The following is a 72089-nucleotide window of genomic DNA, read 5'->3' on the forward strand; positions in this document are numbered from 1 at the left end:
ACAGCTCACCAATCACAACAGACTGGTCCATCTGACCAATCACAGTAGAGTAGGTTCTCGGAAGTGGTTTTGAGAGAACAGATCCTTATATGAACGTTTCAGATGCTCATAGTATACTATGAGAAAATGATACCTTGAAGGAATGTAAACCTTTTGTAGAACCAATGAAATAGCTTAACATGGGCGCTGTTCACTGAAAGTTTCTTTGAGGAAAAAAAGTTTATTGTGCTGCGAACTGAAATGCTATAGGAGTGAAGATGTAATGGAAAAGTCATACTGGAGATGAAGTAGTATATATATTCAGCCCAGATATAAGTGTTATACATCGCCTCTCTCAGTTGTTACTAGAGGACATGGCTGAAAACACATTTTGCTTCTTTAGCACCATAACCTTGCTGTGCATCTGCTGTGTAATCAAATCATGGCTCTGTCTCAGACTCCAGTGCAGAGAAAGCAGTGAGCCATCCTCTCAAAATCTGAGAGAGATGAGAAAAAAAGATGGTAGCCTCTAATGGAGACTGGGAAGGCAATATTTGAAAGGGCTGAGCCAATGTTGGGGAGTAATTAACTAAAAGTATTGAACATTTTTCCGTAGTGTGTTAGCAGTTCAGTTTTTCCAGTGACTAACTTTTCCCAATAATTGTGAGCAGATGCTACAAATGCTGTTGCTAAATTCACATTTTGTTGTACAGCAGAGCGAGCTGATGATCAATCCTCTTTGTCATGTAATATTTATTGTTGAAATGTATGATTCATTGTAGCATTTAACTGTAGTGAATCAGACAAGTAAATCAGGGAGTTAGCTTTAGGAATCAAGAGTGTATAAAAAGACCTCTGACAGATGCATACATGTAAATGTACTGCTTTGACTTTAGCAGTCCTTTGTAGCTTATTTTATATGAATAATTAAATAGTTAACCTAAAGATATTATATTTTGCTAATAGCTCGTGAGACTACATTTTGTTTACTCCTTAACAGTGTAACCTGGTGTTTTGCTTCCCTGATTTTCCACTAGTAATCTTACATCTGTTTACTCTAATGATAGCGCTCTTTATAGGTCTTAAGGGGTTTGAATAAAAAAAAATATATATATATATATATATATATATATATATATATATATATATATATATATATATATATATATATATATATATATATATATATATATATATATACATATAAATTGTCAAATATCAGTATATGAGTGCTGGAAAACACTCACAAGCACTAATAGACTACAGATTCGCCATTTCATGGACTACAACTCCATACATGTACTCCGCTCACCCACACATGTTTGTGATCCTGACTGATTGCACACAAACTACCGGGGGATTGTCGAGGACTGATTACGCTCACTATTTAAGCTGCACGCACAGACACCTCGGGACTTAGCCTTGCTATATTGTAATGTTTTCGTGTCTGAGTATTTTCCTGTCTAGTCTTCTGTGTTTCGAGCCTCGCCTTTGTTCTTCCATGTATTGATCCTTAGCCGCATAGCCTGACCCTGCTTGACTATTTTGGATAACCCTTATTGTACTGTTTTGAAACCTGCTATGATCTCTGCCTGTATGACAATCCTGCTAAATAAATGCTGCATTTGCATCCCCTATTCTGGTGTTCATCATCGTCAATCCACAAATGTTACAAATAGCTTTTAAAAACACTATCGGTTGGTTTTAGGGAGGGGTGGAAGGAGGGAAAGGTCAGTCAGTCAGTCAGTCAATAGATAGCAGCCTCAGGTGGATTTGCATGAGAACAGCAGGCACAAATGGCACTTGCGAGTCGCGACAGAAATTTAAGATCTGAAAAACATACACAGCGGCCTCTGGTGGATTCACAATGAAAAAACAAAAACTGTTTAAAAAACGTAGCTCAATAGGTTGTTTTCAATCACGGTGACGGTTCTGGTGATGCGCAAAAATCAGATGGAAGGCAGGAAGTAAAAAGCTGAATGGGAAACATAGGGGAATGTCCTTATTATTGCAATTTATCCCATATTTCAAAGGAGATATGAATAGAAAGTGACCACAAATGTTAGGCATGATCCTTATAACATGAAGAGGGCAGAGTTTTCTACTGAACTAAAATATATTTGCCTGTCATTGATGTGGTACACACTGTATGAGCTATTACGTTACATGACAAAATACTATAGTAAATACTATAGTGTTTGGAAGCATACTATAATTACTTGAATTAAACTGTCGTAGTAATTATATTGTTGCTGTTGTATGACACAACTGTCGAATAAACTAATTATTCAATAAGCTTCAGTTGTCTAAGTTACGCTACAATTATACACCATTGCAATGCATAAACATAGTTTACACTAACGTTACAGTGTTTATTACAGTTTTTCAGTTTACTATGTATTCTGTTGCATTCATTAACAAAGAGTTGCAATATACATTTGACTATGTAGTTCAAAAAAACATGTTTATTATAAATTAAAAAATTTTCTCCATGCGGATATATTCCAGACAACACAAAAGACACAACGGACGCATAGTCTACATTGTTTATTTATTTTTGCAAGGGGGAAAAATGGTTCACAATAATAACTGTCTTGTTGTGTCTCAGGGGCATTTCTTTTTTGTTCGATCGACAAACTTACCATCAACAAACATTTACCGCTGCTGCACATATAGATGTTAACATTACAGTTGTTTATTCTACCAAAACACCAGTAAAGACATGGGTTATTCAAAAACAAGACAAATATTTCATTACAGCGATTACATGGCAGGGTACGTTTTTTATATTCTCCTGGATTTTGGTGTGTAGTGTGGTGGTGTAGTATCTGATTTTTATATAACACATTAACATATTTATGCACATAGCTTTAGGCCGGTAATCCTTGTCGGTGCTGTCAAATAAATTATTGCGTTCAAAAAAAGTTAGTCCACATGGATGTATTAAACGAATGTGTATTGCATGCCACATTTTTTATGTTTTCCAGTCAGTTTCATGAACTTTCCTCCTTTGTAAGTCGATAAGAGCTGTTCGGCATTTCTTATTTTGCCTATACAAACAATTATAAACAACATAAAACAGAAACATTTGATGTTTTGATAGCGATTCCTATGTAGAAGAATCATTTTCTGCCCTCCATCTAAATTTCGCACGCATTCAATGATATCATGTGAAAATAACCTATTATTGGCAGTTTGAGACATAAAAAGAGATTTTATTCATCATGGTTTAAAATATTTTAAAACTACTAAAAATGTCAAGTCACTTTCTCTATGTCAAGTGACTATTCAAAATCAAATGTTGTCTGGCCAAAAATCAAGGTCCTGTAATTATCACAAAACACAGGAAACTGTTAATAAATATATATATATATATATATATATATATATATATATATATATATATATATATATATATATATATATATATATATATATATATATATTAATGATATTTATGTTTCATATAATACTAAACAATGCTGGAAAGAGTACTGAAAAATCATGAGCAAAAGTATACAATTTCTAACAATGTAGTGCAAGTAGAGTAAAATTATCTGTTGTAAATATAAGTATGAGTAAAAAGTAGATCTTTTAGAAGTACTCAAGAGTAGTGATAAAATGAGTATTACGCTGTAAAAAGCTGAGTTGCGGATGTATGTAAACAAAAATTATGTAGTGCCTTAAGTTATTGCTCAGCAGGCACACAACGGCATAAGAAGCTAATATTAGGTTAGATTTAGGTTGTGATGTCGGATGACCAAAATTCAATATATAGCCAGCATCTGAGGACAACATTATTTTGATCTTAAATAATGGCGTGAAATGACGTTAATATTTGGTTGATTTTAGGTTGTGTTAGAAAGTGACCAAAATCCAACATCGAGCCAACATCTTAAACCAACATCATATTGACGTCAAATACCAACATTTATTCTTCAGGTACATCTGATAGATGCTAAAGTGGTAACGCCTACACAACGTCAAACTGTAACACCATTAGACATTGATATCTGGTTGACTTTAGGTTGGATGTTTTCTAATCCCCAAAGACAAGAAAAAATAAAGTATCGGCCGCAGGTTGAAGGAAAGTAGTAAAGTAAAAGTACCAATACAGCACTAAAAATGTACTCAAGGGAAAGTAAAAGTACACATTTTTAAAACTGCTTTAGTAAATTACAATTCCTAATAAAAACTACTTATTTACAGTAGTTTGAGTATTTGTAATTTGTTACTTCACACCACTGATACTAAGCTATGAGATTACAACCTTTGAGCTCTCAAATCTTCCGCTGGTTTGCATGACAGAACGGCGCTGTGAAAGTGAAGCAGCAGCTCTTGTCTGATGTTGCTGGACAGATGTTTCAGCATGTTCTGCGCTCTTAGATTCTCTCCAGTTCAAAAGGGAGCACACTGACTGTTCGCTACCGCTTTTCAGATGTCAGTTATCCTCCCCTCATCTCCTTTTCTTTCTCCTCTTCTGTCTTTCGCATCCAACTAGCTCCATCTTTCCCTCAGCAAACCTCTGTCATTTCGCCCTCTCTCCTTCAATACCTACTGTATGTAGCTTGGGTTGCTCTGATCGCTGTATCTCTTTTTACACCAACCTGTCAGCTCTCACCGTTGCCGTGGCGACACACCATTGTCATGGCAACCTAGATGAACTGGGGGGGGGGGGGAGGCAAAGCAGGACCGAATGCAAAGAAATATGAAAGAGAGAGACAGGCAGAGTGTGGAGAAAGTCGCCAGTCTTTTCTCATTAAACGATAAAGGCAGCACGCGGCTTCTAATCAGCCTTCCACTGCCAGTTTATCAGCACAAAATATCAGGCCGCCATCTCCTCTGAGTAAATAGCAAAGGGCCAGTCCATTTGCTTGTATAATGGCCACCATTATTAATAGTGATGCCAGTATGAACTCGCACCGTTGTGCCTTGTTTTCTTCACAGAGCAAGAAGCGAGCAGACGGCCGAAGAAAAGCACTCATCAGGTCTGGTTAGGAATCTTTTATTTTCCATTCCCCCGTATCCTGTTGAAGACAGAGGTGGCAGGGGTTTCAATCGGCCCTTAACAAGAGAGACGGGATGCAGGTCAGTGGTTCTGTATAAATACATTTAACCCCATTACCGGCCGGTGTGAACGTGAATACGGGGATACTGATTCAGCAGCCAGCCTTAAGTCCCAAGGGAAACCCATCACGCACACACATAAACGCACACCGCCTTACCTCTGTGCCAGAATAAAGTGTGAGCCAGGCATGGAAAATCAATGTCAGATCAATTTTGCTTATTTCCCACAGCTGGAGCGGCACACATGGCTCAGCAAGCTTGCTCTCTCGCTCTTTTTTTTCCTCCTTACTCTCTTTAAAGTGGCCACTGTATGTTGAAATAGTGCCCTAATAGAAATGCATTAAAAAAACTTCCGAGCCGTGTACTTGAATGTGTGGGGGAGAAATAAAAACAGATAAGCTATTACAAAGATTGATGGCAACACTGAAGGAATGAGTCTATTCGCTGTCTGGCTCGCTTGAAGTTATGCACAATGCTTCCTCACAGAGCTGCTTCCCAACAAGGTCCTTCATCACAAAAACACCTTTGCTTGCTTATTGTGGTAGGACCTCTGCGTGACATTGGATCAGGTCGCCTTGAAGACTCTTCAGTTCTTCTCTGATGTCCATTTGAAAAGCATGACGTTAATTGAATCCATGCGTCTAACGAGGTCAGGACCATCTAGCTTTGATATGTTAACAAGGTCATCTTGAAGGACAGCAGAGCTCATGGGTTCAGCTCATTTTGTTAGCAATCAAGAGTCCTGAAATCAGCTCTCATCGGGTTCGATCTGAATACCATGTGAAAGTATGCATTATAGCCTGGTGTATATTGTTGTGCATTTTTATGAACCTATATCTGAGTTTCTAGCCATTTTAAAGCTTAGTGTACTGGTTTAAAACATTTATCCCAGTATCACAGGTAAGGCGTAAGTGTAGTCCTTGACTACATTGCTTGTTTGAGCTGTCTTCACTGAAAGTATCTAAAGTGCCATATTTTAAAATATGCTAATGCAATTGTTTTGTCTTTTGTATATAGAAACAGCCTAATTACCCTAATTTAACAAAGGCCTAGTTCTTGGTTAAGCTTAACCATGTCATTTCACTTGGCGGCCATCTTTGAAACACAGTATGCTCGGGCATTCTGTCTAAATAGGAAAAAATCTAATAATATCTCTAAAACTGTTTGCCAAGCTTATGATTACATTACATATTTGGAACCACCAATAAAATTAAACAGCATCTGTCCCATTAGTTTTGTTTCTAAACGTCCGAATCAAACAAAAATGGCATATTTGTAGGTTGCACAAGCTAATGCGCATGTGCACTCAAAAGAAATGAAATCACAACACCAACCTCATTTATGGCCATGTTACATTTTCCTCTGGAAAATGCTTTGCTAGATTGGACTTCTGAAGTAATCCACAACTTGGTCTTGATGGCGAATCTCTTCCAGAAAAAAGTTATCAAGTGCACTTGGTTAATTAAAAGTACAGATTTTAAGCTTAATTTGGATATATTTCTTATGTCTGTAAAGCAAATATTTGCTGAGATTGTTTGTTGACCACCAAACTGTTGTAAAAGCACACATGGTTAGAAATGTCAATCTATAACAATCGATGATTGGCTCTTGTACTAGTAGGTGGGGCTTCATTCGCCATGTTGACCATTACAATTTTCCCCATTCTAAAATATACGAGTGAGCATTGTACTAAAATTTTTTGAATTTACTTTTTTAAGTTTCTAACCTTTCACATATAGATGTGTGTTTTTAAGACAGTCCTTGTTCACACAGATATCCACAAAACCAAGCAAAAAACTGTATTATTCTTGCCAGACCAGTAATTGATGATGTCACTTTATAAAGAAACATCCTGATCATGCACACCTACAGTTCTGTAGTCTGCCGTTGTTGTTTTGGTTGTCAAGTTTTTGCACATTTATTTATTTAACATGAAATATGCATGATGTACCATTTTCATAAAGTTGCACTTTGATCTTTGAAGAATTTTTAGGAAAACAAAAATGTGAATATAAATTTCAGACTTTGATGTCTCGGCAAATCGAAGCACAGTTTGGTATACTGTTGAGATCTCTTCTAAAGAAATCCTTGATGAGACAAGATTCTTGTTCTCTGGAGAAATATCTGAAAAGTCTCTGATAAGAAAAGTCTTATTTGTTCTTCTTTCAATCTCATTGCTATCTAATGAACAACTAAGCATCAGCCTCTGGTATTTTGGTACTGACATGAAAACAATAACTCAAGCAACAAATAAACAACCTTGGGCAACTCATAAGAGCTTTCAATAGATTCAGTAATTAAATGTCAGTATGTATACTGTGTATATACTGTACACCCACCCACACACACACACACACACACACACACACACACACACATAAACATAAATAGTGTTATACAGTTTTTTATTTATTTGAATATATATTAAAATATAGTTCATTCCTGTAATAGCAATTTATGCATCATAACTCCAGTCTTAGGTTTGACATGATCCTTAAGAAATGTTCTACTATGCCGATTATTATCAGTGTTGAAAACAGCTATGATGCTTGATTTTTTGGGGGGAGGAAAGATTAATTTTCTTCAGGATTCTTAAATTGGGAAATTGTTCGAAATAACAGTGCTTATTGTCTCTTCATTGTCACTTTTGATCAATTAAATGCGTCATTGCTGAAAAAACTTCATCTCTACCTCAACATGTTTGAAAGATTTTTCAAACATGTATTGTATCATTGCACCTTTTAGTATCTGTGCACCACGCAGACTTGTTGAAGAACCTATCAGACATCAAACTGTTGTATTTTTCCACACAGTTGAGTGCATGCATCGTGTGCGGTCACGTCTGCTTTCTTACGTAGTTGGGTGGAAAATGACAGCTTGAAGTATGTTGAATCGGATTTGTTTGAATCCTCCTTGGTCCTCGGCTGGTGATTTTGTTTCCTTTTATGGGTGGAGAACGTCGGAGGCCTCTGCATGTCGGGGAATGGAAGAAGGGCACGGTTTGTTTGGACTACAAGAGAGGATGAAAGGCTTCGGAGGTCAAGTGGTGTGTTCACACCAGAACTCCACTGCAGCGACTTATGATAATCTGCAGAGCGTGAAAAAAGGAGCAAGAGAGGGAGGAATAGGGGTAGAATAGATGGGAAGAAAAAAAATAAGAGTGCAGGAGAGAGAGAGAGAGAGATCTGGCAGGGTTCATTTTGTGGGGGCTGCTGTTGCGAGCTCACTTCTGCCGATGTGCTTTGCCTTTTAATGTGGCTGTCTTGAAAGAAGACAAACTCCCTGTTTGCTACCCTGCTTTGTAGGGAGGTAATTATGTTTGCACGCACAAAGGAATCGCTATAATACTAAAATACACCAAAAGCCCATTCAAAAGCGCCAATTTATCCCTTCTACACCCCCTCACCCACACACATTCGCAAACACTCTCACATGCCATCTTTCATTCTCTTCATAACTCTTAACATGCCAACCGTCTGCCATGCTGTTTGCCACTGAACGATTTGGCCAGTTTGTGCCCACTTAAGGTTTTTCCTTCTTTTTTTCAGCGTTCTCTCATTTTTCTCCTCCGATGAAACATGAGTACTTTCCGGTCATTCCAACCAGCCGGTTAATTACAATAAATTAAGCACTCTGATTTAATTAACCTTTTTAGAATTGGTTTGCTGGCATTGCAGTGGGTGGGTTTTTACATCCTGTTGACATTGTACGCAGCAGCGAAGGACATCGTTCAGTTTTGCGTGAGGACCATTACAGGGCCACATGATAATGACATGGCTGTGAGAACTGGAGATGCTTCTAGTCATTGTTGTGAAGAAAAAGACACCAAGATTGAAACACATCTTGCAGCACATTCAAGCTGTTTAGAAAGAGGGCGGTCTGGGATTCTGTTTGTGCAATATGGTTTTCATTGATATATACGCAATGCAGCAGTGAGCTGAGCTTTTATTGATTACATATAATGTATTTACAGCAATAAGCAGCTGTAAGTGAACAGATTTTTGAAAATGTCCCATGGTTTGGACAAAAGTAACTTGATTATAAAACAATATAAGACTCAACTGAGTGAATTCCATTCAATACATGAACAGGGCATTACAGGTTTATTTCTGTGTTTTTTAAAAATCATTTCTTTACTATTATATTATTTATATTTTAGATTTAGATTTTTGAGTTGGTTCATTTTGTTAGATGCTTTTGTTTTGTCTATAAATCATAGTTCTCAAACTTGATTCTTGGAGGGCCGCAGCTCTGCACAGTTTTGCTTCAACCCTAATCAAACAGCTCATCCAACTCATCAAGGTGTTCAAGACTACTAGAGACTATAAGGCAGGTGGTTGGAGCTAAACTATGGAAAGCTGTGGCCCTCCAGGAATTGTGTTAGAGACTATTGCTCTAAATGCACATTAGGATAATGTATTAAAAACACCAAAATGTTACATCATACATACTGTAAACTGTAATATAAACAAAAATATGTAATATAACTGTACAAACACTTAGTTTGTTTGAATAATATTTCAATGTTGTTGTTTTTATTATAGTTTATTTTAACAATAGATTATGTATCCAACTCTTTAGCTCATAGTGGCAATGTCTGCCTCATTAAACAAACAAAAATTATGTAAAAACACTTTTAAAAAGCAGCATAAAATTGTATGTAAGGCCTGTCCACAAAAATAGTAATTATGATATTAGATAACATCATACATACTGTTTATCAGAAACATGCTGAAATTTTGATGCCTGCCACTTTAAATAAGAGTTTAGATGCAAAACCCTCTAAATGCAGGTGGCACAGTGATTAGTGCTGTCGCCTCACAGCAAGGTCACTGGTTCTTGCCTCAGCTAGGTCAGTTGGCATTTCTGTGTGGAGTTTGCATGTTTCCCCTTGTTCACGTGGGTTTCCTCTAGGTTCTCCAGTTTCCCCCAAAAATCTAAAAACATGCACTAAAGGTGAATTGGCTAAGCTAATTTGTCCGTGGTCTATGTGTGTGAATGAGAGTGTATGAGTGTTTCCCAGTGATGGGTTGCAGCTGGAAGAGCATCCTCTGCGTAAAACATGTGCTGGATAAGTTGGTGGTTTATTCCTCTGTGGCGACCCATGATTAATAAAGGAACTAAGCTGAAAATAAAATCAATGAATGAATGCCGATTGTTATTTTCTTCTAAAATTAGCAATTTTCTCAGACTCTTGTGTGTAGGCTCAGTAATTTTATGTTTATAGTGACAAATAAGTTCTTTTCATTGCCTTTAAAGTAAAATAACTGAACATAAACATAGGAGTCTGAAAAAAATGCTCATTTTAGAAGAAAATTTCAGACGGCATTTAGAGGATTTGCATCCTCTCAAATGCTCTTACTTAGGATGAATCCTGAATCTGATTGACTGTCAATGTTTATCATTATCAGTTATTAATGATAGGGCTGTGCGATTTGGGAAAAATATTTAATTGCGATTTTTTTTTTTTTTTTTTTTTGACAGATATTGCAATTTCAATTTGATTTGAGATTTAATTTTATAGTCAAGCTTCAGCTCAATAATCTGTATTGTAGCTTCTTACTGCTAAAATTCAGTGAGAGGAACTGAAAAGATCAACTTATTTTAGTAAACAACTCAGAAATTGTACTTTGCTTGCTATTAGATTGAGTGTCACTGGCAGTACTTTTAGTTGACTTTTTATCAAAGCTCCTCATATGGCTGTCTGTGGTGCTTTTTTAGGTGCTGGTTGTTGAATTTCCTCTAGCTGTGGCAACAATTCTGCGACAGCTTTTACAAATGACCAGGTTTAGTTTGGTGTCTGTGACTTTGAAACCAAGATATTCCCATAATACTGACGTGCTGTTTTTTAAAATATATATAATTCGTCTATTAATGCTTCTGAAGCGGCAGATTTCAACATCCGACTCGTTCGTGCTTTCCTGTTTGTTTATGTTTTTTTATTGTGGGCATTCCGCATAGTTCACTTGCGCAATTCTGATTTCGCAGAACAAAAGTGTGCTCACTCAAATGGCTAGTAATAAGACTGTCAAACAGACGGCAGTCACGCATAAATAATATTTCATATCGCAGCCTCTTGTGATTAGCTACTCGCAATGTTTCAAACTGGGTTTTCAAATCAATTTTAATTAATTGCACTGCCCTAATTAATGAGCTTTTTAGAAATCAGTCAAAATAGATTCCAATTTTATTAACGATGTGACATGCATTCTGATATTCTTTCATATTTAGAGAGATATTTAGAACTGTTTCTTTATTATTGTTGTGAATGAGCCCTGAATGATGAGAAAATTTCGATTTTTAAGTGGTGTTTCCCTTTAAGATGCTCAGTCTGCTCTGCTTTGTTTTGATTTGTTTTTTTTTTCTGTATTTTTGATAATTAGACCTGTGCATAAATTTCCATTCTCCGACATTCAACCACTTGTAATCTCCTAACAGGACATAAACGATGAGGTATGTCTCTGTGGCTTTCACGTGCACATGGGCCATATATTAAATTACTGACGTGAACCTGTCTACTCCTGTTACACAAACATACCATTTTGCTACTTGACTGTGACACAATTTGCATCAACTGCCACACTAAACAGATGAAGTCTGTTGTGAGAGCTTAATGAATAAGGCTGTTCTGTCTCATCCCAGCCTCCCCCTCTGATATCAATCTACAGCAATAATATCTTCTCATTTACTCAGAAGGATGGCTGCGGGACCCCTCATCTGTCGGACGGTGGGGGCCGTGCATCTTCCTCCCCCCACGTGCCTGCGCGAGGATGATCTATTCTAATCACATCAATTGCACATTACTTCACATCCCATAATGCATCACTCCTCTTTAGCCAATCCATTGCATATTTATCACATACATGCTTTGTCAAAAGCACGCGTTCAAATGCAACGATAGCAGGCTTGTCTGTGGGTGTTTGGGATCCAAAAGTGCAAAAAGCACAACCTGTATGTCCACGCTGCGAGCAAAGGGGTCTAAAGAGGGCTATTGATCGGTGGCCGAGTGACGGATTGCAAAATAAAAGCTTGACAACCTCAACCCAACACCCTCCAGTGCCACCTGATCTTCAATCAGTCGAACCGCGCACCGCAGGACGCCACCAGCTACAGGCGTGCGAGCTGCAGGTTTTATTACCCCCCCTAAGAACAGTCGCAGGTCTAATTGGCAAACTGCGTTCCAATATGCATATATCACGGCAATGAATACTTAAGCAGGGTTGTATTTAAGAGACGCCATGCGCCCAGAGCTCCCCTCTCAAAGCCGAGACATCAGCATTGCAGATTTATGCCGGGCCACTGTGAGGGAAAACATAAACACGCGATGCATTTGATGAAATTTGTCCATTAATGTAGCCCGGCGAGGGGGGTGGAGGCCCCTGAGGTTCATCATCAGAGAGAATCTCCAGTGATCTCCAGGCTGCTTGTTGTTGCCGTGGAGTGTGTGTTGGCATGGCGACAACAGCGTGGTACATGCGCCCCTCCTGCGGCTAACAATAGCCTCACCACAGTCTAATCATGACTCAGCCGCTAGGCACGAAATTAAAGAAAAAAAACACAAATTAGTTACATGAGGAAGAGGGGTAGAAGGGGAAGGGGGGCGATTTCATGTAATTCAGACGATGGCAAGAATAACAGTGCACAAAAAGCCATTATGTTTGTTATTGTTGATTCAGGCTGCATGCTATCAGATGGGGGAACAGTGCCAATTATAAATGCTTCTGCGTAGTCTCTCCATTTCTCTCTCTCTCTCCTGACCACTCTGTCTATCCGTCTCTCTCGATGCAGATGCTTTTTCTGTGGCAAAATCCAATTAGTGAGCGGTTTAGTTATTTGATAAACACACAAAAAGCAGGAAAGTACACTCTTGCTTTCTCTCGCACACTTATGTTGGTGGACATTTCCATTCCTTCTTGTTAGTTCAGGCAGGTTTATTTTAAACCTTCAGTGTGTTCTGACTTAATCTTGCATTGGGAGACCTTTCAAACTGGTGGCATAAGGTCTGAGCATCCTTTTAACCACTTTGATTTTACCATGGACCGCCCACAAGGGCATATGACTGACAGGTAAACTAACTAGTCATGTTTGGTTCCAACACGCTTCGAGTTTAAGATGTGACCATTTGATTTAGTTCAATTCATGTTTATTTTTATAGCACTTTTTACAATGTAGATTGTGTCAAAGCAGTTAACATAGAAGTTTTAGTAAAGTCCAGTTTTCAGAGTCGAAGTTTAGTTTAGATCAGTGTGGTTTAAATTTCCCTACTGAAAGTACAAACACTGAGCAAATCCATTGACGCGCAGCTCCACAAATCCCAAACCAAGCAAGCCTGTGGTGACAGTGGTGAGGAAAATGTCACCAGATTACCAGAATGATGTTCAGTGGTGAAAAGAGAACTGAAAAAACATGCTTAAGTAAAAGTACCATTACTTACCTAGAAATTTAGTACAAGTAGAGTAAAAGTATCTGTTGTAAATATTACTCAAAGTATGAGTAAAAAGTAGACATTTAAAAAGTACTCAAGAGTGGTGAGAATTACGCTGTAAAAAGTTGATGCATTTACAAGTAGTTTGTGAATGTTTGTAAATGTAACATTCTGTAGAGCATTTACTTATTGCCCAGCAGGTACCGAACATCATAACACATTAATATTAGGTTAGATTTAGGTTGTGATGTCAGGTGACCAAAATTCAATGTTTAGCCAGCGTCTAAGGACAACGTTATTTTGATGTCCAATAATGACGTCAAATGACGTTGATGGTTGGTTGATTTTAGGTTATGTTGAAAAGTTACCAAAATCCAACATCTTAAACTAACATCATATTGACGTCAAATACTGACATTTATTCATCAGGTATAACAACCAAAATCTAACGTTTGATAGACGTCATAGTGGTAATGTCCATATAAAAGTCAAGCTGTAACGTCATTGAACGTTGATATTTGGTTGATTTTAGGTTGAACATTGGACATTGACGTCAGCCCGTACGTCTTTGCACGTAAAGACTTTGGACATCTTCTTGGACACCTTTAATGCTTCCAAACAGTTTGCTGCAATTATAAATCACCCATGTCTTGAAGTACTGTAGTTCATCAAGATGCAATTTAACTTCTATGTGAGATTTAATTGGGCAGGAATTATAGGACTGGTTTTTCTAATTCCTGTAGACAAGAAAATATTAAGTAGTGACTGCAGGTTGAAGGAAAATAGTGAAGTAAAAGTACCAATACACAGAGGTGGGAAGAAACGAGTTACATTTACTTTGTTACATTTACTTGAGTAAAATTATTGGGTAACCTGTAGCCTACTTTTTGAGTACATTTAAATTTGTGCACTTTTACTCTTACTCAAGTAAATTATTAGAGAAAAATCAGTATTCTTACATCGCTACATTTCGCGGCATTCCTCCATTACTGTCAAATGATGATAAAAATTATCCATATGTTTTGTTTGCAAATATAGCGAGGGGCTGCATTGGAGAGGTTATGTCGCGTGAGGTTGCTATAGAGAGGCATCTCCCACTTTCGGTTAGGGCACACGCGCCTGTATTGAATGATCGTTAATGAGGGAGACGTGCAAGTTATACTGCAGTCACGCCATGGCAGTCTGTGCTTCCGAGAAGGACGGTCATGCTGTCTTTGTCATGAGTTTATCAGACCTGGGGCCTCATGTATCAATGCTGCGTACGCACAAAAACTTTGCGTACGCCAGGTTTCACGCTCAGAATCGCTCACGTTTGGATTTACTAACAATGAACTGAACGTGGGAATGTGCGCAGCTTCACGGCAGCTTTATGGCTGGCGTACGCACATTTTTTGTGCGTGTCAGTTTTATTTCCATTGGCGACTCCTAGAGGCAGTTGTGTTAAATTCCTCTCTACAAAGTGTTCGAGCCTTGCAATGGCAGCTGTATGAGACGGGTTCATCTAGCAGGTATATAAGGTTTACATACCATACAGTTGACCAGCCAAACATTAAAGCACAATTTGCAGTGGTCGCCTGTTTTCCCAATGTAATCTGAGCTATCTACTGCACGCATATTGCTATAATGACACTATCTGAAGATGAATTTGCATACGTGAATCAGAAACATTTCCATTCAATAAATGTGCAAATAAAATGATGCACAGACTTATTAATGATTCCTACTTGTCATTCTCGTGAATAATAGTTGGCAAAATCTGATATGTACACTCTTAGAAAAAAAGGTACAAAATTGTACCTTTTAGGGTACAAATGGCCCGTCACTGGGGTGGTACCCTTAAGGGTACAAATTTGTACCTCTATTTAAAGGTACAAAAATGTACCTTTCAAACCTAAATCTGGACATTTGTACCTTTATAGCCCGTTTGGGTACACAATTGTACCCTAAGGACTAATATGGGACCTTTAAAGGTACAATTATATTTTATATATATTTTGTTCCCTCTAGGAACCCTCTTGTCATTCCCTCTAGGAACAAAATTGTACCCTCATTGTACCTTTTTTTTCTGAGAGTGTAGCGGGGAAAAAAAGAAGAAAGAGTTCATCAAACGCTGGATTCGAACCGAGGTCATGCTCGAACATGTCAAAACATGTTTACATGCGTCTTACAAGCTGCGCCACTGAGACTGTTAATGATAAATCAACATTTTACACCTATAAATCACACTATTGCTTTTTTAATTCACTCAGTGCGATGTTCAGACCCAACTGTGTTAACCGCATCAGCTAAACTCTCACACTCTATTTTTTCTTTTGTTGTTAAATCCAGAGAACAAACTTGCAAATAACACTGCTTTTCTCCAGTCTACCTCCGAAAGGAGCACCTACAATTCACATTCTGTTCAAATTTTCTCTTCTTGCTTGCTTTTGCCTTTGCTTTTTCGTTGGGTTTTGCCAAAGTAGAGTCATTTGCATATTCATACGGGGGAGGAGGCAGGGAGGGGTTTTGTGCTCGTGCATGTTGCGCTTAGTTTCACGCAGTGGCGTTGCGAGGGGGGCTTTGGGGGCTTAAGCCCCTGATGTATTGTCAAAAGCCCCTGATCTTTTGCAATATGTTGCACTTAAATAAAAATATAAGTATATATAATATATAAGTATATATAATGGTGTATAACATTTAATTTGTTATCTAAGTGCTGAAAATTACCGCGTACATCACGCACATTCCACCTCACGCAGTGTTTGTGCCGGTCTGGTCAGCTGTTCAGCAGTACCTGTATCTACCGGCAGGTGGGAGTGGCACTGTTGTCACATGATGTTTAAAAAAATTCCGCCACTGCACTTCATTTATTCATTATTTGAAGAGCTGAAACTGATGAGGTAATAATACAACTCTTTCGCGAAACTAAATAGTTCTAACTACTGATAACGTTTAACATTTGTTTCCACAGTATAAAATATGTGTAGTTTTTTTTAAATAAAATAACTGTAATCGATAAAATGTGCATCATATCAATGCATACATGCGAATTAGTCAGAAAAACGTGAATTGTTTTAGCTTTCTAGATATGATATAGATATCTAGGCATATTTATCTAGATATGATATCACATCTGTTTTAGTAATAGTTAAATCACATTGAGCTCATGCATCTAGCATATTGTATAGCTACATTCTACTTTAACATGCTATGTCAGTTAGCAGGGGATTATAAATCGACTTTCTTATGAAAATACCTGAGATGGCTGGAAGAATACATACAGTTGAAGTCTGATTAGCCCCTGTTAAATTATTGGCCCCCTGTTTATTTTTTTCCCTTATTTCTGTTTAACGGAGAGAAGATTTTTTCAACACATTTCTATATATAATAGTTTTAATAACTCATCTCTAATTACTGATTTGTTTTATCTTTGCTATGATGACAGTAAATAATTTTTGACTAGACATTTTTCAAGACACTTCTATACAGCTTAAAGTTACATTTAAAGGCTTTAAAGGCAGGTTAGGGTAATTAGGCAAGTTATTGTATAACGATGGTTTGTTCTGTAGACTATCAGAAAACAATGTAGCTTAAAGGGGCTAATAATTTTGACCCTCAAGGGGTTTTTTAAAAATGTAAAACTGCTTTTATTCTAGCTGAAATAAAACAAATAAGAATTTCTTCAAAAGAAAAAATCTTATCAGACATAAAGTGGAAATTTTCTTGCTCTGTTAAACATAATTTGGGAAATATTTTAAAAAGAAAATAACATTTAAAGGGAAATAATAATTCTGACTTTAACTGTATAAACATGTATTATCGCAGTCGTGTAATTGATAAGTTAAAGCCTTTTTATGTTTATTCAGATCTTATTTTCATTCTTTTAACTACAGCAATAGCTGGATGCCTTCATCTATATTAAGGATTTCCTGGACTGTTCTACTACTTTTGTGAGGCATATCTGGAATTTCTGCTCAATGAATGAATGAAACGAGCATTACATGCATTTAAAGTGCTACAATGCCCACATCACCTACTTTGAGGAAAACTGAAAAAAATCTCCCTCAAAAGAAATTTGAAGTAAACACATTTTTAGCATATAGATCTTTATTTTTATTTTTTGTACTATTTTTGATAAAATTGTTATTATGTCAAAAATAGTAGGCTATTGAATATCAATATTTTGCAAGGTATTGAATTTAAAAATTCCAGTATCTTGACAAAACTACACCTCAGTTAATCACTCTGTCCAAATGAACATGTTTGTAGCTTTGTATCACATTGGATAACACCTCACACTATGAAATAAATCATATTTTCAAATTTGAAGACATGCAGAAAATTACATTTTCAAAAAACAAACAGAAACTGCAAATCAGGAGAGGAGATAAGAGGCTCAAGAGGTATGATATGGCTCATAACAGACTAGTAAATGAGAAGTGAGATAATTAATGTTTTTTTTTTTCCTTTTTGGTGTTACGAGTCACAAAGCTTCAAAATGTATTGTTAAAAGTCCACTCAAAAGCCCTATTTATTATTAAACCATTTATAAATCTATTATATAAGTAGATTACTATATGAAAGTGGTGGTATTTTAGCAGGGTTAATTAGAACATTGTTTTTTTTAATGTTTGTGTGTGTGTGTGTGGGGGGGGGGGGGGGTCTTTGGGGCTAAGCCCCTTATCCCTTTCGACCCTAGCTACGCCCCTGGTTTCACGTTCATTCAGATGTACAAAAGAATATGCGTGAGATTCGGTGTACGCAGTGTTTCATACATCTGAATTTTTTTCTGCGTACGCACATTTACAGCTTTGTGCGTACGCAATGTTTTAGTATGATTTCCACGCAAGTCTTCATACATGAGGCCCCTGGTCACCCGGCCTCAAATTCAGTCTGTTTTCACTCCAAGATGTCAGCAACAAGCCTGATAATGCGATGCACGCTGTACATTGAACTGACATCGCAGCATATACATGAATTCCAGCTCTAATCTGAAAAAAGTAGTGGTAAATGTCATAAATTATCTCAATTTGAACCTATCAATGGTAACTATGCAATATCGGGTGGTTGGAAAAACCCACCCCTCAATGACAAAGGTCCAGAATTTGTCCCATAAATGAGCTCATTTGTCTTATTTTGACTGCTATGCTATCATAAATAGTTAAATTAATCCATTAAAAAGGGCTTTAAGACCAGGAAAAATCCTATATTAAAATTTATGTCAAAACTAAATTGTGTTATCCATGAATTTTAAATCAAATCAAATGTACTTTTTTTACAAGAAAGGCTAGAAAAATTGTGAAGCTCTTTTACTAATAGTATGATTTAATTTTTTATTATTCAAATAGCCAAATTCAGACTGAAGACAGTTGAATGCTCTGGCTAGTTTGTAGGCTACAGGCTACAATAGGCTAAAGTTTTTCATTTAAAACTTCATCAGATCCCGTTTTTTTTCTAATGATTTATGATATAATAAAATTGTATTTCAAAAATAAGTATTTATTCATTTTCCTTTATTCTTAACCTTTAGGAGATATTTTGGTACATTAAATGTGTCATTATGATGACGACCAGGCTGGCTACGGCCCTGCTATGGGATAACCAAGAAGCTGTTTAATGAAATAACAGATTTTCCCAGTACACATAGTCATTCACGCTGTTAATCATCAAAAATATTATTATTTTATAAATACTTTTTAACATAAAATCATAAAATGGTGTTTATATATATATATATATATATATATATATATATATATATATATATATATATATATATATATATATATATATATATATATAATGTGTGTGTGTGTGTGTGTGTGTGTGTGTGTATGTCTCAAGTCATATCTAGCTGATGAACAAATACCTCTATTAGATTAAACCAAATGCCTCAAGCAAAACTCTTGGATGTCTTTGAACAAGTTTTCAAGTGTCTTTGAAGATGTCAAGGAACAACAAGAATGCAGAATTTGACCAATTACAGAAAGACTTTTTTTATGTGATGTGAAACGTCTTATGAATTAGACATTCATCTGTTAGACATGACATCTGAGGCTGAGACTAGTGTAATATTAATTGTGAGTGTTTTTGGGGGCTTGAATTTACAGGATTATTGAAAATAAAACCCTAGGATGCAAACAAGATTTTTCATCAAAGAGTGCCTGCATCCCTACGCTCACTCTTTTTTATCTTTTATTCCTCTTCTTTCCTGTTGTCAAAATTAAAGTACACAGATTTTCCTTGTTGAACATAAATACACAAACATCAGCAACAAAGTAGTTAACCAAACTATTTTTAAATCTTACACTATATCTGATTCAACATTCTTTACAGCTAAATTTACACTGACTGTGTTGACACCTGCATTTACTCAAAGATGTAAGTACTAAAATTTAGGTTGATAGAGGCTCACATATTACTTGTATTACATATATTTGAGTCAACTCCATATTCTATTTGTGATTTTCATCTGTAACCATACTGACTGTTGATGCACCCTTTTATCCATAAATTCTTACCAACAGAATCATATAGACCTCATTAAAGAGTAAACCTACTGTAATACACTGAAAGCGTTTGTAGAATAAGTTCTTGCTTTTGGTGACAGACAGTGACAAGAATTCTATTCGCACAGCAGGATTACAATTGTGTGGAATATATTGACAACTATAACTTCAAAATGATAACTGAAAACTTCAAAACAGAAGTTATTTAAATTGTCATTAATATTTAAATCTAGATTAAGTGTAGATCTCTGTCAACCATAAAAACTACTAGAAAATCAAAAAAGTTTTATGGATTTTTCTGATAAAGTACTGATATAATACAATGTCTGTTTGTTTTCTGCTGAAAATGTGATGAATATTAAAACAACAAATCATCAAGTAATGAAAAAATAATTGTAATAATTTGGTCATCTTCGTGTCATTGCAAAAATTATGACCTTTGGTCACACTTCATTTTAATGGTCCATTTTAGTTACATTGCATCTACATGCACACTAATTCTTTATTAGATTTAGATTATAAGTAGACTGTTAGGTTGGGGTTAGGGTTAGTGTAAGTTGACATTCACTTGAAATGTTTCTTATAGTCAGTTAAATGTCTGTTGAAGAAGCATATCAACAGATATTAAGCAAACAGTCTACTAATATTCAAATGGACCATCAAAATAAAGTGTTACTTGACTTTTTTTCTCAATAAAAATATACTTTTTTGCTGTGGAAAAATCAACACATAAGTCATTGACAACCAAAGCTAATACTCTTTTTATGTTATGCAGAAATAAGACATACAGGTTTCTGAAAGTCACAAAGGTTTTGGATGATGACAGATTTGTCATTATGGGCTGAACTCTCCAATTTCTCACATGTTCTTTGTACCATATTCTTACAATAGGTGTTTAATATGTATTTTGAGCTGCTAAAATGTCAGACTGCACACAAACCATGAGCTCTAACAGGACAAAATACTTGCGTGAAAGCCTGGTGTTCAGACACAATCCGAGCAGACATACTAAACTCACTCTCAGCGCCACAAACACAATATTCTGCAATCACGCCGAGCAGAGCATCTCGCCTTTGCCTACTCGCGCAGAGTTCGCTCCACATTAACTTCCTCAGGTTTCATGTTAATGAGGGATCCTGTTCCCATTTAATAGCTGGCTGTGCTCAAGCTTGCACTGAAAATCAATTTCCAGTCATTTCCACAGAGCATGTCTGCTGCAGTCTCTTCAGGAGTAACAGAGGCCCTACCGACAGAGAAAAATCCATTACGGAGAGAGAGCGGGAGGAGGAGATATGTCCAGACAGAAAAACAGGGAAAGGGGAATCATCGATGAGAGAAAAGAAGCTGGGGATGAAAGGATAGCGAAAGAAGGTAGAGAAAGAAACGTTGAACATTTATCAACCAGCAAGCCAAAGAAAGAAAGAAGATGGTGTGCGGAGAAGGAGGAAAGAACAGAGAAAAGAACAATCAATTGCAGATCTGCCAGACGAATGGGATGTTCGGAGATGTTGAAGGCACAGATAAGATGCTCAGATTGATGGGAGGAGGACAAGAATGAAATTCTCTGGGGAGACGAGAACACAATGAGGAAAGGGAGAAAGAGAGAGAGAGTCCTGCACCTAATGACACATAATAGGCCCGTAACACTTAACAGCAAACAGTTCCATTCCACAATGCGGCCACATAGCCGAGGGCATTAAATATTCATTTCCACCTCTTGAGATGCCGGTAAGCTGCGTCATCAGTTTGACAGTTGATCATTATAACAGCCTCAGCAGCAGGACACTAGAGAGACAGCCGCCATGAGAAACACACTTTCACTTTAGGCTTTGAGCACCAGCCTTTGCTTAACTGCGACTTTGTCCGGTAGCCAAACATTTTGCAGTCATTGAACCATAAAACAACTCTTAACAAAGTAAAGCTAGTGCAGTGGAGATTGGAGAACAACCAACAATTTCTTACTTACTATTTGACATTAAACTAACAGGAACAAAATAGCTGTTTTATACTCTGATGCACAGTATAAAAAACTTGGGTGACACTTTACAGTGTTGTTACGAATTATGATGCATTAATATGTAAACTAAACATTGCTTTATTATGAACTAATGATAAGTTAAGGTGCGGACTAATCATGAACTAACTTTAACTACAACATGATTCACAAAAGATCATTTGTAAATAACGGCTACCTGAATTACTTGTTAGTACATGTTGTTAATTAATGTAGTAATTAAAGGATTGATTAACTTTTAAGTTTAAGCTAAATGTAACCAGCATGAACTCATGAGCTGTTAATGTATGGTTATGTCATGACTTTATAGGGGCACATCAGCATGAACTCATCCTTATCTACTCATCAACTACTGTGTTTGTTCATGTTGATGTTGACAGAACACTTTTCTATTGTTTTTCAGTGTAAACGCAATAGTTGGGCGTACATAAGGAGTTCATGAGTAGTCAAGGATGGGTTAATGAAACTAAGCATAAACTAATGTGGTAATTAATACACTAATTAGCAAACAATCATGTACTAACAAGTAATTAGGGCAGCCGTTATTCACATGAACTCATGTGACTCATGATGTAGTTAAAGTCAGTTCAATTGTTTAGTTGACATTAGCACATCATTATTCATGCCCTGTTATTGTAAAGTGTTACCAAAACTTAAATGAGATATCTGAAAAACACTGATCAGTATAAGAGAACTAACATTTAAAAAGTAATTGGTGTCAATTTGGCATCTGGTGGTAATTTTTTTAATTACCAGAACAGTTGCTATATTTAATAGGCAGTTAATTTTCCAGTTTACACTAGCTTTGTTTTTATTTACCTATCTTTATGATATAAAAAACGGTTGATGGAAATGCCAAGATGTGCATAGATATTGAAAACGGGCATAAAAAAACGTGCATAACTGAGTAGGATAAACTTTTATTTGACAAGAAAAGATGTGCATAAACTACGATGGAAACACTTTTACCAAACAAATTCCAGTATGTGCATTAAAATAGTCATGTGATATTGTTATAAGAGATCATGTGATGATAAAAATGTGTGTGAATGGGCAAACCACCAGGCTGAGCACATTATAAAACATCTAAAATGCTGTTTCGGTCATTCTAAAATGCCAGTGTTATAATATTATTAATGACCTCCAGACTTGTCAACAGCATCTGCGTCTGATACTTTAAAATGCCACCACACGTTCATTGCGTGTCGGCATACTGCTTCTAAGGCACAAGTTATTTAATAGCATCTCCTAAATTCTGTTTTTACTTTTGATATTTGGTGCCAGTTAATGAGGAAGTGACAATTTTGTTCTCTTTGACTACTTTTATGGAAATGCTGCTTTAGTCACATGTCTTATATGTGATATTCCAGTTATGCAAATTATTTAATTCACATTTTCGGATGGAAACATAGCTACTGACTTTGATAAGATAGTGAGCTGCTCCAGTGACGAAAGCCTTGTGACAGTAGGTTGTCCATGAAGCCCAAAGGGATGATCCTTTCAGCCATACAGTAGCAAAAAAAGTTTGTTGTAACAAATCTGTAATTTTATATTTCATTTTTATTTCTATAGCGCTTCTTACGATCTAGATTGTGTGAAAGCAGTTTAACATAAACAAATTGTGGAGCATTCTAGCTAATGTGGGATTAATTGATTACAAATGTGGGAGAAGACAGGATAATGCTGAGAATCTCAATTTCTTTCCATACCGATTCTGCATAACTTCCAATGAAGGGTCAATATGACCTTTTTTAAATTTTATACGGTTCCTTTTACAGCATGAATGTTGTAATGTAATTAAAATATAATCAGTTAAATAGGCTTCAGCATTCATTTAGTTGTTGAAGCGTAAACTGAGATGAAAAGCTGTTTACATGCACATGCCCTCCAAAATTAACAGGCTAGAGCAGAAACTCCATTGAAAATACTGAGATGAAATTCATAAAGACACGTTGTGGGAAAATGTCATTTAATGCAGTGATTATTGTGCAATCTGAGACGCCCTTTATATTGTATATTAATCAGGCAGTGGAGATCGTTGTTCTTTGAAATAACATACCTTATACATGCCAATCATTTGCAGGGGACTGCTAAATTAAAAGTCCTCTGCATAAATTGGTTCAGCACTGCAGCTGGAATTGCTTACAGGTTTAGTTCTGGACAGGGTAAGGATCTGGCATACAGAATCTCCGTATTTATGAGAAATTTGACCGAAAGTTCACTCTGATCAAACCTCTGATCGACAGAAATAAGGAAAAGACTTGGTTTAATTTATTTAGATCCAATGGGGAGAACATTATGCTCATTGTCAAATTGGGGACAGAGCCAAAGTGTGTAAAAGTGAAAGGTGTAATGGTTTTAGGGGTGTTTTTTTTTTTTTTTTTTTTTTTTTTGCAGCAGGAGTTGGGCCACTTATTCAGATACATGGCAAAGTGAATGCAAATTTTATTAGAAGCTCCTTCAGCAACTTTTTGTTCCTTCCCTGATTCATCACCCAATAAAAGCAGTTCCTTAAGGCTGACAGCATTGAAATTATGAAATGGCCAGCCAGGATCCTGATCTAAACCTGAATAAATCTCTGCAAAATCATTGGCAACAAAGTTATGGCTAAGAAAACGACTATAGTTAGCAAATTGTAGAAGAGACTAAAAAAGAGCTGGCGACATAAAGAGCCCACCTCAGGGCTCCTAACTTGCCATTGCTCTGTGCACCCTTTTCCACCACTTATAACACTTCTGTTTGAGAGGCTAGTGATGTCCTGTGAGAGGCAGATGATTTTCTATGAGAGACTAGTGTCCTGTGAGAGGCCGATGATGTTCTGTGAGAGACTAGTGTCCTGTGAGAGACTAGTGTCCTGTGAGAGACAGATGATGTTCTGTGAGAGACTAGTGATGTCCTGTGAGAGACTAGTGTCCTGTGAGAGACAGATGATGTTCTGTGAGAAACTAGTGTCCTGTGAGAGACAGATGATGTTCTGTGAGATACTAGTGATGTCCTGTGAGAGGCAGATGATGTTCTGTGACAGACTGGTGTCCTGTGAGAGACAGATGATTTTCTATGAGAGACTAGTGTCCTGTGAGAGGCAGATGATGTTCTGTGAGAGACTAGTGATGACCTGTGAGAGACTAGTTTCCTGTGAGAGACAGATGATGTTCTGTGAGAGACTAGTGATGTCCTGTGAGAGACTAGTGTCCTGTGAGAGACAGATGATGTTCTGTGAGATACTAGTGATGTCCTGTGAGAGGCAGATGATGTTCTGTGACAGACTAGTGTCCTGTGAGAGACAGATGATTTTCTATGAGAGACTAGTGTCCTGTGAGAGCCAGATGATGTTCTGTGAGAGACTAGTGATGTCCTGTGAGAGACTAGTGTCCTGTGAGAGACAGATGATGTTCTGTGAGAGACTAGTGATGTCCTGTGAGAGACTAGTGTCCTGTGAGAGACAGATGATGTTCTGTGAGAGACTAGTGTCCTGTGAGAGACAGATGATTTTCTATGAGAGACTAGTGTCCTGTGAGACACAGATGATGTTCTGTGAGAGACTGGTGATGTCCTGTGAGAGACTAGTGTCCTGTGAGAGACAGATGATGTTCTGTGAGATACTAGTGATGTCCTGTGAGAGGCAGATGATGTTCTGTGAGAGACTAGTGTCCTGTGAGGGACAGATGATTTTCTATGAGAGACTAGTGAGGTCCTGTGAGAGACTAGTGTCCTGTGAGAGACAGATGATGTTCTGTGAGAGACTAGTGATGTCCTGTGAGAGACTAGTGTCCTGTGAGAGACAGATGATGTTCTGTGAGATACTAGTGATGTCCTGTGAGAGACTAGTGTCCTGTGAGAGACAGATGATGTTCTGTGAGAGACTAGTGTCCTGTGAGAGACAGATGATGTTCTGTGAGAGACTAGTGATGTCCTGTGAGAGACTAGTGTCCTGTGAGAGACAGATGATGTTCTGTGAGATACTAGTGATGTCCTGTGAGAGGCAGATGATGTTCTGTGAGAGACTAGTGATGTCCTGTGTGAGACTAATGTCCTGTGAGAGGCAGATGAAGTTCTGTGACAGACTAGTGTCCTGTGAGAGACAGATGATTTTCTATGAGAGACTAGTGTCCTGTGAGAGGCAGATGATGTTCTGTGAGAGACTAGTGATGTCCTGTGAGAGACAGATGATGTCCTGTGAGAGACTAGTGTCCCGTGAGAGGCAGATGATGTTCTGTGAGAGACTAGTGATGTCCTGTGAGAGACAGATGATTTTCTATGAGAGACTAGTGTCCTGTGAGAGGCAGATGATGTTCTGTGAGAGACTAGTGATGTCCTGTGAGAGGCAGATGATGTTCTGTGAGATACTAGTGATGTCCTGTGAGAGACTAGTGTCCTGTGAGAGACAGATGATGTTCTGTGAGAGACTAGGGATGTCCTGTGAGAGTCTAGTGTCCTGTGAGAGACAGATGATGTTCTGTGAGAGACTAGTGTCCTGTGAGAGACAGATGATGTTCTGTGAGATACTAGTGATGTCCTGTGAGAGGCAGATGATGTTCTGTAAGAGACTAGTGTCCTGTGAGAGACAGATGATTTTCTATGAGTGACTAGTGTCCTGTGAGAGGCAGATGATGTTCTGTGAGAGACTAGTGATGTCCTGTGAGAGACTAGTGTCCTGTGAGCGACAGATGATGTTCTGTGAGAGACTAGTGATGTCCTGTGAGAGACTAGTGTCCTGTGAGAGACAGATGATGTTCTGTGAGAGGCAGATGATGTTCTGTGAGAGACTAGTGATGTCATGTGAGAGACAGATGATGTTCTGTGAGAGACTAGTGTCCTGTGAGAGACAGATGATGTTCTGTGAGAGACTAGTGTCCTGTGAGAGACAGATGGTTTTCTATGAGAGACTAGTGTCCTGTGAGAGGCAGATGATGTCCTGTGAGAGACTAGTGATGTCCTGTGAGAGACTAGTGTCCTGTGAGAGGCAGATGATGTTCTGTGAGAGACTAGTGATGTCCTGTGAGAGACAGATGATGTCCTGTGAGAGACTAGTGTCCTGTGAGAGGCAGATGATGTTCTGTGAGAGAGACTAGTGATGTCCTGTGAGAGACAGATGATTTTCTATGAGAGACTAGTGTCCTGTGAGAGGCAGATGATGTTCTGTGAGAGACTAGTGTCCTGTGAGAGACTAGTGTCCTGTGAGAGACAGATGATGTTCTGTGAGATACTAGTGATGTCCTGTGAGAGGCAGATGATGTTCTGTGAGATACTAGTGATGTCCTGTGAGAGACTAGTGTCCTGTAAGAGAATGATGTCCTGTGAGAGACAATTGATGTCCTGAGAGACTAGTGTCCTGTGAGAGACAGATGATGTTCTGTGAGAGACTAGTGATGTCCTGTTGCTGTAGATGTGCTGAAGTAATTTAAAGCTTCTACATCTCCTACTAATCTCTGACAGTTGTAACCTTTTTTACAGGGGTTGACGAATGGCTTTGGTTATTTTGTAAAACACTGCTTTACTAATGTGGTATAGCCACAACTAAATATTACATTATTTTGGGGACAATAGGTGTTTAAATTGTTTAATTTTGAAGCTGTGAAAAAGTACAAGTACAGTACACATCAGTTTTATATGTAACTTGTATGCAAAATCCCTCTCAAAGATTATCAGAACTGAAGCACATTTGAAATAATTGATGACCATATGCAAATATTTTTCATAAGGGCTGGATAAAGAGGGAAGTGAACTCATTAAATTAAAATTAAAGTGCAAATGTGGAAGATGAGGGGTGACTCTAAAATTAGCACAGGATTTTCTGTCCAGTGCTTTATCTGTGCAATGAATGAACCTTTGTCGCCGCAAGAGAATTCATAATAGAGCAAACTAAAATTGAGGAAAGCAATATTAACAGTAGACTTGGTTACGCTCATCATAATCAGTCTCACACACCTCTTATTTTGGCTCTAATTAGTTAAAATAGCTCCATTATGGTTTAATAAATATCTATGTTAATCTCTAGTGTCAGTATGTGTGACTTCAGGATGTGAGCTCAGGTTTTGTAAGGACAAAATATGGGTTCAGACTCACTTTAGTGCTTTTAATGTATCTTTATTCAATCATTTTCTTTACGGCTAAGTCTCTTTATTAATCAGGGATCGCCACAGCAGAATGAACCACCAACTTATCCAGCATATGTTTTATGCAGTGGATGCCCTTCCAGCCGCAACCCATCTCTGGGATACACTAACACACTCTCATTCACACAGCTGTCGCCTCACAGAAAGAAGGTCGCTGGTTCGAGCCTCGGCTAGGTCAGTTGGCATTTCTGTGTGGAGTTTGCATGTTCTCCCTGCGTTTGCATGGGTTTCCTCCAGGTGCTCCAGTTTCTCTTAGTGAGGGTTTAGGTGTGCTTTGCACTCACACAAGTGTACCGTGCCAAAGCCCAAGTGAACCGTGCCCGATTCAGAGCGCTCACACTTCTCAAACGATCCGGGAAACGGGCCTGGGCACGGTTTGGATAGCATAGTGTGAGTATGCCCTTAGACTTTATTGCAATCTTTATCTCAATGGACAGTGTATTTACTGAATAACACAAGACATTCAAAAGTAGCCTTCAAAAAAAAAACTTTCTTTATAATCTATATACACCATGTATAGCTCTGGGCTTAGAAAGTTCTCAAAATATAATTTTATCCTACATTTTTAAGGGAAAATTAAGCTGTAGGTTATATAGGTGGCTGTTAAATGCAAAGCTTCTCTATAAAAAAAGGTGAAAAAACAGCAGCAAGTTCTGAAAGAGATCAAACCTCAGCTAGGTAAGGAAAAGTACTTAAAAAGTAATATAACACATACTTTGCATAAAAAGGAAGACAATTAGTTACTTTTTGTGGAATTAACTCAATATTGTAATGCACTACTTTCAAAAGTTACTTTCCCCAATACTACCTTACTAATTAAAGTTAAGTAACTTCAATTAGGCCGCATTTAACATGGGGAAAATATGTATACAACAAATGTGTAATTACTTATTATAGTATATTAATATTGTTTTCAGATAATAGCTTGCGGTGTGATGCGGTGGTGCAGTAGGTAGTGGTGTCGCTTCACAGCAAGAAGGTCGCTGGTTCGAGCCTCAGTTGGCATTTCTGTGTGGGGTTTGCATGTTCTCCCTGTGTTCGCGTGGGTTTCCTCCGGGTGCTCCGATTTCCCCCACAGTCCAAAGACATGCGGTATATAGGTAAATCGAGTAAGCTAAATTGTCCATTGTGTATGTGTATATGGGTGTTTCCCAGTGATGGGTTGCAGCTGAAAAGGCATCCGCTGCGTAAAACATGTGCTGGATAAGTTGGCGGTTCATTCTGCTGTAGCGACCTTAGATTAATAAAGGGACTAAGCTGAAAAGAAATGGCTTGCAGTTTTTTTGTTTTTTTATTTACTTGCCATCCAATTATTATTTTCCATCTATAATCACATTTCCAAAAGATTTAGTCAGATTAAATATTCTTATTTAGAAGATTTAAAGCCAAGGTCTCACTAAATGGAAGGTGAAGTTATTTTAATTCTATTGTAAGCTTTAGTATGCATGCTTTTTGTATACTACACATTTAGTTGAACTATATAGCTTCGCAACATGTCAACTAGCAGTCATTAGACAATGTGCTTTCTGTTTAAAGGTTTGTTTTATTTTGGTCTTTCAGAGACTTTCTTACTTACTCCCAGAGCCGTTTATATCGAAATTGATATTTAGCCGCACCGCTTTGGTGTTTCGTAACATCTAATTTTTTGGGGGTGGGTAGTTAGCCCAACGCTCAACCCACAACCTGGAGAACCAGGACATACATATTATGGACAATTTAGCTTACCCACTTCACCTATAGTGCATGTCTTTGGACTGTTGGGGAAACCAGAGAACCTAGAGGAAACCTCAGCCAACACGGGGAGAACATGCAAACTCCGCAGAGAAATGCTAACTGACCAAGCCAGGGCTCGACCAGCGACCTTCTTGCTCTTAGGCATCAGTGCTACCCACTGTGCCACTGTGGCACCATTTTACAAACCCAACAATCAACTTTCTCTTTGCTAATAATCTATAAAGGAGACACTGATTCCCAAAAAAATATCTAAAGGAGGCCATAAAATTTGCATCCTGTGCACAGTGTACATAGAACCCTCAGTAATCTATTCAATTCAATTCAATTCAATTCAGCTTTATTTGTATAGCGCTTTTACAATGTAGATTGTGTCAAAGCAGCTTCACATAAATGGTCATAGTAACTGGAACAGTGTGGTTCAGTAACTGGAACAGTGTGGTTCAGGTTTTAGTGTTTAAGTTCAGTTCAGTTCAGTTTAGCTCAGTTCAGTGTGATTTAATCATTACTGAGAGTTCAAACACTGAAGAGCCAATTCATCGATGCGTAGCTCTACCAATCCTGAACCATGCGAGGCAGTGGCAACAGCGGAGAGGGAAAACAAACTTCACCTGATGGGAGTGAAGAAAAAAAACCTTGAGAGAACCAGACTCAGTTGGGCACGACCATTTTAATTTCTCCGCTGGCCAAATCTAGAACTGCATATTCCAGGCAGTAATTATCAAGTACAGTAAGAGTACTTGGGCTGCTTCCTCTTAAATGAATGTAGAGAACTCAAAGTGAGTGTGTCAATGCACTTCCTGGCTCACAGCAGGAACTCAAGAGCCAGAGCTAATGCATGTGCATGTACTTTATGTGTGTGTTTGAGACTGCATCTTAGAGACCCCTTTACACAAGTGTCTCACTAGGCCATTCACGCTAATGTTTCTGAGCTAGAATCTGCAAGCCATCGACCCTGCTGTGTCCTAGCTTAACTGCTTGTCTGTCTGCATCTCACTAACACTGCTGCTATTGAACCTGCTGTTGGGTATCAGGCATTAGTCTCTAAATATGGACATGTATTTGATCCCTAGACGTAATGATATCTGAATCTTTCAAAAATTGTTCACATTTGTGACCTTGAAACCTCAAATATGATTCATATTATCTAAATTTGGAGTTCTAATATTGTGCAATTTATAAAAACCTGGTTAAAACCATACCTGCCAGCACTCCCATCTTTCTCAGGAGTCTCCAGTATTTCAGACCCATCTCGCTTTTTGTCATTTCTCCCGGAAAACTCCCGAAATTTCACCCCTTACCCTGGTCCTCAGATTTTTGGAACAAAAACACCCTGGATCGATGAATATTCTGATGGCAGCGGCTGTTACTTGGTGAGCAGGGGCACCCCTTTCAGGCCGCTCCGCTCCAAAAATGATACATTTTCATATGAATGAAATCATTTGATTGTGTGCAATTTAGCCACTGTTTTGACAATACATAAAATTGTTGTTTTCTCATGTGATCAGACTGGTTAAAAACCAGTAAACGGGTTGCGCCTGACTATGTCACACCAGGCTAATAGTGTTGAGAGTGAAGAGAAAAAAGTTTAGAAAAGTCACATTGGTATACAAAGCTATGTTTAGACTTCAGCCAAATCAGATTTAGTCTCAAATCAGATCTTTTCAGACAGACTTTCTATTTAGTTTCAAGTGATGGGGTCAGATTTGTGTGTCCAGACATAGCCAGCTTATCTGCATATGGCCATGAATGAGACAAGCATTCGAAATGGACAGGAAAATGGGAGTACAGAACAGTTGTTTTGCAGAATTGTTTCAGCTTTGAACTTTTCTTATGCAGTAAATGGACACTCTGAACCACACCTGGTATTCATATTGTGATTTGTCATGTTGTAGTTATTGCCAGCATGTTGTGTCACCAGTTTTGAATTTGCCACTCTTAACACGACTATATACAGTTGAAGTCAGAATTATTAGCCCTCCTGAATTATTCACCCCCTTTTTTATTTTTTTTACCCAATTTCTGTTTAACAGAGAGAAATTTTTTTTTTACACATTTTTAAACATTATAGTTTTAATAACTCATTTCTAATAACTAATTTAATTTATCTTTGCCAGGATGGCAGAGCATAATATTTTACTAGATATTTTTCAGACACTTCTATACAGCTTAAAGTGACATTTGAAGGCTTAACTAGGTTAATTAGGTGAACTAGGCAGGTTAGGGTAATTAGGCAGGTAATTGTATAACAATAGTTTGTTCTGTAAACTATTGAAAAAAAATAGCTTAAAGGGGCTAATAATAATGACCTTGAAGTAGTTTTTTTTTTTTTTTTTTACTGCTCATATTCTAGTCGAAACAAAACAAATAGGACTTTCTCCAGAAGAAATCATCATACTCTGAAAATGTTCTTATTATTTCCTGATTAAATTCAAAGGGGGGCTAATAATTTGACTTCAACTGTATATAGTGTGTGAAAATATTATGCCACAAGTATTTACACCTGAATAAGTAAATTGATTGTTTTAAGTTTTATTTGTATCTTTTGGTGTAGTGTACAGGCCCATAGCCAGCCTGGTAAAAGAGGTAATTCTTTTTTTTTTCTCCAAAAGTGGACCTTTTTGCAGTTATATGCCTCTATTTCTATTTTGTTTTGAGATTTAAATACTGCATTTTAGTGACATTTTAAGCACTATGTTAGCTGGACTACCTTCCAGCTGCAACCCATCACTGGGAAACATCCATACACATTCTCACACACACTCATACACTACAGTCAACTTTAGCATACCCAATTCACCTGTACCCATGTCTTTGGACTGTGGGTGAAATCAGAGCACCCAAAGGAAACCCATGCAAACACAGGGAGAACATGCAAACTCCACACAGAAATGCCAACTGACCCAGCTGAGGCTCAAACCAGCAACCTTCTTGCTGTGAGCTGAATGTGCTAACCACTACGCCATCATGCCGCCATAATAATAATAATAATAATAATAATAATGTAAAACTTCACAATTTCTAGCTCTTGTAAAAAAGTGCATTTGAAAATTCATGGAATCAATAGCCAAAACAGTATTCAAATCAATTTCAATATGGGCCATTTTTGGTGCTTCCCACCTTTTTATTGGTCATTTTTTATTTCAAGAATAGGGTTCAAGATTTAGAATAAGAGTTATTTGTAAAATGTTTTCTCAGTTTAAAACAATACAGTATAGCGAAATATGACTTCTCTTTAGTCAAATTGTATGTTTTCTTGCACACTGGAAGTTGGACTCATGAAAAATATGCGTTAGCACTGAGCAAAACTGATTAGCTGAAGTCACACCAGAAAGCCTTTTATGGGTTATTTTCCGTATTTATAATGGCATAGAAGTGAAAATAAGACAAATGAGATCCTGTATGGGACAAATTGTGGACCTTTGCCAGGGTAGGTCTTCTGAACCACCAGAATAAGAATAAGCATTCTCAATTTAAAGAAGAGTGTCTAGAACAGTATACAGTACAGTACTGACTTTCAATCTTTGCCGGCAAGTTTCCATTTTGCCACAGTTCTTCTGAATTTAGTCCATCTCAGTTTGTTGTTTCTTTATGATGATGGTGAGATCAGATCTGTGTGGAGTGCTGACTGCTGGTATGTGTGGCATGCCTGATATTAAGCAAATACTCTCATGACTCTCTCATTGGCCAACGGTCCAAATGTGTGCACATTGTGTCAGCAAATGCATTATATAAATCAGGTTGTAAAATGTGGCAGCATGTTTCAAATGATGAAAAAAATGCTTTTAATACAGAAAATACGGTAAATATAATACAGCACAGCATTATCTTCCTATAAAACACTAGGAGCCACATTGTTTCTTAAAATCCCGAATTGTTACAACAAAGGTGCTAATGAAATGTCACAATAGTCTCTTTGACCTTTCCATGTACAGTAACACTAGACATTAGAGCAAACATGCCCTTTAGTGCTGATGTGAAACTGCAATTTCTTGCCTAACATTACAATTTTCATTCATTCACTCATTTTCTTCTGGCTTTGTCCCTTTATTCATACTAAACTAAGCTGAACTTAGTCTCTGAAAACTGGACTGACATGTTCAGCTGCTGTGAAACAATTTACATTATAAAAGCGCTATAGAAATAAACAACAATTGAATTGAATTGAATCAGGGGTTGCCACAGAGGAATGAACCGCCAACTTATCCAGTATATGTTTTACACAGCGGATGCCCTTCCAGCTGCAACCCAGTACTGGGACACATCCATACAATCTCATTCACACACACTACAGCCAATTTAGTTTATTCAGTTCATCTAAAGCACATGTCTTTGGACTGTTGGGGAAACCGGAGCACCCAGAGGAAACCCATGCGACCACTGGGAGGACATGCAAACTCCACACAGAAACGCCAACTGGCTCAGTTGGGACTTGAACCAGCAACCTTCTTGCTGTGAAGCGACAGTGCTATCCACAGAGCCACCATGTCGTAAAATTACAATTTTGTTCATGGAAAATATGTCAGAAAGACAATTTCAACCAATTTCAACAAAACCCATCATAATTGAATGTGAAGTGAACCTTAATGTACTAATAGAAGCATTTGACTCATTCACTTCCAATGGGAGTGTGCTGTTCTTGGAAATGTATTTTCAGTGAGTCAGAGTCAGCGACATGTCCATCATAACACATCAGCCTTGAGTCTCCGTATCCCAGAATCCCCTGTGCTCTCATTCATTCTCTTACTGTGCCAGTGAGCTAAACTCCAGCCCTCCAAGCTGAAATGCTGTACCCCCCTCCCCTCCTGAAACTCACAATTTTTATATATGCACTAATATAGCTGGCGTACAAATATTATGTGGCTGTAAAAAGCAGATGAAATGCAGCATGACTTTATTTACTCCAATAAAATGCTGCAACGTGTCTGATTAAACTCGTAGATCAGGTTCGGTTCTCTGTATTCATACTGGTCTTCCGCTCTCTTTGCACTTGTTAATTAGCGTATTAGCGAAGCTCCAACTATAAAGGCTCGTTCTCCATAACAACAGTCATTTAGCGACAGGACCCTTGTTCTATTACAAAAGAATAATAGATTCACAAGGACACATTTCCGCCAACATACTCAAGATTCATGCCCCAGGTATGTATCTGCACGTGAGAAACCCAGACAACAGACATCTGGTGCCATAGACATCCCAAGGCGTCCCTTATCAGCCGTTTGCAAATGCTAAAGCACCGCTAAACCCTTTTCGGCTGTTAAGAATCTAATTTCCGACTTGCTTCAAAAATCTCTGAATATCATTTTTTATATTGTATCATTAAATTCCATCCTAACACACATTAACCTTAAGATTATGTTCCAAAATAACTGTACGTTGTATTTTGGATGTTGGTAATGCTTCCAAGATTCTTAACTAACTTAACGAGCAAGCCCTTGGGCAACTATAGCTTAATTATTCATTCATTCATTCATTTATTTTCTTTTCGGCTTAGTCCCTTTATTAATCAGGGGTCACTGCAGTGGAATGAACCACCAACTTATCCAGCATATGTTTTATGCAGCGGATGCCCTTCCAGCTGCACACTCTTTCACACACATACCAATTCAGTTTATTAAATTCACATATACCGCATGTCTTTGGACTCTGGGGGACATCGGAGCACCCGGAGGAAACCCACACGAACACGAGGAGAACATGCAAACTCCACACAGAAATGCCAACTGACCCAGCTGATGCTCGAACCAGTGACCTTCTTGCTGTGAGGTGATTGTGCCACTGTGACACCCTAGTTTCATTATGTAATAATGATATATGTTTCTGTTTTACTGGTATCTTACCAGCATGACTACACCCGTCCACACCAGCATCACCAACTTGTACATAAATTTTTGTCTGAAAAGAATTTTTACAAGAATGCTGATCAAATGGTTTTACACTTTAGCCAACTGTGATTTTTTTTTTATTGATTTTAATACATGTTAAATGATTATTTCACCCAAAAAAATTTTATTATGTTACTTAATACTTACCCTCAAGTCAATCCAAACCTCAGATACCTAGATCACAGCAAGAAGGTCGCTGGTTCGAGCGCTGGCTTGGTCAGTTGGCATTTCTGTGTGGAGTTTGCATGTTCTCCCCATTTTGGCGTGGGTTTCCTCCAGGTGCTCTGGTTTCCCCCACATTCCAAAGACATATCCTATAGGTGAATTGAATAAACTAAAATGGATGTAGTAGAGTATGTGTGTAAATGAGTGTGCATGGATGTTTTCCAGTACTGGGTCACAGCTGGACAGACATCCGCTGTGTAAAACATACTGTATGCTGGATAAGTTGGCAGTTCATTCTGCTGTGGCAACCACTGATGAATCAGTCCCTCTAAGCCAGGGGTCACCAATCTCGGTCCTGGAGGGCCGGTGTCCCTGCAGGGTTTAGCTCCAACTTGCTTCAGCACACCTGCCTGGATGTTTCAAGTGTATTTGATAAGACCTTGATTAGCTTGCTCAGGTGCGTTTGATTAGGGTTGGAGCTAAAATCTGTAGGACACCGGCCCTCCAGGAACAAGTTTGATGAACCCTGCTCTAAGCTGAAGGAAAATTAATGAATGAATAAATGAAATCAGAGAGCTCCCTCACCCTTCATAGACGAAAAAATTGGAGGCAGAAATGGAGGCAAAAATATTGGCTATTCTATGTGACTTCAATGGTTTAACTGTAATCATACTTTTAGAACACCGTGTGCAAAAAAAAAAAAAATGTGTTCACTAAAGTTTTGTCTTCCTCATCAAAGTGTCTGGATTTTTTGAGTTTGCAGCATAACACGCAAGTGCATTTTAGGGTGAACTAACCCTTTAATTGATTCATTTCATTTTCTTTTTTCATTCATTTTCTTTTTTCTTTTTCTTCTTAGTCCTGGCTTAGTTCCTTCCAGCTGCAACCCATCACTGGAAAACAGCCATACACTCTCATTCACACTACAGACAATTTAGCTTACCAATTAACCTATAGCGTATGTCTTTGAACTGTAAGGGAGACCGGAGCACCTGGAGGAAACCCACACAAACATGGGGAGAACATGCAAACTCCATACAGAAATGCCAACTGACCCAGCTGAGGCTTGAACCAGCAACCTTCTTGCTGTGAGATGACAGCGCTACCCACTGCACTCTTAAATTTATAGAATGCACATTTGAGTTAGATGTCAATATTTCATTACTTCATGATCATTTTAGACCAAAACAAATTCTACTTCCTTCAAAAAATTCCTGTCACATTTCTCTCTCTTTTGAACTAAAAAGATGATTTTTTTTATAACTTGGCAGTTTTAGCAGCTCAGAAAAGGTAGAATTTCATTGTCGTTATATTCATATGTTTGTTTTAAGCCTGACTCACACTGTGCATTAATTTATTAATTCTTAACAATTGCAGCTTGTCAGACTCTACGAATATGATTCCACATCACACTTTAAGATCTCAGTTGTCATAATGTTAGTATATTCGGTGGTTGACTGGTACCACTAATGCTCCTTATAATATTTAGTTATAATTTTAAAAGGTAAGAAAAAAAAATAGAAAGACACTTGGTTTTGCTGCTGCATATACAGAGTACATATAGCGTGTGTTTGGAAAAAGTAATATATTTTTTATTATTTTTGTCTCTTTTTCTTTTTATTAAACAATTGTATTTGTATTGCTTTAGGTGATATTAACCAAACTTCTTCTCTTTAGTGTAATATGTTTTGCATACCAATGAAGCATTTTTGCAGACCTAGATGAACCTGATAGAAATGCAAAGACCTGTTTGTCTAAAATTAACTTCCTGTGAGCAGAAATGTGTTAAAACTGAACAGAGAATATGTGCAATTGAGAAAGTCTTATGCTTATAACGTTGTGCAGAGTATTTGTAGAAAAAGAGGAAGTTTGTATGGGTGCAGCCAATGGAGGACTGATTGACAAGTGACAAATTCCACTAAACTCAACTTGTTAATATCAGCTGCATATAAAAGCTGGACTCAGAAAATTAAAATTGTTGAGCACCTCCTGAATGTAATTCTTGCATTGCATTAGGGATTACCAAAGTTCTGTGAATTGAATTATTCATTTGTATCCAAATTACTGATTTTTGACATTGAAGAAAACCCTCTCCTGACCTTTTTTATTGAACATGCATGAAATTGATTTAATATTCCAACAGGTAATATTGTAGATGTTACTCTTCCTCATCCTCACAATCAACATTCTCACATTCTGGCATTTGAACATTCTCTTAAATCCCTAAATATATGCATCAGTTGTTATTTTAAATGTGAGCTTGCATTTATATTTATTTGAAGGCACGTTTTTTATTTTTTAACTCATTCCTATTTTTCTCTTTCTTGAGGTCGAAGTTGTAAAGTAGCCTATTTTATAACACCGATGTAACATTATGCAAGTCTAACATAAACAGCAGTGTAATTTCAGGGCATTTTGCAAGTAGCATGTACAACAGAAGATAACATTTGATGTGAATAGTGCTTTGTGTCTACATATTCCTCCAAGTATTGCCCAGTCAGCACAACAAAAAAGTATAGTTTAGCTAGGAGAGGAGATAGTGTGTACAGTAGTTTACCACTTCTTAAAGTAGTGGATGCAAAAAACACTACACCACTGTTGCTCATAGGTTTTCATTATTTTTTTCTGTGCATGTGTGTGTATGAAGAAACAGCTGAAGTGTTTGGAGTGTTGGACAGAATAAAGCGATTTTTATGAAATTGGACATATTAATTCAAAGTGAAGGAGCTTAAGTCAAGCAGAAAAGCTTTGCTTAACTAAAAAAGGTGCTGTGATTGTCAGTTGTTGAAAGTAAGACTTTGGATTTGAGTCTACCCATCTTGACCGTATTCATGTTTTTTCTTGTAATAAGTCTTTACTGCATGATGTGGTCAAAACCTTCGTAAAATAAGATTATCAAACGCCTACATTTGAAGACAAAGATGTGAGTCCAAGCACGTGTTAACCTTGTGATTTTTTTTCTAAACACTGCCTATTCTGTTAACATCTGCCTCCTCACTGAACATCATTTATGAGCATTTTGATTCTGTCATACTCTAATTCATCACTCAATGCTTCTACTTAGCAGACCTTGACAAGCGTTTTAAAATCCCCCCACGTTTACATAAAGACACGCATTTATACAAAGCAGAGCAACCTTGAGTTAGTGAGAAGCGTTATCCCTCCTTCATAAAGACGTCCTATTCAAACTAGTTTTTTTTTTCCTCTCTCTCTTTCTCTCTCCACATTTTTGTGTGTTAGATTGAAGTACATTGAAGTTGCATTTTCTGGGTGGATTCCAGAAGGATGACAAGTGACAGAGAGAGCGAGAGAGAGATTTCAATGTGCAACAGCATTTTGTACTTACACTTTTATTATTATTATTATTATTATTATTATTATTATTATTATTATTATTATTATTATTATTATTGTTATTATTATATTTCAAATATGTTTTCAAACAGTGCCATCAAATGGTCGTTTCACCAGAATGCATTCACCTATATGAAGCTGCACTATTATAACAAATGCAAAGTCATATTAATATTTGAGTGTTTAGTTGTTTAAATGTTATGCAATATTAATAAAGGTAGCAGTCAACCATTTTCAGTCAGTCAGATTAATATTTGCAGTGGTTTACTAAAGACACGACTGAGTTGTGCATCACGCAACACCTTTAGTGTCCTCATATGTAATCAGACAGCACCATCTGCTGTTTGATAAAGTAACTGTTTATTCTGAGACCATAGTTTGATGTTTACAGTATATAAAGAAAACAGTTTACAAGAAAGAATGACAGAAATTTAATATGTTTGACTTCTATTTAAGTCCGGACCCTGGATTTGTTGAAATAAACCGTTGCATAGGTCACACTGTCTGTCGGTGGTGTCTGTTGAGACATTATTTAACTAATTAAAAGTGAAAATATTCTTGGGAAAATTGGCTAAAAATCTGTTCGTAGCACAATTAGTCAACAACATTCACTGAAAGAAAAAATATTGATATACTCTAATTAATTTACTAATCTACACTCACCTCATTTCTTACATTTATTTCTGCAAAAAAAAAAAAAAAACAGCAATTATGAAATGGGGTTGAAATGAGATGGCATCATGTCATTCCTGCTTAAGAAAGGTCTTACCATGACTGTATCTGCTTGTATGATGGTATGCTTCAGGGCTTTTTTCTCTGATTCCCAGTGTACTTCTGCGCTTTGCTAGAATGAGGGGATGAAAAATAAAAAAATAAAACTTCTTCAGAAATCTTGTTCACAAAGGTCACCAGCATTATGCAAACGTTATGTGAAAGCTTGCATGAGAATAGCTATACGTTTTGTGTTTCTTTATTTTAAAATTCTGTTTCACATGCACATAGCCGTTGGGTAGTATTACATAGGTAATATCTAATGTATTATCCTAAACCTTGCCTAAACCCAGTTAACTTGTTCAATCCAGTACTTTTTAAGGAAATTACACAGTATGCTGGCAGTTAGCTCTCTGCAACTCTCGCATAGTCTCCTATTGAAGCTAAGCAGGGCTGTGCACTGCCCGGTCAGTACTGTATAAGAGACCACAGGGGAAAGCTTGCTGCCGGAAGTAGTGTTAGTGAGGCCAGCAAGTGAAGCTCAACCTGTGGTCTGTGTGGGTCCTAATGTGAAGGGGACTTTATACAGTGAGTGTCGTCTTTCAGATGACACGTTAAACTGAGGTCCTGACTCTCTGTGGTCATTAAAAATCCCAGAATTTCCTTCGAAAAAGCGTAGAGGTTTAACCCCTGCATTCTGGCCAAATTTGCCCACTGCCCTCTGTCCATCATGGCCTCCTAACCATCCCCATATCATAATTGGCTTCATCACTCTGTCTCCTCTCCACCAATCAGCTGGTGTGTGGTGTGCGCTCTGGCGCAATATGGCTGCCGTCTCGTCATCCATGTGGATGCTACACACTGGTGGAAGAGGAGATTCTCCCTCAGTGTGTAAAGCGCTTTGAGTATATAAATGTAAGGAATTATTATTATTATTATCATTATTATTATTATTATTATTATTATTATTATTATTATTATTATTAGCATGTACACATATTTAAAAGACCATTTGCCAAATTACACTAACACATAAAATTTGTTGTCATATACAATTTTTAGGTTCTGATTTGTTTTTTAGTATAACTGGTAATATTTGTCAGTTAAATCATTTCAATGAAAATGCAAGCAATGCACATATAAAACGATTGCTATATAAAATAAAATATATATATATATATATATATATATATATATATATATATATATATATATATATATATATATATTTCATCAATCTAAATACCTCTGTCATTCCTCATTTCACTGATATTGATATAGACTGGTTCAGATTCCTCAGCATCAGCTTGCACTGAAATTATTCCAAATACAACAAGACTTTGAGTAAAAGAAAGAAAGAAAGAAAGAAAGAAAGAAAGAAAGAAAGAAAGAAAGAAAGAAAGAAAGAAAGAAAGAAAGAAAGAAACAAAGAAAATGGCAATGGGATCTAATTTACTCTATTAATATAAACATACACAATCAACAGCATAGTATATCAGCATAAATGAGACGGACACTAAACTAAGAGAACGTAGAAACTTAAATGCACAGACTGATTAGCTAAACAGAAAAAGGGGAATAGAAAAGCCATGAACAGAACAGACAGTTAATGCACATAAGATGAAAATAATCATAAGATTTATTTATTTTTTTAAGATGTATACTGAAGGTGAGTGGCAGCTTTTGTTTGTACCTGATGTTAGTTTTCTGTAGAGGTAATACGAAAGAGCTCCAAGCAGAATCCCAAACAAACTCAACACAGTGGATACTGTAATTTTTGTGTAATTTGCTAAAAGAAAACAGACCTCATTAGTACATAAAAGTGTACATTTATTTCAGCTGGCTTGTACCTGGATCACTTGAAGATGGGCTTGAACATTACTTTGTGTCTTGGTGTAATTTTTTTTTTTTTACTTCTGAAAAAATATATTATGCTTCATTTATCCTTTATGCTCTGCTTAGTTTGGTTGTCATTTGTTCTGTTTGGGGTTAGTGTGACCCCAAAATGTATTATATATATTGGACTCATCTTTGTCTTCAAATGTAGGCATCAGATAATGTTATTTTAATTATCTCAAGTTCATCAAACTTTCTCAACGTTTGTGACTTCAGATTTAAATGTACAAATAAATACAAATGTCCTTTTTATGTGTTTTAAAGTGTCTCTTAGAAAAAAAAGAAAAATAAACAAAGCCAAAAATGTTTTTTAAAGAAAAGAATTGTCGTTGCATGGTATTTATTTAAATTAACCAAATATTTTTTTTAAATCATTAAATTTAGGATTTAACAGAAATGTATTAAATATGTGAATCAATTCAACAGCATTATGAAGACATGAACAGGAGTGAAAAGTCATTGACATTTCCAATTCCTTTTCAGATGGAGTCATATTGCCCAAAACATGACAAATATAACTTTTTTCCCACACCCGTGTTGTGTGTACATGTACACATTAGGTCTCACCCTTTCATAATTGTGTTTTATATTTTTGGATTATTATATTTGTACTACCAGGCTTTCATTTGTGTCAATTTTTCTGATTTATAATGATTTGGTTTAATTTTACAGACTTTTATAAAAAGGTGCTTTTAGCTTTAGAAAGTTCGATTTTTAAAAGCAATATCTTAATTCTGAATATTCATCGCATCTGCAAACAGATGAAACAACATTTTAAGATAAGGTGACTTTCTCTTCTAACTCCCATCGCTAAGAATCCACAATTTATTCCATCAACATTAGATGGGACTTTTACACAATGAAAGGAAATGGGTGCACAGAGGATCATTTCGCTAATAGAAATCTAGCTTCGTTTAACCAATTCCAACATAAATTTTAAATTCCATTATTTTTTACAGATTAGGAACTACACACATGCCCATCCATCTTCATTGGAAAGTACATCCCTTTCAATCATTGACAAATGCCTTGACTGGTGTAAAGGTAGTAAAGAAGCATTACCAATAATTTATGAACAGCTGCAATATGTTGCATCCCTCTCCAAAATCTTAAAGTCTTAAAGAAGAGTGGGAAAAAAATTGTGAGTGCAAACTTTGGAAGAAATGTGGCCATCTGGTTTGGAGGGTATTAATAAATACTCTATTAATTCTAGACATTGTCTTATTTAGTTTAAAATAATTCATACATTATTCAAAAAAAAAAGTGACAGAATCTTGCTAAATATTTCACCTCTTTGCGACGAATGTAATTCATTTGATGCGGATCTAACTCGCAGCTTTATTTTTTGTTTTAAGATACAGAATTATTGGAATGGAATTTTTGAAGTTTCTGAAGTGCTTTCCAAGGTGTTGAAGTGAAACTCAAACAACTTGAAAAAAATTGGAATCCTTTTATCTGTTGCCTTGAAAAAAGCTTTGTGGAATAATGCATCAATTCTGTAATGTTTTCATGTGCTTTGTCCTAATATAATAATACCATATTTGTAATAAAAATGCTTTATCGTACCCTGTTGTTCAAGCAGGTCTTTGTAACAAGTTGGCTTGTTAGGTGTTTTTTTTTTTTTTTTTATGATTTTCGTTTTTTTTTTTTTTTTTTACTTTAAAGTAAAAAAGTTACTATGTTATATGTGGACAAAATATGTAAAACAGAGAATCCTATTCTTTCTGAATCTGCATCTTCAATAAAACTTATCTGACAAAAAATATTTTTGTTTTGTTTGTTTGTTTGTTTGTTTGTTTGTTTGTTTGTTACATTTCTTTTCAATTTTAGTCATTTTTACCACAATCACAACAAGGGTTTTTTATACAGTGGTTGACAAGGACATGATGTAATTCAATATAGTTTCCTGTGAGGATTGGGTTTAGGAGTATGTGTGGGGTAAGGCCATAGAACTAGCGATTATTACTGTATAAATTACTTTACGCAAATAGTCCCTATAAACCACAAATAGCCCACCAAAATGTGTGTGCGAGCGACGTGCTTGAGTGACCCCAGTCAATACAAGTAGGTGAATTGTGTACTGATATTACCTCGGTTTGTTGCAGTTGAATTTTTTGGTGATATTGTTGGAGCATTAGAGGTAAAGCTGACTATTACAGGCGCCAGAGCTCTGAGCTGATTCTCTGTAAAAACTGCACACTGCCAGTGCAGCGACTCTGTTTGATAGCTGGAGAGATTCAGTGTGAGATGCAATTTGTTGTTTTTCTCAGTCATCATTTTCTGTTGTTCCAGCACTCCTCTGTTTCTCTCCATCCTGAGCCAAACCAGCGTCACTGATTCAGTCACTTCAGAAAGCTCACAGGTGAGAAGCACAGACTGATTCCTCGACACAACACCAGGGGGCTCTACTGACACTGAAATCAACAGCAGATTTTTGCACATAATGCATTTATAAAACAATGGATTTGCATGTTCAAAGATCAGATGTAAATCATTTATTTTGTTCAGTAGAAACAAGCAAAAATACATATTAAAGGACCTAAAGATGTTGTGAGAATATAAGCCTCACTATCAAGTTCTTTTAATTAAATTGTGCCTGCACTGTACATTTGCTTAAGTTGAATTGAAAATTAGTTATCCCTTTAAAGAGCTCCATACAGTATAAAATGTTGACAAAGTAAGTAAGAATATGATTAAAACCTCTGATGGTGTGTAGTATTGTGGTTGTGTAGATGGTAGTTTCTGTAATGCACCTGTACGTGCCACTATAGTTGAAGAGGACAGGTGAGATGTGAAAGGTAAAAGCTTGACTGTTGTATGTGGTTGAAGAAAATCTTCCTGGTTTAATTGGTCCTTTGACTTGAACTTTTCCTCCTTTTTCAACTGTCATTAGATCAATCTGTGAATTAGGTCTCTTCTCCCACGTCCACCTCCAGCTATCATATTTCTTGCTAGACTTGCAGATCAGTGATACATCACTTTTGCTGGAGCTCTGTCTGTAAATAGTATGATTTTTGGTGTTTCTATGCGTGTCTGGAAAGAGAGTAGGTAACCCAGAGAATTTCATTAAATACACCACTGTTAGTACATTAACATTTTAAATATTTTAGGTTAAAATATTCTTTATGGAAACATTTTTATGGATTGTTATTTTTAGGCTTGCTAAATGTATACATACGTGTTTTGACAGTAAGCATGTGATTTGTAATAGTTTGTACACTTCCATCTTCGGTCAATCTGCAGTTATATTTGCCTGTACCATGTTCATCTACTGTGTGTAAGATGATGTAGGCAGAGTTGTTGTATATTAAAGTGGTGTTGGATGTTGGTTTTCCTTCTTTTGTCCACTGCAGTGTTGAGGATTCAGACAGAAGAGAGACATCACAGCGCAAACACACATCAGAGCCAGGAGAGACTTTGAAAGAATGAAATGTTAATAGGGTGAGAAATGCATCTTTATTACATTTAAAATGATGAAAATTGATATTGTTGTTTTTATTATTTTTTGCTCTGATGAAATTAAACTTACCTTCTTTTGGGGACTGAACAGTTTGACTTAATGGAAATTCTGTGTATGAAAAACAAGTTTTAACAATTACAAACCACAAACCTTGCTGAACAAAACTCCAGAAATTAGCAGAGGACTTTGCAAAAATACATTTTGTATTTATCAGCATTTCCTGAACATTTAAACAAACAGAGGCTTTATACTGTATCCCTTATAAATACACAGTTTTTATAAAATTGGTTGGTAACACTTTATTTTGATGATCTATTTCTGTCTGCTTAATATCTGTTGATAAGCTCCTTTAACAGACATTTAACTGACTATAAGAAACTTTTAAAGTACATGTCAACTTACACTAACCCTAACCCCAACCTCACAGTCTACTTATAATCTAATAATAATTAGTTGACATGTAGATGCACTTTAACAAATTCAACAAACGGATAATCAAAACAAAGTGTAACCATTTGGTTTGCTATTTATTGATGTAGTCATGTTTAATCTGCTGTCGTATAATATTTTACTTCAGACTTAAGTGCCTGAGGAACACTTCTGACCAATTGTTTAAAAAAAAAAAAAAAACTTTACATTTGTTTTCAGTGAAACTGTTATCTTTAAATAGATTTTCAGTTTGAATGTAATGCCAGGAATGCTGTAATCTACAGATTATTGCACTGTACACATGACAAGGTTTTCTGTACAAAGACAAGATTGTTGTTCATTTTAAAATTATTAAAGTTGGTTAATGTCAGACTCACCAACAGCTTGAAATTTAGAACCAAATCCACAGATCAAAATAAAGGTTTTAAAAAATATAACTGACATGATTTTTTCCCCCCACTGCCTCGTGTAAACTGATGTAGTCTGAAGAGTTTAAAGAAAGAACTAGCCAGCAGCTTTTACTGGGCGGTACAATATTCAGATATCTGTCTGTCATAGAAAAGATCAGTCACCAAAAGAGTTTTACAGAAAACATCCGTTCTGAAAGATACTGTACTCGGTTACTACTAATATGTTCTGCAATGTGTTACAATGTTAAATTACAAGTAAACAAACATTCCACAAAGTCAACAAGGTGAGAATAAAATAATTGTATTTTATTAAATGTTCTGCATGCACAGGTATTGGTTCAAACTGCTTTGATTATTTTTTGGTTATCTTACCTAAATGAAATGTTTAAAAATATTACATTAAATTTAGACTGTGTGTTTTGCACATTTAGCAGGAAATGATTCGCTAAGTTGAAGTGATCTTGAGGTTTCACTCAGGCGCACGAATAAAGATCTAAAGTTTGATTAAAACTCACAACCACTTTTAATAAAGATCTGTTTTGAAACTTGGTTTCATTAAATGCATGTGAATAAAATATTTAGAATGTTATGCCCTTCAAATCTTGAAGACAAAAGTATTCTCTTACACTGATTTTATACTTTTCAGTAAAATGTAAACAATATAAATACTTATGTCACAATATACAGTTCAAGTCAGAATTATTAGCACCCCTTTGAGTTTTTTTTTTAACATTTCCTAAATGATGTTTAAGAGGAAGGAAATTTTCACAGAATGTCTGGTGGTAGTTTTTTCTTTTGGAGAAAGTCTTATTTGTTTTATTTTGGCTATAATAAAAGTATTTTTTAACCTTTTAAACTATTTAAGGGTAAAATTATTAGCCCCTTTAAGCTATATATTTTTAGTCTACAGAACAAATCATTGTTATACAACAACTTGCCTAATTACCTAGTTAAGCCTTAAAAATGTCAATTTAAGCTGTATAGAGGTGTCTTGAAAAATATCTAGTAAAATATTATTTACTGTCATCATGGCAAAGATAAAATAAATTAGTTATTAGAAATTAGTTATTAAAACTATTCTATTTAGAAATGTGTTGAAAAAATCTTCTCACTGTTAAACAGAAATTGTCTTACATGAGCAAACAAGATTGATCAGCTATAACTGATTCTTGTACTAAAATAAAGCTTTCATTCATTCATTTGATGTTTTTGAATCTATTTAATAGTAAATCATTAAATGTTCTGCTGAAGAGTTTCCATTGCCAAACTTAACTGTGCGGGCTGCATGTGTAGATGATTGTAGAACTGCAGTCGTCTATCTGAGATTTTCAGATAAATGTGTATTTATACTGTATGTGATTGACTTGAAACATTAGCAAATCAAAAAAACAATCTGAAAGGTTTATGATGTAATGTTGCATAGCTAACCTCTAAACTTGCATGACTGGTTTTAAATATGGGAAAACAATCACAATCACACACATACACACACACACACACACACACACACACACACACACACACAAGACAATGCGGTTGATTTGAGGCAATTTTGTAACTAATTTGTAAATAGTGGTTGACAAAAAAATGACAAATCCAATAATCGTAAATCATTTAGGTTAATCCAGAAAATATACATGCATGTGAAGCTCTGATCTTCAGTCAACAACATGACTGAACAAACAAACGAAACGGCACTGCTTATGATGTCTTATGATCAAAATAAAGTGGTATATTTTCCATCTGTTTGAATAAAAGAGCCTACTGGATAAAACTAAAGTAACATAAGAATTAATTAACTAACACATATACATTAAAGTTGAGGTAAGAAATGTTAGCTTTTCTGTTAATAGTCACTGAATGACTGTGTCCTCTCAAGCACTGAAGCTAAAACGGCTATTTAAGTAATGGAATACAAAATGTAGATAAAAACATATGTGAGTAAATGTTTAATACCTCTGACAGTGCGTATTAGGTTTGTGTGCTACATTATATCAGTCTGGAAAGACACAAGGTAACCTGGTGAATTTCATTTAATACATCATGGTTAGTACTTCTAAATTTGAAACTTTAAAAAATAAATGTCATTTTCATTCAACATAATTATTATCAGAGGGATAATAATTTTCAATTCAACTTAATACATAATTAATCCTAAACTAGATTAGGATTATTACATTATTATTCTCTAGGCATACCAAATGTATGCATACTTTTTACATTCATTTCTAACAGTTTGTATTCCTCCGTCTTCAGTCAGTCTGCACTAATATACCCCTATATTGTGTTTGTTTACTGTGTAAGATGATTTAGACAGAATTGTTGTATATCAGTGTGCTGTTGGACGTTGGTTTTCTTTCTTTCTGAAGGAAACAACCATTTCAAATAAGAGACACACAAGCAGCTAGTCTATTAGCACAATTACAGTATATTACCAGTTTCAAAAAAAATGCTCAGCATAATTGAGTACAGCCCATTTTGAAAATATATATTTTTATACATTTCTCAGTGAATATAGGCAATGTATTTTGGTACATTTAAACAAAAGATTTATTAAACAGATTTACTTATTCAAATAATATTTTTAAAATACATGATTCTTCATTCAAGCAAATATTGCACAGAATTCAAACAGGAAATATTCACTTTATTTTTCTAACTTTACCTGAGCAGTGCATTACTAAGAAATTTGTCTGTGAACATTTTAGATAAAATGTACATGCATAAAAGTTCTGTACTAAAGTACAATTTTATTTTCCTGTGTTTCTATTTGAATTATGTACACATGAATACAAGTCTTTTAAAATCTTATTTCTATGTGTTGGTTTAAGCAGCTGTATATACATAATATATTCGCTCATGTAGCTCATCATCAGAGAAGAGTAAGGGTTTACTAAACTGAATTTACTGATCTGGCGACGCAGTGGCGCAGTAGGTAGTGGTGTCGCCTGCCTGCAAAAAGGTTGCTGGTTCAGGCCTCGGCTGGGTCAGTTGGCGTTTCTGTGTGGAGTTTGCCTAATCTCCCTGCGTTCACTTGGGTTTCCCCTGGGTGCTCCAATTTCCCCCACAGTCCCAAGACATGCAGTACAGGTGAATTGGGTAGGCTAAATTGTTCATAGTGTATGAGTGTGAACGAGTGTGTATGGATGTTTCCCAGAGATGGGTTGCGGCTGGAAGGGTGTAAAAACGTGCTGTATGAGTTGGCAGTTTATTCCGCTGTGGCGACCCCAGATTAATACAAGGACTAAAGCCGAAAATAAAATTAATGAATTAATTTACTGATATTGAGGGCTCTCTTCAGTTTCACACGATCCTGCATAAAATCAATCTAATATGCTTCATATTTGATGTGTAAGAAACATTTTATTGTATATTTATAAAAAAGTGTGTAAATATATTTTTATTATTATTTTTCACTTATTTAAATGCCCTTCTGTGTTCATGTGTTGATACCTGTATGTATGTATGTACCCTGAGTTCCTTGTGTGTTTGCGCACAATTGTTGAATAAAGCTCATTCTGATTTTGATTAACATTACAAATATTTTTATTCCCATTTTTTAATCAATTTAATACATTCTTCCTGAAGGAATGTATTAAATTTACTTAAAAATACTGAATGGTTTGTGAATGAATGCATCAATGAGGTGATTAAATTACAATGAAAAATATATTATTAAAAATAATTATTATTAACAATTTTTTCCACTACACAGCTAAATGTCTGTGACTTTACACATCTCAAAATAATATACATTTAGGCTGTAAAGCACATAGCAATGTAATAATTTAGCATTTCCTTTTTTTGGATATTTTATTATTTGAAATGCTTTTATTTAAATATTTTTATATATTTAAAAGAAAAAAAATTCTAAATTTTTAGACTTTTGGTAAGTTGACTTTTTTCTTAGCTTTTTCATTACAGGAAATACTGTGCTATATTTAACACAGTTGTGTGTCATAAAACCACACACAGGTTTCCTTCTGTAATGTATGTTGATCAGATTATACCCAGAGATTGTGTGTGTGCATGTGTGCGTGTGGCATCTGTGCTTCTCATGCAAATTAAACCCAAAGATCACATGGTTCATTAGTCTTTTATTATGTTACAATGGAAAAAAGAACATGCTATTTTTTATTAAAAATATTTTGATCCTTACATTCAATAATAAACTCTATTCAATAATGAAAAAAAACAATATGAATAAAAAAAGATGTAAAGTTTTGCTTAAAAAAAGCTCACTGTACTTTAATAGCTGAGTAGATGACCCCCGCATTATTGTCCAACACCTGTAAATATTGAGACATAAAATTGGAATTGAACACTCAAATCAGAATGACATTCTGGCATATTTCTAACAAAAAGTGTTTCATTGCTGACCTCTGAACTTGCATGACATCTGTCAGCTCCTGGAAAAAAAATATTACAGTCATATATTCAACATGGATTTCTCAACTGATAGAGTTTTTATTTGGTTTACCCTGATTAGATGCTGCTACTGTCACTGAAGCATAATGGATGTTGTCATCGTCATCTTGTGATTTGAATCCACTGCCTGTATCTACATCAACTGAAACATTACACTAGGTGTGAGCGAAAGAAATTTATATGGTTACATGGCACACATGGTTTAAACACTTCCACACATGCAAGTTTAACAAAAATAATGCTACTTACTGGTTACTAGTAACACTATATATATTTTCTGTTTATTTTTTCTCCAATTTCTGTTTAATGGAGGGAAGATTGTTTCAGCACATTTCTAAGCATAATAGTTTAAAAAACATATTTCTAATAACGGATTTATTGTATTTTTGCCATGATGACAGTAAATAATATTTTACTTGATATTTTTCAAAACACTTCTATACAGCTTAAAGTGACATTTAAAGGTTTAACTAGGTTAATAAGGTGAACTAGGCAAGTTAGGGTAATTAGGCAAGTTATTCTATAACGATGGTTTGTTCTGTACACTATCGAAAAAAAATTAGCTTAAAGGGGCTAATAATTTGGTCCCAAAAATGGTTTTTAAAAAATTAAAAACTGTTTTTATTCTAACCGAAATAAAACAAATAAGACTTTCTCCAGAATAAAAAAACACTATCAGACATACTGTAAAAATGCCCTTGATCTGTTAAACATAATTTGGGAAATATTTAAAAGAGAACAAAAAAATAAATAAATCAAAAGGGGGCTAATAATTTTGACTTCAACTATATATATATATATATATATATATATATATATATATATATATATATATTTTTTTTTTTTTTTTTTTTTTACAACACTGCCTCACTTTTACTAGAACAATGCAGTTCTGTTGCATTACCAGTATCATTTGTTCAGAATGTGTTTCTTTATCTATTTGTCCACATTGACCTGCACTTTGTACTCCAAATTTAGTTCATTTCTAAAATCTCCAAAAACGTTTTTAATTTTTTAAATATCAATTTTATTTTAAGAAAACGTTTAAGTTTTTCTTTTATACATTTTTATTCAATCAGATAACATTTTAAGCTGTTATATGGTCATTTTATAATGTACGCTTTAGATGTTATACAGTGTGGCCCACCTAGAGGGATGTTTGCATTTCAACTCAGCTCATTTGTGAATAAAAAAAATGTAAAAACAAACAAACAAATAAATGTTTATATATTACACTGTGAAAAAAAGTAAAAAAACGTGTACCAATATGTTTAATTTCACATTTCACTGCAGCCAACAAAATTTGAAAAATTTGTCATAATGAACCATTTTCAACTTGCTGTCTATATCTGAGATAAGCTTACCTGTGTTTTTTAGACATTTAAAGACTAGAAGAGAGAGCAGAATCAGCACACTGACAGTAACAGCACAAAATACGATGATCACCATCTTCAGACCACTGTCCTCTGTGTCTACAGTACAAACATGATGATAATTACACCAAAATTGACCAGTGTCATTTTTACACAGCAACAAACCACTGTATTAGTGTCTCACATTTAACATTTAGATAATCAAATGTTGAAAATATTCTTAGAAGTTGAAAAATGCTGTATATTAATGTTTTACCTTGGTTTGTTGCAGTTACGTTATCTGTTGATCTTTGGTTTGATACAGTTATGATTTTTGTTGATATTGTTGGAGCATTGGTAATTTCTGAGGTAAAGTTGAGTATTACAGGCGCCAGGGCTCTGAGCTGATTCTCTGTAAAAACTGCACACTGCCAGTGCAGCGGCTCTGTTTTAAAGCTGGACAGATTCACTCTGAGTTGTAACTTGTTGTTTTTCTCAGTTATCCTGTTCTGTTTTTCCAGCACTCCTCGTTTTCTCTCCATCCTGAGCCAAACCAGCGTCACGGATTCAGTCACTTCAGAAAGCTCACAAGTGAGAAGCACAGACTGACTCCTCAACACACCACCAGGGGGCTCTACTGACACTGCACATAAAACAACGAGAGAAAGTAAAGTGTAGAATGCTTGATGAGGTCATTCAATCATTTTCTTGTCGGCTTAGTGCCTTTTTTAATCAGGGGTCGCCGCAGTGGAATGAACCGCCAACTTATCCAGCAAGTTTTTACGCAGCGGATGCCCTTCCAGCCGCAACCCATCTCTAGGAAACATCCACACACACACTCATACAAAACTGGAAACCGGAGCACCCGGAGGAAACCCACGCGAATGCAGGGAGAACATGCAAACTCCACACAGAAACACCAACTGAGCCGAGGTTCGAACCAGCGACCCAGCGACCTTCTTGCTGTGAGGCGACAGCACTACCTACTGCGCGACTGCCTCGCCCGCTTGATGAGGTGATTTCTTTTAATGGGAATAACAATTTTTTTTTTAACTATAAAAATAAACATTTGTTAAATCATTTAAATGTGCAGTATACAATGAATGTTCTTTCATTCCTGTTAGGCTCATTCCTTGTATTATCATGTGCTATCTCTTCAAATTTAAACTGTATTCCTTTTACGATCTCAATTAAAAATGTTGACAAAAACATATATACCTCTGATGGTGTGTAGTATTGTGGTTGTGTAGATGGTAGTTTCTGTAATGCACCTGTACGTGCCACTATAGTTGTAGAGGACAGGTGAGATGTGAAAGGTAAAAGCTTGACTGTTGTATGTGGTTGAAGAAAATCTTCCTGGTTTAATTGGTCCTTTAACTTCAACTTTTCCTCCTTTTTTAACAGTTATTAGATCAATCTGTGAATTAGGTCTCTTCTCCCACGTCCACCTCCAGCTGTCATAGTTATTGTTGTTAGTCTTGCAGATCAGTGATACATCACGTTTGCTGGAGCTTTCTCTATAAATAGATTTATTTGTCTTAACGTTTCCATTATATGAATCTGTAAAGAAAATAAGCAACTTGGTCAATTTTTGTACATAAATATTTGTTATTATTTTAATAATATAAAATATTATTTAATAATATATTATTTAAATAATATACTTAATAATACAATATATTTAATAATAATATTAAATAATATTATTCAAATAAATTACAGAATTTTTATGGAAAATATGGGAGTGGAAACACAAAAACATGAAAGAATATTATTATTTAGTCATACTACAAAAAAGAATATTTACGTGTTTTGACAGTAAGCGTGTGATTTGTAATAGTTTGTATTTTTCCATCTTTATTCAGTCGGCAGTAATATTCGCCTGTATTGTGTTCATCTGCTGTGTGTAAGATGATGTAGGCAGAGTTGTTGTATATCAGAGTCGTGTTGGATGTTGGTTTTCCTTCTTTTGTCCACTGCAGTGTTGAGAATTCAGACAGAAGAGAGACATCACAGCGCAAACACACATCAGAGCCAGGAGAGACTTTAGAGAAATGAAATAAAACCAACAATGAGAAATTGTATAAAACTTTATTACATTTAAAATAATGAAAAGTGATATTATTGTTTTTATTATTTTATCAGAACACTTTGAACTGATGTAAATTCTTTATATGAAAAACAATTAGTTTTAACAGTTCAACATCAAACCTTGCTGAACAAAATCCAAACACACCAAGTAAATTAGCTGAGGACTTTGCACAAATACATTTTGTATTTATCAGCCTTTCTAAGCATTAGGATAAACAGACACATGCATGCGCGCGCACACACACAAACACACATACACACAAATATATATTTTTTGTTTTATAAATAGATACAATATTACAGTAGAAAGAAAAAACTTAATCAACCTTCATCTTTGGTCTTGACTGCTTGCCTTGGTAGATACACTGTATTGGTTAAAAAAAACTATTAGAAAGTACAGTATATTGAATTATTACAGCAACTGACTGATGAAAGATTAAAATTGTTATTTTGGTGGTTGGTTTGGATTAATCAGTGACATTTACAGTACTGGCATGATTGTTGTTTCCATATAAAATGTTCATTTAAAAATAAATATTGCAGTAATCTGGCTAGATTTATGTACAGCAAATCAAAAATCTAATTAAAGCACGGAGCATTGTTAAAGTTAAATGTTCTGGTTTAGATAACTCAGATTTTCCTGTAGCTAACCATACCTCAGTTTACAGACAGAATACACCCACTAATCAGTAAAATAATACAAAATTAAGAAAATAAATATTGTTTATTTAGAATCTGGTTAGTAACACTCACCTAGTTGAGAGCTGTAACAAAATCCACTTAAAAACATTAATATCAAAATTGTGAAGTACATGGTGTTTTCTGTCTTTTTTAGAAAGAGGAAGTGCAGAGAAAGAGGAAGTAAAAAATATATTTTCCTTTCTTCTTTTTTTAAAAAGATGGACACAAGTGTGTTAGCTTTTCTTGCAAAGAGGAAACGTGTTTTGAAACAATGATGTGCAAATTTACAATTATATAATTTTTGAATGACTGCATCTACTGAAATATCTATTTATTACAAGTATATACTGTAATGTTTTTAAAAGGGATTAAGCCGAAAAGGAAATGAATGAATAAATGAATGCTTTTAATAATCAAGACAGATGTTAAACACAACATACAGTACTGACATTGTAGACTATTTGCTTAAGATAAGGTATTTATCAGCAGCATCATTTTATATTTGAAAACAGATTAACTGAAAATGGCACATAAAACATTTCACATAGCAAAGTTAAACTTAGATTAAGTAAGATCACAGTTATGTTTGTGTCTTTTAAATGTCTCATTGTGTTTTTTCTTCACACTTGCAGGGCTAGAATTGCTTAGGGCTCCCAAATCACTAAATCCGCCCCTGTATGTACGGATTAAATGCATTTATCTATTTTAATTTATTCATTCATGTATATAGACTTTTTTTATCATATGGAAGTTGTTTGGTCGATTTATTTTTTTTAACATTGTACGAATGTATGATTCCTGGGGATTAATTTGGATCTATTTTGTGTTATAAAGGGCTAAAAATGTGTAAATACTGCCCTCTGCTGGCTATGTTTCAACAAGAAAAAAGTATGTTTTATTGCGCGACCTACTTGAAAAAAAAAAAAAAACGTTTTAACATTTTTTTACAACATATTATACTCAAGTGCATGAAGGTATTTTCATTCTGAACAAACGGTTTGTTTTATATTTGTTTTATTTCACCATCATAAAAAACACATGTAACGTTAGCGTAAAAAAACAAGTAGCTTCCCACTTTAATTTCACAAACAGTGAATGAAAATAAAAACGTCAAACGAGACTATTTAAACTGAATTATGGTAGTAAAAAAAGTAAAATAATATGCAATAAAAAAAACGTTTTGAACTCTCGCGACAACTCGTGAATGACACTGGGAAAAGTAAACATAAAATATGGCGACTTCCGTAACTGCAAATCTTATTACAGTTCATATTTTGTTGTTTAATAACTTTGCCCAGTGGATGCCCGAGTCTCTTCAGAGAGCAGCGTTGATGAAGTGACATACGTCTGTCTGTAAACGGACAAATCTAAAGAAACGATTCGCATGAACATTAACTACAACGTAAATGAATCGACTCTTGAAACGCCTACTGTATTGTTATACTGCACGACAGAAGTAGTAGTAGTATGGGGTAGTACTGTAGTATGCTATTCAGAATAGCTTAAGCCACCTACCCACGTCATTCTCGATTATGACCAAAACCATGACTTAGCAGTCGTTTTGTTCCCACCCATTTGACATGAACTCGTATTCGTGTTTCGCCTCTTCAGTATCCAGTAATAATTAACTCTGCAGAAGTGCAGAATTAACTTTACTCTGAATGTTCGTCTAAAGACTTGCCGTTAAAGAAAAATGACTGAACGAATGTTTGAAGAGAAACAACATGCCTCCCTCTATCAACAATATCGATTCGCACCACCGGATGAGCTGAAGGAGCTTATTCTTCAGTATCTGGACAAAAAGGTAAGATCAGCCGCGAGGTTTTGTTCGAGGTTTTGTGTGCACGACAGCTGAATCAGTACGTTTATTAAGGCCCTTCCAAAATATGAATCGCCTACATTATATAGTTAAATAATCTACATGTTATGCATCTTGGTAAAATAATAGGGCTAAACTTAATTTACATTAATAATTATAATAATTCTTGTGCTTTTGATAATAAACATTCTTCGACCCATCCTAACGATGACATTAATTTAATAATTAACGTTAATTATTACAATTTTAAAGTTGCTTTAATTCTTGAAAAGAATGTGGTGTTTTTTTTTTTTTTTGAAGGGATAGTTCATCTTAAAATAAAAAAATTGACTTAAGTGCCCTCAAGCAAAGATTTATAGTTTTGCATATTTTAAATAGTTATTTATTATTATTATTATTTTTTTTTTGCTGTACATTTTCGCTTCATTAATGTTTTTTTTTTCTTACAGTCGTTTTCATTTCAGTAATTCTAGTTTAACAGAATTAAACTAGAGTTAACGGAACATTTTTACTTAAGTAATTTACATTTGATCTTTTAAATTGTCTCAAATATAATATTCATTGATTAAAACAATTTTCACAGAAAGGAAAGCCCCATCAGCTGGCTGTGGATTTAGGCTGCGGGACAGGGCAAACCTCTCGCCCTCTGACACCATACTTTCAGCAGGTGGTGGGCATTGATGTCAGTGAATCACAGGTGGAGGAGGCGAGAGCAGTGCAGGGCTTCCCTAATCTCACCTACAGGTCAGTAGTGCATGCTTCTACTCTTAAATAAATACAATTTAGTAGCCCTTGATATTTGGTAAAGGTAATTTACGTTAGTTGATTATAGATTAAAATACAAAAAGAATGCCTTTGCAACGATACGCTGTTGAACATCTAACTGTTGCCCATGCTAAAAAAATGAATCAACAAAAAATGACAGTGGTATGAAAACAACAAATAAGAAAGCATTTGATCATAGTTATTCGGAAATGTTTGCACAAGCTCTGCAATTCACCAACATCATGTGTAAACAATATTATTTTTATTTTAATTATAGTCTTCTGTTACAGTAGTTTAATTATCAAGGTACATACAGTCTTTGACACTGAGTAGTTTTCAAAACTCCTTGGTGTTTTTAGCACCATGTGTTGTTGTTTATGCATAGCTGAAGGAATGCTTATGTAAAGCTTATGAAATAGCATACTTTAATACTTATCTTGAAAATAGAAAACAAAATGTGATTGTGTATTATAGTGCGAACAGATTACTCTTGTCTACTCACTATTATATTTATTAATGGACAGAGTAGGCACAGCAGAGGAGCTTCCCTTCCCAGATGCTTCAGTGGATCTGCTGACAGCTGCGTCTGCTGCTCATTGGTTTGATGCTGAACGTTTCGTCAAGGAGGCCCAGCGTGTCCTGAAACCTCATGGATGCTTGGCTCTCTTTGGCTATAATGACAGTATGAAAATACACCATGAGTCCTGTGGAGATCAACTTAATATCATATATGAGGAAGTATGTATATGTAGATATATATAAATTAAATAAAAATATATACATGAACATGTTTAATAATGATTAAAAAATAAAACTGTTTAATATGTGAATACAAAACCTTCATATTACTGAATGCATGTCTATCTGATATGTGCTCAGAGTGGTTATAACTGCTATCTCACATTAATTTATTCTAATAGCTGAAGCAAGAACTTCAGCCCTACACAAGCACTAAGGTAACTGGGGCTAGTACTAAGCTAAAGGACCTGTTTGAAGTCATACCCTTTCCAGATAAAGAGAGGTAAACCAGTGCACAACACACTTGGTGAATAATTAATTTGGTGTCAATAAGCCTGTACAGAAATATGCTTGTCACATTTAATTTTCTATAGATTTATTTGAGTATGTGTTGTATTTAATCATTAACAAATTACATTTCACACATTTTGTTTTAACCCTTTAAGTTGCTGTCCAACAGACAGCTCCTATTCTATTGCTTATTTATTTATTCTTGGTCTAAACCTGAATTTATCTTAACAAACTACATATCACCTGCATCTATCAAATCTCATTTTCAAGTCTGGAGACAAAAAGTGGGTTGACCATTAAATAATCTTTGATAAAAAATGAGTCTAATATTTTTAATTATATTCTATTGTGTCATTTAAGGATTGAAACTATTCCCATAAAGGAACAGCTGAGCGTCAAGAACATACTTGGCTTTTTTCAGACGTTTTCCATGTACCAAGCATATCTAAGAGCCAATCCAAAGGCTGCAACTGCACTGTTGGAGAAAACAGCATCACGGTAATTACATTTTCTTTTACTGGCATGCAACAGTGGTGGATTGGAACAAAAATATATATAACAAGTGTCTTCTTGAGAAGACGTTGGGTTAGGATCATGTGTATATTATACACAATATTGATCTGTTTATGACTTACTCTGTTTCAGAATTCTGGAAGAGATAAAAGCAACTTCAACAGATGCTAAAGTTGACTTTATGTGGGAGTATTACTGTGTGCTTGCATGTAAACCTGAGTGATACATGATTCAAATCACATGATACACCTCTCTTTTACTGTAATTACAGGTGTTCAGCCACTGTGGTTAAGAATGTTTAATTTTGCTTTGTTAATCAAGTTAGCAAATTTGTGAGTGAACAAAGCCTGTATTTTTCATGATTTCACATTAAAAATTCAGATTACAACCACTGAGTATTTGCACTATCCTAATGTTCATTCAAAATCATTTACTGTACAGAATACTTACATTAATTGTAATGTAGGCTAAACAATAAAATCTGTTTTTCTTATTTTCTTCTGGTTGTGTTGTTTGTTCATATGAAGTTTTATAATTGTTCCTACACAAATGTTTACTCCTTCTACACAACCTGACAAAGGTTATTGTCGCCTATCCAAGTTTTAGGAACAACAAAAAAAACTTAACTTCTGGTTGATCATTTGGTATCAGAAGCTTATATGAAAGGCAAAAACCTCTATATTGTGCTTATTTTAACTAAATAAAATTTGATCATGGCTTGATTTTTAATTATTTAATTAAGAGAGTAAGGTCTGACTTTGCTTAGACAAAAGTCTTGTCACTTAACATAAAGGATGTACAGTATAGAACATAAAGTCATGGTGCAGTGAAAAAAGAATTAATATTGTGTATGACTCACATGAGCTTGGATGACTGCATCCATACATCTCTGCAATGACTCAATTAACTTATTAATTAGAGTCTTCTGAAATGGCTAAGAAAGCGTTCTTGCAGGACTCCAGAGTTCATCAAGATTCTTTAGATTCATCTTCAATGCCTCCTCCATCTTACCCCAGACATGCTTGATAATATTCAACTCTGGTGACTGTGCTGGCCAACCCTGGAGCACCCTGACCTTCTTTGCTTTCAGGAACTTTAATGTGGGGGCTGAAATATAAGAATGTGTGCTATCTTTCTCAGGAATTTGCCCTCTCCTGTGGTTTGTAATGTAATAGGCAACACAAATGTCTTGATATCTCAGGCTGTTGATGTTGCCATCCAGTCTGCAGATCTCTTGCACACCCCTATACTGAATGTAACACCAAACCATTTTTCCTTCAAACTTGACTGATTTCTGTGAGCATCTTGGGTCCATGCGGGTTCCAGTAGGTCTTTTGCAGTATTTGAACTGATGATTGGAACACAGTTCAAACAATTTGTTGGAAAAATCTACCTTCCACTTTTCCAAATGATCAAATAGAAGTCAAGTTATTATTTGTTGCTCTTACAACTGGGATCGACGACAAGACTTTTGTCAGGTTGTATAGGCTTTGTTAAAATGTGAATAAATACCTCATATCTATTTCTACAAAATTTAACATGATCAAACATTCAAATATGACTTTTTTATTACTGTTATATAAAAAAATGATTTATGTGTGAACATTGTACACAGATTTTGAATGCGTTAAGCAATATTAACATATCTGTTGTTTTTAAATTCTTATTTGTTGTTTTCTTAGCCTGCCTACTTTACTTTCACAGGAGATCTAACAATTAAAACTAAATGTAGGTGGCTATCAAAATGATTTTGGGGTAACCTGAGTATAAAGAACAAAAAAAAAAAATTCATTCGCTCATATCAATGTGAAAATTTTACTTTATCCTCCCAGCAGGCATCTGGTTTGCATGGAAACCTTTAATCTTTTTCCAGTTATTTCTCGGGAGAAGTTGATTAAATCTGAAAGGACTTTTACTCTTGTCCTCCACTGTGAATATGAGGGGAAAAGTGGGTGTATGTGGGTGTATGTGAGGCACAAGTCCTCATTAGCAAACTGAGCATGTTACTTTTGCCTCAAAGGAATGTTTTAAAAAGCTTTGCACAAATGTCTCTCAATGAGGAAAAAAATAAGCAAAGCCTAAAACTTGAAATGGCTCCTCCCCTCGTGTCCTACTTTCCTTGTCCTTTTGTGTGCTGACAGCTCAGTTCCCTTCAGTTTTCTCACTCAAAGGAGACTGTACATCTGTCCAAAATGGCTGTGCGATTATTTGAAGGCAAAGAACATGCAAACTCATACTGGAAGTATCGCATTTCACCCTCAGAAGAGCTCATTGGCAAAGTTCTGCAATTTCACAGGAATAATGTAAGATTTTTGTAATGACTGTTTTTTCATTAATTTATGATCCATTCAATGTTATTTAGCTTACATTTGAAGCACTGCTTTATCTTCTTCTTCTTTATCTCCAGGAATATTCATCTAATGGCCTGGCAGTAGATGTTGGCTGCGGGTCAGGACAGGGAACGTTGCTCTTGGCACCACATTTTACACGTGTGGTTGGGACAGATATTAGTCCAGCTCAGCTGGAAATGGGAAGGAAACATGTTAACATTCCAAACGTTTCTTTCAGGTATGCAAACATGAAGTAGTTGATTATTGCTGTAATCTCTTGTTGCCGTTTACTGCCAGACGTCCAAAGGAAAACCAAAATAGTGCGATCGCCCCCTGGTGCTTGGCTACAGTAAATGTCGTGAACTCTGACCTCATAAATTGGAACATGAGCCCAAAGATTAAATGTACATATTTCACATCTATCTTATACCGACATAAGTTTGCCTTAGTTTTAATTATGCTCTTTAATATTGCTCCAGTTTATGAACATTATTTTTCATTTTCTTTATAATGTACTGTGGTTGTATATTTTCACTTTTCACATAATAATAATGATAAAAAAAACTTACCTTAGTAAAGCAAAAGTAAGCAGATTGTAGTCTATATGATTTACCTTATTAGTCAGACCATACATGGTCATTTTCACAAAAAACTTTTCTTTTAAACAATTTGGCTACAGCTTGACTAAAGGAGTGACGAGTGTTAATCTGAGACTCATAAACTACGTTCATGGTCTGTTCATGATGGATTATGTACCATGTTTTTGTAAAAATAGATCTTACCTATTTTTATCCCTGCTAATGTATCATATCAAGTAGACAAATTAATTTGAAATTGTTGTTGTTTATTTAAATGCATTTCATTCATTTATTCTTTTAGCAGATATAGACTATTTTTATAAAATATTTATTTAACCAATATGCATGTCCAGCCTCCAGCGTGTATTTCATCAAGTTCAAATGTTTCATATTTTACTCAAAAATATTCACATTTTTGCATATTTTATGTATGCAACTTTTCAGGTAGTTTGTATTTGTACATTTTTATGTAGGTTGTATATGCATTTTATTTTAAATCATTTGAATATTTATGTAACAAAACATTAAAATAATAGTTGTAATGTATATGTAGTTATATTTATTTATGTGTTGCTTGAATCTTTTATTTTAAAAAAAATATTTATTTACAGCAATAAGAGTAATTTTATCAAACAACTCTGGCACTTTTAGTCAAAAGTTAACATTAGATGTCTTAACAATTGCAACATAGAAATATTTAAGTTGTTGTATTTATTTATTTAGTGGTAATATATTTATTTAATGCATGACGATAGTGCTGGTTTGTTTAAGTTAGTTTCACCTATATACTATGCATGCTACTGTTTTCACTTATTTGACTCAAAGGGAGAGTCCAGCTGAAGAACTGCCCTTTGAAGATGGCTCTGTAGATCTTGTGACGGCCATGTCTGCGTTCCACTGGTTTGACCATTCACGTTTTCTTCAGGAGGCCGACAGAGTGCTCAAACCTCATGGCTGCCTCGCACTTCTCAACTACACACTGGACATGGAGCTAACTTATGGAAACTGTTCAGAAGCATTAAACCTCATTTGTAATGAGGTGAGAGTCATATATTTCTCACAATGATTGCCAACTGTCTGAACATTTGTCTGTGCAACAATGAGAACGTTTTGAAATCATCTTATATAGCTCACATGACCTGTACTTTATGAGCGACTGAAATGTTATCTAATCTTTTATTAGATTATACTAATTAATCATTTGCTCAACAAGCATTTTATAAGACACATAGTTCAAAGATCACAATAACATTTTATGCATGCAGGTGTTTCTAGCTTCATGAAGCATATAATAATTTACCTGGACTCTCAACACAGTAATAACCAATTCAGTATGAGTCAGTGCTTTCAAAATGAAGAACAAAACATGCTGTCTGAGCTACGGATTTATTCTGGTGCCTTGAATCATTGTCATGCTTTGTGACTCATGGGTGCCCTAATGTGCATCTCCTGCTTCAACCTGCAATTCACTTGTAAGAAAAAAACAGTGATCCATGCTACATGCTGTACTGTATATGATTCACCGTGTACTTATGTTATATTTGTCACATTGCAGTTTTATGCAGCTCTGCATCCTTTACGGGATCCTCATCTGGGTCCCAGCTCTTTTGAACTGTACAAAAGAACATATGACTCTCTGCAGTACCCAGTCAAAGAATGGTAATGTATTATAACAACATATTAACTTTGCAGTTAGTTGGTGAAGATGGTTTAAAGTGCAGTTAGGTTTGTTAAACTATAAAGTAGAAGCAGTGTTGTGATGTTATGATATTTAAAAGGTTGCTTGTTGGACCTTTAGTGTCTTATTTGCTTTATCAAATGGATGTCACAAAATAAAAATATTACAGATGAAATGTTTTTCATTTAAATATAATGAAGCCAAAAAAATATATATGTTAGATTAGTTGTAGACTGTTAGAAAAGTAAAATTAAGTGTCGTCGAACATTAAGCAGATAGTCTCCCGACAATCAAATGACAGTTAGTTGACATGGAGTTGACATGGATGATCTAAAGAGGACCATCAAAAGTGCTACCAAAATTTCAGTGCTGTTACTTCACTGTGAATAATAATATGGCTGGAATGTTTTAACAAAAAGTTGAAGCTAGACTTAAACAATTCTTGTCTACAGGCATGATATGTTTGGGGTGAAGAAGGCAGTCCCTCTCTCTGGCTACATTGGCATGGTGAAGTCTTTCTCCACATTTCAGACACTCCTAAAAAAAGATCCAGAAGAGGCCAGACGGCTCTCGCAGGACATTGAAGATAGGTATTAGAGTCTTTCCACAGCTCTTTATTTTTTGGTTTCTGTAATATATTATATAAGTGTTTTACACAATCTCTCTCTCTTTTATTTCCTCAAACTGTCTTTTTCCTGTAAAGACTGAAGCGTGCGATGGACGTGACATCCTCAGAGACAGAAGTTATCATGGGAGTTAAATACTTTTATTTTCTGGCACAAAAGCCTGCAAATGATTGATGCCTCATTTACTGTAGATGAACAGACCTTAGTATTAATCATACATTAATTCCTGATGTGATTGACTCACTAATTTCCATAACATTACGTTTTGTAACCTTCAAATTAAAGCAATAAATTATCTTCAGCAAGTACTGCAATTGTTTTGTTATGGTAGCATCTGTAAAAAAAAATGTAATCTTGTGTGTTACGACTAACTGTTTATTCTTCGCACACACCACACATTGAATTCTAATCATCATCTTTGAAAATTCACATTCACAACACATTCTTTATAGGTTTATAATTGTAGTTTTAGTTTTATTAAAAAGCTAGATTTTAAAATTGATTTTGAATGAATCAATAGACCCAGATAAAATGGTCCTTGTCACTACCCTTAAGCAATCATTTGAAATCGTTTTGTATTTAAAGGATCATCCAGCAGGGTGCAGTGTTGTCTTGGTCATGGAGCTGAGTGTGAGAATGAATATAGGCATGTCTGCGGCTGAAAATTAACGAAATTTGCTTATTTTGTTTATTAAATTACCTTATAGGCTACTTAATACATTTTGTTTAATTGATTTATAAGCCTACCTCTCACATTAATTAAAAATTTGTAATAATTTGCCCAATAATTTGCCCAATAGCCGCAGATGTAGACCCATCCCTGCTTCTGACATTACCCAACGTCGTTCATCGGTACTTCTGCTCACGGTGACGCCAACTACAATTCCACGGTGCAGTAATTAAACACAGTATCAATACACACACACACACACACACAAAGATGAAATAATTTATTTTTTATTACACTCCAAAATACGTCTCACAACTTTCCTGAAACATTTGATTAAACCACCTAACTCACAGCTAATTTTCTTGATATAGACAGGTATTTTGTGTTAAATAATGATTCTTGAGTCTGGTGAACCAGAATCTACAACACAGCGTCAACGTCTAGTGGTTTGTCATATTCTATGTCTCGGGAACTAGTTACAGGGATGCACAAATAGCCGGGTGAATGGATTACAGGATGTGTGTGTGTGCATGTGCGTGTGTTCATATCTCTTACCTAGAGAAGTAATTCACAGACCTATCACATGGCAGCACATGATACAGTGAATGTAAGAGAATATAGTGCCAATGCATGTGAGGAAGTTGAAAGGTTATACTGCACAGGTTAGTGAATGGATTCTTCTATTATACAAGCTCTACTCATTTACCAAATGTTCCCAATAAACAGCACACCACTTGTTACAAAACTGATTGAATGCACAACATTCTTGAATGCGTTATAGTAAATGGTAATTTGTGCTATTGGCTAAATATGGAGGCCTATTAACTTCAATATCAATATCTTTAAAAGGATGGTTCACCTTAAAAATCAAAACATGGAAGATATTGTTCACTCCTGGTGTTGTTCTAATGCTAAATGAACTTCTGTCTTGTTTGTATTCAGCACCCAAAATATAGTGAATAGCAACAAACTTTTAAACTCAAAAAGTATTGCAGATATTTTTACCACCTGTTTAGAGAGTATACGAATAAGGTTTGTTGTAAAACAAACTGAAATGTAATGCATTGTTTTACAAAACTTCCAACACTGACCTTTAGAGCCTTACACATTCACCCATAAACATCACATAGATTTGGGAAATCGAGATAAAAGAAGTGTGAAACTTAATATTCGTATAACCTACTTTCTTCTTTGAGGCAAATTTAACTTATCTTTCATCTTTTACTTTTGTCTGACATTGTTCCAATCTGGAGATATTCAAGAGAAGGAAATGCAACGATACTTTTTAAAGGGTTATATGGCATTGTGTTTCATGTTTTATAAATACTGATTTGGCAAAATGGTGCACTTGTGTGTTTTTCTGGAAAAGTTGGTGTGACCTATATGGCATTAATGGTTTAATACATATTAGTCCTCCAACATAATGTGTTCCACACCAGTCAACATTTTTGGTGCTGATAAAGTTTAGATGACTTGACAACTGAAATAACATAATTTAACTATCATTAGGTTTAAAAACTATTTTCTAGATTTTTCTAATTGTTTTTGTCTGTGGTATGTCAAAGTTTGTCCATACAGATTTGGTACTACAGTAAACCCGAAATGTTTTTCTAAAACACGTACAATTAATATACAAATACAATTAATTGAACATGTACACATAATGTAGACATCTCTTCTGTATAACTATAGGTTAAAATAACTAACTGTTAAAAGCTATTAGTTAGCCAGTTATTTAAAGTTATTAGTAAATAATAAAGTTATAACTTATAACCTTACGAATTTGATTGTAATGCAGTAATGTGCACCTTATACGTAAAGCTACTTTGAAACATAATGATTATTGTGAAAAGCACTATATAAATAAACTTGAATTGAATTAAAATCGGGGCATCTTGATCACCTCACCGAAAGAATGTTGCTTCTTTGAGCCTTGGCTGAATTAGTTGACATTTCTGTGTGGAGTTTGCATGTTCCCCTCGTGTTTGCGTGGGTTTCTTACGGGTTCTCCGGTTTCCCCCCAAGTCCAAAGACATGCGGTATAAGTGAGTTGGGTATGCTAAATTGTCTTTAGTGTACAGTATTTGTGTGAGGGCATCCGCTGCATAAAACGTGCTGGATAAATTGGCGGTTCATTCCGTTGTGGCGACCCCAGATTATAAGGGACTAAGCCGAAAAGAAAATGATAGAATGAATAAATTTAAAACTCTGGCTCTGTAAGAGGTCATTTTTCAACATACAAAGAAAAACAATTCTCAAATTCTGCCTTCACATGAGTCAAGTACAGAATATTAAAAATACTCTTGAAAGTTTTGCAAAATAAACACTTGATTGTTTTACACACATCCACCCACTTCAAGCTAAAGCATTCGTGAACACTGTGACAGTTTGCACACCACATTTTAATCCATTGCAAAATATTTTTTCTCCTGACTGAGCTGATGGGGCTGAGTTGTTGAGAGGGGTTGTGGTGAATCATCTGCCCCTTCACATTCACGGGGTCTGAGTCCTGGATTCACCTCCGCTGTAGCTCTCATATCGCTAAGACAATGGATTAATAACATCTTTGCAACACTAAAATTGCTATGAACAATTCTAAATATATAATTTTAAAAGGAAAAACAGACATTTATTATCCAAGAGCATTTGGCTCCATTTTAGTTATTGAACATGGCTTTTTAATATGGTGGGACTCAGTATGAAAAATTATGCTTGTCTCATAAGTGTTGCCTATAAAGCGCACATCTTTTAATAAAGCTAGTGCAACTATTTTGTTCAAATAAGCTCATTAGATTTAGATTTTAATGGTTTTTCAAATGGTTATACTTTTTTGAGCGAACAATTGTAGAACAAACTTTAAAGGTTTTGGCTGGGCCTTGATTTAACCCTGCAGGTTTTTTTTTTTTTTTTTTTTTTTTTTGCATTTTTTATTTATTTATTTATTTATTTGGCATTTTTTATAAAAACATCCTCACAACAATTAAAAAGAATATTTGAATTTAAAAAGAATGCATCTATTAATTCCTGGCTATTAAATATAAAGCAGTATTGGCCAATATATTTATATCTGTATATTCCTAGATTCATATTGTGGACAGGCAAAAATAAAAATCAATACATTTAAAGCTGTACATTTATTAGCATTTTACATATATTGTAAATCCATTCATCAGAATATGCTTAAAATGGCCTAATGATTAAGTGATTAATTAACTTCATACTGTGGGCTTATTTACTTGCATATGTAGTGTGCATCATAAATAAGACATATATTGAATTTGGTCTTACACATTAAGTCATAGATAAATACATTAAGGAACGAAGCCTTGCTGGAGGTCTTTAAATGTACAGTTAACATGACTCTATTTTTCTTAGTTTTAAAAGCATTTAAAAAGTACCTTTTTTTCCACTGAAAGAACCATTACAAGAGTTCACACTCAGCTGATGATTGATAATAAAGCTTGTTTGGCATGCTGTCCCAGAAGAGAGCGCTGAGATTAGAAGATCCTTGAGCCCTGGGCTCCCTCCCGTTAGCATTTGAGCTTATGTACCTCTTGTTGAACTCTCCTAATTAACTTTTGGCTAATGACAGATATAGGAATGGCTAAGGAGAGATATACTGCTTTCTAAGAGCTTGACTATGATGCCAATTTGGTATGTTCAGTTTACTTAGGTTACATGTTTTTTGAACTGTGGGAGAAATGAGCACTGGGAAAAAGAGCAAACTCAGAAATGTTGACTGGTATAGTAGGGACTGTAAATAGAGACATTCTTGCTGTGAGGCAACCGTGCTAATCACTGGGCCACCTTGTCACACATCTATAAAGGAGGGGAAGATTAAGATGAAGATATTGAGATAAGAAACTCTGGTTATTTAGTGAGTTAGGAATCAACTGATTGGTGAATCAATTGTACGCTAATGCAGGACCAGCCGTGGACAATCATAATCACATGATCCTCGTAAAATTACTTTATAAATAAACTTCACTTGTGGAATGAAAATGTTGCAATTAAATACTTGCAGCCACATATGCTAATTAAGTGCAGTCATGTGAATAAAAGACTATACTTGAAATTATCTTCTAAATTAGTAGTTCTAATTCCAAACTATGATAACTATAATAATTTCAAACTTGTATTATAATCAGTTTTGTTCTTGGAAAATGAAATAATATTGCAGAATGTACCAGACCCTTTCTTATTACACGAATTCAAACTTAAAAGGGAAACCAAGACTTTCAGGTTTCGAATTGAACAATTCAATTTTAGATTTTTCTTGCCCCAGTTAGTTCTTATGATAATACATGTAAAAATATACATGTCCATATTGTTTAGAAAGAACACTTATTGAGCTGATTTGCAAGAGAAAACAGTTTTACTGAGTGACTGGTTCAGAGTTTTGCCTCATCAGCCTCAGGACAAATGTGAAACTATTACATCAGTCACAACAAAGACAGCACATTATTTCTTACAAAAAAAAAATCTTTGTCCTGGGGATAAAGCATTTCAGAGTTACGATCTGTTCAGAAGTCATCTAAACATGTTTATTTATGAAGTACATCTAAAATAAATCTGATTGGCTGCAAGTTTTAAAACAGCTATGATGAAGCATGCATAATTAATTAGAGAATAGCATTATTCATATGAAGTGACTCACGAATGAATATCAACAGATGAACCCTAGAATTAGGTTTTCAAAGTCACATTTATAATTTACTATTTAACCTGTAATTGCATTTTCACAAATGTGTATTTCCATTATCAACATAAATCATGAGCTGTGCAGGCAGAAACAGGTAAAATGCCAACCATGATCAGTTAATAAAAAATAATATGAGGTTATGACTGTAAGTAACAGCATTAGTATTACATTTTATTCACAATTTTTATCTTTTGCTAATTTTATGTAACAAAGTATATTTTACATGACAAACAACTGAATAAGTAATGCATTCAGTTATAGATTACACATTTTAAAGGGTGCATTCAGACTATGTATTAATATATTTTAAAAACTATGTTACTGTTTTATTATAGTATTGTTTTGTCAAACCTTTTTTGTGCGAAAATAAAAAAAGAAACCATAAAAGCTAAAAATATATATTTTTAATTGATTTCAAACTATTTTTATTTAAATTTTGACCACATTAATTTAAAATGATGAAAAAAATCATGTGACGGATACATTATATATATATATATATATATATATATATATATATATATATATATATATATATATATATATATATATATATATATATATATTTAATTTTTTTTTAAATCAGTTCCCTCCTTGCAGATGTTTTAGGTTTTGCAGAAGTAGCACTTTTAGCAGATCTGATGGTGCAGAATACCATCATATCAGATTAGATGAGAATTGTTTGTCATGAAGAGCGATAGTTCCCATGGGAAGCAGGACCTCACGTTCATATATTTTGGCAGGGTGTGAAATGAAACACACTCTTGAGTTTCTCATTGCTCATAGGAGGTAGTTGTGACCTCAGGCTCTGGTTACTACTTCCCTACTATGTACAATTTATTTTGTTTATACTCTTCCTCTCAGAAACAATTCATCATATAATGTATAATAGAAAAAAAACTCCTTGGCACAGCCTGCCTCTATTGAAAGTTATCTGATGGAAAACTAAGGCAGAAGGTTTTTAATATAATCTTATAGGAGTCTTGACCACTTTAGTATAAATGAGGCTGATCAAATCAGACTTTTGAAATGACTAAATTAAAATTTAAAGTAGAGATCGGATGTGCCATCATCAGACTATTAATTAATGTAAACATTTTACAATACGGTGATCTCAATCCAGCAACCATACGCATGCTAATGTATTGTTATTTCAACGGTCCTTAATTTTGCTTTGAGTGACACGGTGGCACAGTGGTGTCACGTCACAGCAAGAAGGCCGCTGGTTCGTGCCTCGGTTGGGTTTCTGTATGAAGTTGGCATGTTCTCCCCATGTTTGCATGGTGCTTCGGTTTCCCCTACAAGTCCAAAGACATGTGCTACAGGTGAATTGGGTATGCTAAATTGTCTATAGTGTATCTGTGTATGTCCTGGTCCTCCAGCATGGGGGTGGAGCGTTGGGCTAATGACCCACCTCGTAAAAATTAGATTACAAAACACTAACATGGTGTGGCTAAATATAAACTTCGTTTTAAAACAGCTTTGGGAGTACGTAAATATTTTTGCTGTGGAACTCTCCTACAATAGGTGTATGTTTCCGTGGTTTAATAAATAACAATTTGCTAGTTATTTATTGCAGGATCAGCTCTTTTCTCACAGTGTCTGAAATGGTTAATTCAAGGATCTGGTTTCTCAAAACCCCTCCTTTCTGAGAATCTCTCCTTTGATTGGTCAGATGGCCCATTCTTTTTATGATTGTTCTACAAGATACAGAAAATTGGTCAGAAATTTACATTACTATTACTATTATTAGCTATGGAGGCTTCCTCTGCAATTGTAAACAATGTGAAAGACAAAAGCATAAACAATATTTAAGGTGTTATAAGTTCGAGGCTTAGTTCTTATATATATATTTTTTTTGTAGTGCATGCAAACCAAATTTGTAGCTTTATGCAATAAATTTTTGTGAATATATTGTAAACATCACAAAGGAAACGCACATTCAAATGACATTCAATTGATTTTGTTAAGAAACTGAAAACAACATAATCTAATAAATCCATTCTCAATGAGATTAAGATTTTAAAATGTGCTTTTCATTTTCTCACTCTCATCTACATCAAGGAGTAAATGCTACTAGCATTTTGAGAGAAAAAAACATCTAAATTAAATGCCTCTGACTACTTGTTGTTACATTGGGGTCTTAAGAAGCAAAGCAATCAAACACTTAACCAAACTAATTGTTATCACAATGCAACACAAATTGACATACAGACTTAAATGTATAATCAGGAGACAAACGTATTGATTTGGTTTTTGCTTGTGAATGTTGCTTTCTGACTCTCAGAATGCTGTTTGATGTCTTTCATTTTCAACACCATCTCATGGTTATTCGTAACTTTTAGATTTACTGCCTGATTCGATACAATTCGTACAATCTAATTTGTATGAATTCGTACTATCTAATTTGTACACTTTAGTACAACTTGCTCATCACACTCCTTTTGAAAATCGTACAATCTGACAAACTGACAAAACGTAAAATACCTAAATTTTCTTGTGAAATCAGGCTGGCATTTTATGGATCACCAAGGACCCCGGTTTCAGCTAAAAATCTTCTTTGATGTATTAAGGAAAACAACCTGATTAATTTTTTTGGGGTGAGCTACCCTTTAAAGGTAAAATATATTCTCACCACAGCAGTATGGCTAGTTTTAATCTGCTTTTTCTTTTCTTTTTTATTAGCATGTCTAAAGG

General features: G+C 35.4%; 3 protein-coding genes and 1 long non-coding RNA gene across 10 annotated transcripts; 2 read left to right on the forward strand and 2 right to left on the reverse strand.

Annotated features, from left to right (window-relative positions):
• Positions 1–39567: 39567 nt before the first annotated feature.
• Positions 39568–46262, reverse strand: LOC101884718 (uncharacterized). Of its 2 annotated transcripts, XR_015499504.1 has the most exons (9): positions 46098–46262; positions 45361–45399; positions 45010–45246; positions 44532–44864; positions 43922–44245; positions 41629–41724; positions 41182–41247; positions 39994–40068; positions 39568–39760 (listed from the first exon to the last, which is right to left on the reverse strand). It is a non-coding gene; the product is annotated as an uncharacterized LOC101884718 (long non-coding RNA). The 2 variants fall into 2 exon arrangements; XR_015499503.1 differs by lacking the exon at positions 39568–39760 and having other exon boundaries at positions 39967–40068; positions 46098–46259.
• Positions 39568–57937, reverse strand: LOC100537744 (uncharacterized). 4 transcript variants are annotated; one of them, XR_015499502.1, is made up of 17 exons: positions 57769–57937; positions 54328–54366; positions 53718–53954; positions 53129–53470; positions 52188–52553; positions 51923–52030; positions 50611–50700; positions 50511–50539; positions 50378–50419; positions 45361–45399; positions 45010–45246; positions 44585–44864; positions 43922–44245; positions 41629–41724; positions 41182–41247; positions 39994–40068; positions 39568–39760 (listed from the first exon to the last, which is right to left on the reverse strand). XR_015499502.1 is itself a non-coding variant. In XM_087267991.1 (9 exons), exons 1-9 carry the CDS (start codon positions 54813–54815, stop codon positions 50369–50371), a joined length of 1323 nt encoding a protein of 440 aa, XP_087124117.1. In that variant the 5' UTR covers positions 54816–55589; the 3' UTR covers positions 50213–50368. The 4 variants fall into 4 exon arrangements, 1 of the variants encoding a protein (XP_087124117.1); XR_015499501.1 differs by lacking the exon at positions 57769–57937 and adding an exon at positions 54755–55589; XR_015499500.1 differs by lacking the exon at positions 57769–57937 and adding an exon at positions 54755–55589 and having other exon boundaries at positions 44532–44864.
• Positions 56234–59301, forward strand: zgc:162396. 2 transcript variants are annotated; one of them, XM_087266552.1, is made up of 6 exons: positions 56234–56486; positions 57085–57245; positions 57796–58004; positions 58187–58287; positions 58656–58793; positions 58941–59301. In XM_087266552.1, the coding sequence occupies exons 2-6, from the start codon at positions 57182–57184 to the stop codon at positions 59029–59031; spliced, it is 603 nt and encodes a 200-aa protein (XP_087122678.1). In that variant the 5' UTR covers positions 56234–56486; positions 57085–57181; the 3' UTR covers positions 59032–59301. The 2 variants fall into 2 exon arrangements, with proteins under 2 accessions (XP_087122678.1, NP_001038247.2); NM_001044782.2 differs by having other exon boundaries at positions 56248–56486; positions 57791–58004; positions 58941–59299.
• Positions 59302–60920: 1619 nt separating this feature from the next.
• Positions 60921–64334, forward strand: zgc:162780. 2 transcript variants are annotated; one of them, NM_001044784.1, is given in 6 exon segments: positions 60921–61111; positions 61216–61376; positions 62542–62755; positions 63272–63375; positions 63847–63984; positions 64098–64305. In NM_001044784.1, coding segments are annotated over 6 exon segments (825 nt in total). In that variant the 5' UTR covers positions 60921–61000; the 3' UTR covers positions 64195–64305.
• Positions 64335–72089: the final 7755 nt, after the last annotated feature.

Source organism: Danio rerio, chromosome 9 (assembly GCF_052040795.2).
Source record: "Danio rerio strain M-AB ecotype USA chromosome 9, GRCz13ab, whole genome shotgun sequence".
NCBI classification, from domain to species: domain Eukaryota; kingdom Metazoa; phylum Chordata; class Actinopteri; order Cypriniformes; family Danionidae; genus Danio; species Danio rerio.

Bases quoted from the DNA above. Each gene is read 5' to 3' on its own strand.
- zgc:162396 (NM_001044782.2), top strand. From the start codon at position 56,376: ATGACTGAACGAATGTTTGAAGAGAAACAACATGCCTCCCTCTATCAA. The intron at 56,487-57,084 runs GTAAGATCAGCC...CAATTTTCACAG, and splicing joins TTCAGTATCTGGACAAAAAG to AAAGGAAAGCCCCATCAGCT. The intron at 58,288-58,655 runs GTAAACCAGTGC...GTGTCATTTAAG, and splicing joins CCCTTTCCAGATAAAGAGAG to GATTGAAACTATTCCCATAA.
- LOC100537744 (XM_087267991.1), bottom strand. From the start codon at position 54,815: ATGTACTTCACAATTTTGATATTAATGTTTTTAAGTGGATTTTGTTAC. The intron at 53,471-53,717 runs GTAAATATTCTT...TTTTCTTTACAG, and splicing joins CACGCTTACTGTCAAAACAC to ATTCATATAATGGAAACGTT. The intron at 52,554-53,128 runs GTATATATGTTT...TTTTATGTGCAG, and splicing joins AATACTACACACCATCAGAG to TGTCAGTAGAGCCCCCTGGT.